Here is a 71,698-nt window from a genome sequence, read left to right on the forward strand (position 1 = left end):
AATCGAACCAATAAATAAATAAATAAATAAATAAATAAATTTTATGACCTTTCTTGCAGAGGTGGATTTCAGCAGGTTCTGACCAGTTCTGGAGAACCGGCAGCGGAAATTTTGAGTAGTTCGGAGAACCGGTAGTAAAAATTCTGACTGGCCCTACCCCCATCTATTCTCTGCCTCCCAAGTCCTTCTCCTGCAGTGGGGTGGGAATGGAGATTTTACAGTATCCTTCCCCTGCCACGCCGACCAAGCCACACCCACCAAGCCATGCCACACCCACCAACCACACCCACAGAGGGATGGCACGAGGAGGGGAAAAAAACTGTCTTTGTATCTAGTTGTTTTGGCATGCAACGCCCTGTAATGGCGTCCTGAGGGGAAGAGTTGAAACAGTTTATGTCCAGGATGTGAGGAGTCTGTAAATATTTTCTCAGTCTCTTTCTAACCCATGCAACTAATTTTCTAACTAGCCCTAACTACAGTACTTTTTGGAGTATAAGATGCACTTTCCCCCCTGCCCCCCAAAAGAGGGTGGAAATGTCAGTGCGTCTTATACACTGAATAAAGGTGTATACTCCCGAAATCCCGCTCCGCACATCCTGTTTTCATGAAAATGGGCCTGTTTTTCGCAAAAACGGGACGCACAGAGCAGTGGTGGGTTTCAAATTTTTTTACTACCGGTTCTGTGGGCGTGGCTTGGTGGACATGGCATGGCTTGGTGGGTGTGGTTTGGTGGGCATGGCAGGAGAAGGATACTGTAAAATCTCCATTCCCACCCCATTCCGGGGGAAGGTTACTGCAAAATCCCCATTTCCTCCTGATCAGTTGGGACTCGGGAGCCAGAGAATAGATGGGGCGGGGCCAGTCAGAATTTTTACTACCGGTTCTCCGAACTACTCAAAATTTCCACTATCAGTTCTGCAGAACTGGTCAGAACCTGCTGAAACCCACCTCTGGCGCAGAGGGTTTGGGAGGCCTCCAGAGTGCTCCTGGGGGCTGGGAAGGGCAAAAACTTTTTTTTTCTTGTTTTCCTCTTTGAAATCTTGGTGTGTTCTTATACTCAGGAGCGTCTTATAGTCTGAAAAATACGGTATTTAATTTAATTAGTTTTGCTGAAGACCAGCATTGTCTTCCAGTTTTCGGCAAAACCGCACCCACCGCAAAGCTTTCTTTCCCTGTTAATTGTTTAAGACAAATTGGCAGGGAAAAGGGATATGTATAAAACTCTGTGGGAGGCGGTGGCTCAGTGGCTAAGAGCTGAGCTTGTCTATCAAAAAGTTGGCAGTTCAGTGGTTCGAATCCCTAGTGCCGTGTAATGGGGTGAGCTCCCGTTACTTGCCCCAGCTTCTGCCAACCTAGCAGTTCGAAAGCACGTAAAAAATGCAAGTAGAAAAATAGGGACCACCTTTGGTGGGAAGGGAACAGCGTTCCGTGCGCCTTTGGCGTTGAGTCATGCCAGCCACATGACCATGGAGACGTCTTCAGACAGTGCTGGCTCTTCGGCTTTGAAACGGAGATGAGCACTGCCCCCTAGAGTCAGGAACGACTAGCACATATGTGCGAGGGGAACCTTTACCTTTTATAAAACTCTGGTCTTTATTTATAATTTGACCAGAAAACCTGTCTTCATCGATGTATGAAAAATGAAGTAAAATAAATACTACAGATCCATATTTCATCGTTCAGAAGCTCTTGGCGATCCAAAGTGTCAGAGGCAAGAGGCCAGTGTCTTCGTCTAAACCTAAACACCATCTAAGTCTATGCCTAAACACCACCGTACTTTCAAAGGAAGAGAAAAAGGAGAAAGGGGAGGAATAGGTCCTCATATTCAATGAAAAAAAAAATGGTCAGATCCAACTTTTTCTGACAATCGGAACATTAATGTTTTAGCACCATCTAATGGAGATGAAGCAGAATGCTACCCTCATCGATAAAATGTATTTCCGATTAAAAAAATGTCCCATAATAAAATTGAACTTGTTTGTCTGGTGCCCGATTTGAGACCAGGTAAATAAAACTGAAGGAAAGTTTGAATAGCTGGACAACTGATAACTGAACTATCGAATAGCCTCCAAGTGTTTTGCAGTGTTTTGCAATCTCGGTCTTTTGACTCAGCTTCCCAAACATGACAAACCCTCTGACGTGAACTCTAAAGATTCCTTTATTAGGAGCACTAGCAGCCCTGGCAAAAAAGTTTCTCTCTCAACGCAGGCTAACAAGTCTGACCGGCCAGAAGATGAATAGTTGTCTGGCACATCTATTCATCTTCACCCCCTGCTTTTTATCCCCAGAGCTAGGGGTGGAGCTTCACTAGCAGCAGTGGCTCTTCCGTCCCAAGGATCAGCCCATAGATTTCCACTGCTCTCCTCTCCTCTGCCTTCTGTGCATCCACTGGACCCAGCTGTTCCTCTTCTTCCTCATCAGCCACTTCCAGACCTGGACACTGTTAACTCTTCATCTGAGGGCTGACGGACAGCCCAGGCTCCACCTCTGTCTCTCTCTCTCTGCCAGCTCCATTCCTTCTTCCCCCTCGGAGCTCTCAGGTTGCCTTGATGCTGACCTTGACTCCTCCTGCTCTGATTCGGCTGGCGGCCAACAGGCCACAACACTCAGGTACTTTAAGGTGGGTGGACTTCAACTCCCAGAATGTGCACACATGTTCCATTTTGGGCACTCGGTGCTGAAAAGGTTTGCCATCATGGCCCTATATCATTTCAGAAGTGACTGTCCAATCTCGTCTTAAAAACCTCCAGTGATGGAGCACCCAGAACTTCTGGAGGCAAGCTGTTCCACTGGTTAATCGTTCTGTTAGGAAGTTTCTCCTTAATTCTATGTTGCTTCTCTCCTTGATTAGTTTCCATCCATTGTTTCTTGTCCTGCCCTCTGGTGCTTTGGAAAATAATTTGATCCCCTCTTCTTTGTGGCAGCCCTTCAACTACTAGAATTCTGCTATCATGTGTGTCCCCCCCCCCCAGTCCTTCTTTTCTCTAAACTGTCGAAACCCAAATCCTGCCACCTTTTTTCATATGTTTAAGTCTCCCGGCCTTTAATCCTCTTAGTTGCTCTTCTTTGCACTTTTTCCAAAATCTCAACCTCTTCTTTGTAATATGGTGACCAAAACTGGATGCCGTATTCCAGGTGTGGCCTTACTAAGGCTTTATAAAGTGGTCTGTGTGACACACTTGTTCACACTCATGCCATGTGTATCAGGGGTGGGTTCTACTTACCTTTACTACTGGTTCGCATTGTGCCCACCCGTGCATATTTGCTTCCCTCCTATGTGCGCGCACTCTTCTGCACATGCGCAGATCGCTTATGATGACATCCAGGTCAGTGGGCGGAGCCTCCCGCCAGTTTTACTACTGGTTCTTGCGAACCGGTCCGAACTGGGGGCAACCCACCACTGATGTGTACCCCCTGAAAGAATGGTGAAATTTTCAGTCCTTCGAAGATGCACCCAGTGTTATGAATAAGATAATTACCACCAATTGGGTCAGCAAATACAATCTGTTAAGAGAGAGACGAGCCACCGTTAGGAAAAACAAGGACAATTCATAATCCGCAGTCGGTTTTTGGCCTCCTCAGTTAATTGGACTTTGCTTGGAATGTATTAGCAGAACCTCCTTGAAGAGGGGAAAAATATATATTTTCCTTTCTTTTGCTTTTTTCCTCCTTCATAACTGGAGTGACTGCTTTTGAAGCAAAGAGGGGAGTTATAGGGAGGACTATGAATATAGGTGGTCCTCGACTTACGACCAGGGGTGGGCTTCAAAAATTTTAGCAAGGATTTCTCTGCCCCAGCAGTAGGTTTCAAAATTTTTTACTATCGGTTCTGTGGGTGTGGCTTGTTGGGCGTGGCATGGCATGGTGGACGTGGCAGAGGAAGGATACTGTAAAATCTCCATTCCCTCTCCACTTCAGGGGAAGGATACTGCAAAATCCCCATTTCCTCCCGATCAACTGGGACTCGGGAGGCAGAGAATAGATGGGGGTGGGGCCAGTCAGAGGTGGTATTTACCGGTTCTCCGAACCACTCAAAATTTCTGCTACCGGTTCTCCAGAACTGGTCAGAACCTGCTGAAACCCATCTCTGCTCTGCTCTGCCCTGTTGCTGGGTGGGCGTGGCCATGGTAGGCATGGCCTAGTTGGCCTCCTGCACCACAGCGGGGAGGGGTGTTTTTGTCCTTCCTGGACTCCGGAGGCTTTCGTCGAGCCTCCGGGAGGGTGAAACCGGCCTCCCCAAGCTCCAGAGGCCCTCTGGATGTCAGAAACAGGCCATTTTCCAGCCTTCCCGAACTTATAGTAGGCCCGTTTTTCACCTTCCCCAAGCCTCTGTGCATGCCCTGCACTTACCTGCATCCAAAACGGGCTGTGTGGGGACTCCTGGGAGGGGAAGGGCAGGGTGGGCGGGGCCAGCCAGAAGTGGGATTTGGGGGTTCCCTGAACTGCACAGAACCTTAGCTAGAGGTTCTCCCGAACCCCTGCAAACCCCCAGCAGCCCTCCCCTGCTTACAACCACAGTTGAACCCAACATTTTTGTTGTTAAGTGAGACATTTGTTAAGTGAATCCGGCTTCCCCGTTGACGTTGCTTGTCAGAAGGTCACAATAGGATAATCACATGACCCCAGGACAATGCAACCGTCATAAAAACATACCAGCTGTCAAGCATCTTAATTTTGATCACGGGGCCACGGGGCCACAGTCGTAAGTGTGAGAAATGGCCATAAGTCACATTTTTCAGTGCCACTGTCACTGAACGGTCTCTAACCAAAGGGCTATTAGTCAAAGATCACTTGTATGAGGAGGTATCTGATTTTTTTTTTCAGATACTATTTGGGGAAAGATAAGCCACAGGGTTTTTTTACCTGAAATTCCCATCACATCTTCCAAATGTTGAAACACCTTATCTTCACATTTCACTCCTAGAGCACCAAAAAAATGATTGTGCTCTATAAAATCTCTGGCAAATGAAATTTGGCAATTTCAAACAAAATGTTCATGGATTTAAAATTCTTTTCTGACTACTTGCAAGTCTCATTTAGAGCTCCGTCCGCTTATTAGGATGCTAACCCGGTCCAAATTATGAAAATAAACAGAGAGGATGTAGTATCCATAGAAATCCACCAGATGGTGCTAAAGGACTTTGTCTATTAAGTATTTCCCTGCTCTTGAAACACAGGTGCATATTTTACAGTACTGTATAGGAGAAGTTCTCTCTATAGTTTTCATGCCACAATTTGATCAGTGTCTCCAACCACTGTGAATTTATCATTCGGGCTGGGGATGCCCATCATCATAATTTTCCCCATGCTAGGAGAAACCTTATTAAGATTGGCACTAAGAGTTGTAGATGAACATTGTAATAATCCCATTGATTAGCATCAATTCCAGTTTGGTTTAGTGGATAAATCACCAGACTAGAAACCAGGAGATTGTGAGTTCTAGTCCTGCCTTAGGGATGAAAGCCACTGGGTGACTTTGGGCCAGTCACTAGGAGATGGTGCGTTCTAGTCTCACCACAGGCAGGAAAACTGGCTGGTGACTTTGGGCCAATCACCAGGAGACCGTGACTTCTAGTTCTGCCTTAGGGATGAAAGCCACTGGGTGACTTTGGGCCAATCAGCAGGAGACAGTGGCCTTAGCCATGAAAGCAAGTTGGGTTACTTAGAACCTATCAGCAAGAAATGGTGAGTTCTAATCCTGCCTTAGGCTTTCACAGCTGCTGGGTGACTTTGGGCCAGTCACTAGGAGACAGTGAATTCTAGTTCCGCCTTAGACATGAAAGCTACCTGGATGACTTTGGGCCAGTCACTAAGAGACAGTGAGTTCTAGTCTTACCACAGGCAGGAAAACTGGCTGGTGACTTTGGGCCAATCACCAGGAGACAGTGAGTTCTAGTTCCGCCTTAGGCATGAAAGCCAGCTGGGTGACTTTGGGCCAATGACCAGGACACGGTGAGTTCTAGTTTTTGTTTTTTTCAAAATGGTCAGCCTCTGCAGAACACGTCAGTGGCTCATTTTGCCTACATACAGGACTACCTTGGCTTACAAGCACAGTTCAGACCATAATTTCCATCGCTAAGCAAGGCAGCTGCTAAGTGAATCACACTCAGTTTTATGATCACGGTTGTTAAGCGAATCACTTCAGTTCTTAAATGAATCCGGCATCTGTTAAGCAAATCTGTCTTTCTCCATTAACTTTGCTGGTTGGAAACCAGTTGGGAAGGCCGCAAACGGTAATCATTTGAACCCAGGATGCTGATTGTCATAAATACACGGCAGTTGCCAAGCGACTCCATTTTGATCATGTGACCGTGGGAAACTGCAACGGTCATAAGTGTGAGGCTCAATTGTAAGTTACTTTTTTTCAGTGGTTTTGTAACTTTAGTCACTACAGTAGTGGCCAAAATTGTGGGAACCTTTTGGGGAAAGTGTATTTTTGAGGTTTGATGGCTAATAACACCACTTTTGTTTTATTTTTTTTATTTTTTTTTGGAGTTTCAAGATAATCCTATTCCACTGCTGGAATGGCCTGGAAATAGCCCAGACCTTCACCCAATGGAAAATCTATGGAGCCGACTAAAGAAACTTGTCGTCAGAAGCGACCCAGCAATAACACCCAGCCTTGATAGTACAGTGGTCTACGCACCCTGTTATTAACACAGCTGCCTGCAATTACTGCTGGTTCGAATCTCTCCAAGGCTCAAGGTTGGCTCAGCCTTCCATCCTTTCTAAGGTAGCTGAAATGAGGACCCAGTTTGTGGGGGCAATAAGCTGACTTTGTATAAATATACAAAAGTATGAAGGCTATTGCTTAACGCATTGTAAGCTGCCCTGAGTCTCCGGAGAAGGGCAGCATATAAATCAAATTTAAAAAAAAAAAATTGAAACCATCATTCAATCTTGGTTTCACATTAGAACAGCTGCAGAATTCAAAGACTTGGTTCACTCCATGGGAAGACGTTGTAAGGCCATCATTCATGCTAAAGGTTACCCAACTAAGTATTAACTGACATGGGGATCATTTTTGCATATCTCGTTTTTTCTATGGTGATCATTTTTGTATATCTCATTTTTTTCTATGTGTTTCACTTTTCTTCTTTATACTGTAACTGCTATTCTAATAGCAAATCCTTCATAAAAGTGATTGCATTACATTCTTGATTCAATTATCTTTCCATGGATATATAATTTTATGGTACTACTCCAAAAAAAAAGTGGTGTTATTATCTAGTTTTAGAAAATACACTTTCCCCCAAAAGATTCCCACAATTTTGGCCACTACTGTAAACAAACTTGAGTTACAAAAGACTTGAGGAAAGCCCTTTGTTGCTGTAAACAGAGGGCCGGAAGGATGCGCGCACCCTGCCCGGGCTCCGTTCTCATCGGCAAAGTCTTTTTGCAAAGATGGCAAAAGACTTTGCAAGCGAAGGGAAGGCTTCAGTGCTTCAGGCCTCCCCTCCGTTTGCTAAACCTTCTGCCACAGATGTCATCCAGGCTTCTGTTTGCAGAGAACGGAGGGCTAAAGTACCGTGAGATCACACGCGATCCATAGCACAAGATCTCACGCTACTGATCTCATGAGATCTAGCGGTACTTTAGGCCTCTGCTGTCTGCGAACGCACGGAAGGACCTGACACACCGAAGTCGGCCAGGAAACCAAAGGCTCGCTAGATCTTCGCAAGGTGAGTATCCACAGGTCCAGTGCGAATGTTGCCGCTTCTCTGCGGTCATTCGTAAGGAGGAATGACTGTCGTGGTGCTGCAACATTTGTACCTTTGGGACCGTTTCGTAAGTACTTGGAGGGGGGAGTTATGTCGTAACTTTGAATGTTTGCTATGTGAACTGTCGTAACTCGAGGATTACCTATATATGAGACAAAGTTATAATCATATGAGTGTTGTGGCTCCATTGCCTGAGCCTGGGCTATCGACAGATGCAGACTCTGAGAGTGAGGGAGAGGAGTTGGCAAGGCCTCCCTCTCCAGGACCCTCCTCTCTGGCAATGCCTCCGGAGGACACCGAAGGCCAAACGATAGGCTCAGAGCCAAGCACGTCCCCGCAGCCACAGGTAGACAGTGACGAAGGAGATAAGTGCTGGCTGGACCCTTGGCAGAGGCGCAGGGTGAAGCGTGTGCAGCAGAGGGGAAGGCGTGCCAGAGATTAGCTGAGTCACTGGACCACACCCCACAGGGTATAAATGTGGGTGTGGTGGCTGGTTCAGTTTGTGACAAGCAAAAACTAGAAATAATCCATGATCTCTGCGTTACTGGACTTTGCCTGGTTTATCGGGCTGCAATTGGATTAATCCTTGTATTGTTGAAACTCTGCCTGCTTTATCGGAATGCTTGCGGTCTAATCTTGTTTTGTGTGAGTAAAGTCTGAATTGGCAGCTAGCCACTGGGTTGCTGCCAGCTTTATCTTCAAAGAATTTTGTCGTGTGGCTTATTAACTCCGGGTCGTCCGTGGGGGTGCGTGTGTGGTACGGGGACAGAACAATGAGTATCTTTGAAAACTGTGCGCCATGTACTGGGTGCTACATTCTACCCAGATTTAAGCGTGAATTGGGATGATGTTGGGAAAGGTGGAAGGGAGAAGGAGAAGGGGATGACAGAGGACGAGTTGGTTAGTGTTTTAAGTGTTAAAATTTAAATTAGGTTAAATTAAGGGTTCAGCATGAGGAAAACCACTGACTGTGTGTCTAGTTGTTTTTGCACAGAGACATATATTACAATATGTGTAACAGGGTTGAACTGTGGTCAGCTGTGGTTCTTGGTGTACTCTGAATTTGGTACAGCGCCTTCCTTTTGTTTCCCTTTGAACTCAACAAAAATTAGTAATAATAATAGTAGTAGTAATAATAGTAGTATTTGACTGTCATGACTGTTATAAAACATGATTTCCACATGAACGATGATTCTTCCTAGCCACAGCTTGGGCAAAATCCCAACCTATTTTTTTTTATTTTTTTAAAAAAATAAAACCCTGAAGATGCAGGAAAGCAAACAACTCACAAATCAACCACTTTAACCAGAGTTAAGAACGTATTTATTTCAAGGATTTTTCTACACCTGAAGTTCTCCAACTCACTTTACAACTCGTATTGGGGGGGGGGACGTAGATCAAGGCACTCTCTGTATTGCCTCTCCCCCCCCCATCCCCAATTGTTTGACATTAATCATTACAGCACGGTGCAGCTTGACGGAGTTGAATTAGCATAACTTAATTCTCAAAATTATATTTTTGCATGGCCTGCACAAGTTCTGGAGATGTTACAAACGGGATCAAGGCTTCGATTTGCATTGAATAATCCCCAAATGATTTTTTTTTTTTTTGCAGTATCTTTTGATACGTTGTTAACCCGTTGCAAACCTAAAAACAGATTTAAGATTAAGTCTCTGGGATCTGTAGCCTTGGGTTTTGCACATGGCTCTAAACTAACAGTGGTTTTTGTTTTTAGCTTCCTGCCCTGTGACAAGCCACAGTTCAGCCATCCATGATTTATGGCTTTGTGCCAGGGGTGAAATCCGAATCGGTTTGCTACTGGTTTGCTGGCCGTGCATGCACAGTATATGCAGTGCACACCAAACCTGTGCAGGTTAAGCAGAAACGAGGGGAGGATCAGCTGTGGTGCACGATTTAGCTTTGCTGGAAAGCAGCTAAACCTACTGCACAGCTGATCGTCGGAAATACCAGTTCGGAGGAACCGGTAGCTTTTTTTAACTACCGGTTTGCCCAGTGGTGAGTTGCTCCCGGTTCGGCCGAGCCAGTAGTGGTGACGATGTGACGTCACCGAACCGGTTCTCTGTGCCTGGGAGCTGGGCCCACCCGCCCGCCCACCCCGGCTTTATTCCTACCTTTATTTCTTGGTTTTTAGCCCAGCTGATAGGCGCGGCAGAGTGGATTGCCGCATCTCAGCTGGCCAGAAACCTAATGTGCTTGCGCAGAGCGCAAGTTTGCACGGCGATTGCGCGCAAAGCGTGTGCGCGAAGAGAACCGGTAGTCACACCGGTTGGAACCCACCACTGGGTTTGCCCAAACTGGTAGTTTTTATCACTACCGGTTTTCCCGAACCGGAGCAAACCGGTAGCATTTCACCCTTGCTTTGTGCATTGCAGAACCCGGCCACTTTTTAGTCACAAACCATGGTTAGCAAAGACAGGCTTAGCCCACGGGGTTTAATATCTATCGGCTTAAACAGCACTCTGCAATAAAAAAATTTAGTGCAACCTGACGATGGCTGAAGTTCTCAGGATTTAGTCACAAGCGCAACACCGTTTTCTTCAATTAGGAATATTGTTGGCACCCATTAATGAAAACACAGAATCACAATATACAGGAATAGACAACGACACCTCAAGAACAGGAACGGACGGAGGAGGGAGACGGCTGTTGTTGAAAAACTGAAGTTGTGTAGAAAGTTAGCACCGACCCCTCTCCTGGAAGAATGAAATACTTCAGGAAAATATTAAAAAGGAAGGATGTTTCCCCTAAAAGAGAAATAAAAAATCTGAAGGGAGACAGAAACTAAGAGCAGATATTTGGTGCCTGTTGAGAAAGACTGGGCCAGCCTATCTACAAGACAATTAGACCTTCAGCTCCAGGGCGATGGGATTAAGACATGACCCCTTAGGACATAATAGGATTAGCCCTCTACCCATCTAGCAGCAGGGCTCAAAATTTCCTAAGGACATTGCATCACCCAGCAAGGTTCAACGAAACGTATCTCAGACAGCCTACAAAGTTAGCAGTGACCCCCTACAACAACCAATAGAATACACGCCCTTGCCACAGGAACAAGAAGCTCAAGTTCAAAGCCCAAGAGAGGGTATAAATATCTCTCGCTCTCCTCTCCATGTGTTCAGCTACACCAGGACCTCACACCCATGTGGTCCTGTTCATCGATAAACCATCTTTCCAATCAGCCTCCATGTTTCCGGTGTCTTTCTCCCCACTTGGAACTGAACCCAGATGGATATTTCTTCCCACAGTTGAAACTCATTAGTCACGGCTGAAAAAGAACAGCCTCTGGTCCAAAGGAAGTTAACAGAAACAATACTACCAGTCGCCAACAGTTAAAAGTTAAACTAAAGGCTAAGGAACTCTCTAGCCACACCATGTATTGCATTATATCAAAACACACACACATCCAAGGAATTAAATGCCTCTCCATTTTACATCGCGAAATATTTAACAACGGGGGTTCTGAACATTGGTTAACACCAGGAAGGGAGAGAAATGAATTGCTGGTAAATGTTTCTTAAGAAAATGGGGTCAGGATTGGACTCTTATCTGCTGTGATCAGTGGTGGGTTCCTCCCGGTTCCGCCGAGCGGTGATGATATGACGTCACCGAACCGGTTCTGCCGCCCCCCGCCGCTTCCCCATCCCCGCGTTATTCTTACCTTTTATTTGGCCCCACCCCCAATCTATTGCTGCCTCCTGAGTCCCAGCTGATGGCTAGAGGGAAAAATACTGTTTAAACTTTTGCCGCGGGGCTTCAAAGGGCCGCCCTACAGCTGATCAGTGTTAAAAGAAAATGAATGAGTAGACCGCAGGGTGGATAAAAATCAATGATTTTTTTTAAAAAATCAAAAAAATCAGATTTTTTTGATTTAAATCGGATTTTTTTTATTTAAATCAGATTTTTTTTATTTTTATCGAATTTATTTTAATAAAAAACTTTTGGGGTAAAAATCTATCGTAAGATAGTTTTCTATTTAAGATACATAAATAATTTAGTTTATTCAGCATGAAATGGAGCTTAGTTATGTAGCAGGAGGCTGTATATTCTGCAACACTGGGACTATCGGTGAGTCAACAGTGGGTCAAAGGAGTAGCAGAGATGACAGTTGCTCTTTAAAAATTATGATTTAAATCGAGTTGATTTAAATCAAGCCTTTTTACTAGTGATTTAAATCATGATTTAAATTGTGATTTAAATCAACTCGATTTAAATCAAATCCACCCTGGTAGATGGGTGCCTGCAAAAATAAATGGGTAGACCGGTGCCTGCAAAAATAAATGGGTAGACCGGTACAGCCTGGTAGACTAGTACCTCTGCTAAATCCTAAAGAATTGTCACATGACCATCAAGCCATGCCCACAAAATAAGCCACACCCACAAAATAAGCCACACCCACAGAACCGGTAGTAAAAAAAATTAGAACCCGCCCCTGGCTGTGATCCAGAAAAAATGTAACTCTGCATTTGTAGAAAAATTGTCAAAAATTATGGCCCAAAACTTCTAGAAAAGGAGCGGAAGATATTCTCAAAATGGTTTTGCCAGAAGCAGACAATTACATTCACGGTCCAAATTTATAGCATTATAAATGAAATTTGCATTTGCGGAGTTTTCCAAGGGTTTTTAGATCTCGTGTTTTCGATCAGAGGGAAGTACAAGTTAAATGAAAGTTCATTCATTTTGACTCTATTCAACAAAATGAATGAAACCTAGTCCTTTCTCAGGATTTGGCAAGCCGTTCTACAAATGTGGCATGTTTCTAGTCCTTTGCGTGGACCCCACCCCCACCTCCCCGAAATGTGTACAGGTAATCCTCGACTTTATGACCACAACTGAGCCCAAAGTTTCTGTTGCTAAGCGAGACATTTCTTAAGCGAGTTTTGCCCCACTCTACGACCTTTCCTGCCCCAGTTGTTAAGTGAATCACTGCAGTTGTTAAGTGAGTCACACGGTTGTTAAGTGAATCTGGCTTCCCCCTTGACTTTGCTTGTCAGACGGTCGCAAAAGGGGGTCACTGCGACTGTCATAAATATGACTCGGTTGCCAAGCGTCTGAGTTTTGATCACGTGACCATGGGGATGCTACAACGGTCGTTAAGTGTGAAAAAACAGTCATAAGTCACTTTTTCCAGTGCCGTTGTAACTTCGACCGGTCACTAAATGAACCGTTGTAAATTGAGGACTACCTGCGTTGCATTTATGTGTATTTTTGGAGGTAATTCATAATCTTGTTCTTCGCTCCATCAGTGATATGGCTGTTGTATGTTTTACTAACTCCATCTGACTTATCCTATCATCGTCCAATGTAGAGCAGATTTCATTATCCTGAGGATGGAAACCACACTCAGAAAATCCAGTAATTCTTCTGTGTCAGCTCCAACAGACCCAGGGGGTGTGTTTTTTAGAAAAAGATATTTCATTTCGAATGGACTCTACTTAGCAGATTTTCTTGGAAGATGCCTCCCCATAACTTCAGCAGTAAAGGGAAAGGTTCCCCTCGCACATATGTGCTAGTCGTTCCCGACTCTAGGGGGCGGTGCTCATCTCCGTTTCAAAGCCGAAGAGCCAGCGCTGTCCGAAGACGTCTCTGTGGTCATGTGGCCGGCATGACTCAACGCCAAAGGCGCACGAAACGCTGTTTCCTTCCCACCAAAAGTGGTCCCTATTTTTCTCCTTGCATTTTTTACCTGCTTTCGAACTGCTAGGTTGGCAGAAGCTGGGACAAGTAACGGGAGCTCCACCCGTTACGCAGTACTAGGGACTCGAACCGCTGAACTGCCGACTTTTCGACCGACAAGCTCAGCGTCTTAGCCGCTGAGCTACCACGTCCCCTTAAGGACCAGCTGTATAAACCTTGCAAATGAGCGATTGGATTGGGGCTTTCATTTTTAATCTAATCTCAACGACTCCCTAAAAAGGATGCAAATGACCAGCCGTCTGCAAGGAGTATCAATCCTTCCGTTCCCCACCATCCAAGCCAGAGCTGAAGAAGCTTCTCGGATGAGAAGCGAAACGTCTTCAAAGAAAAACAAAGACATTCTAGCTGCCTTTTGAAAAAGCACTTTGGGGACAACCATGACCAGGAATGGCTGAGAATCTCCACAGACCTAACCAATCCTGACTTTGCAAATTTAACTGCTGAGTCACGCTTTTTGTAAAATGAAGTGGGATCCTGCGCTACCAATTTAGACAGACTGCATTGATACCTCATATAGTAAACTCCCAATCGGTACAGAAGGAGGCATCTCAAAGAGTTACTTCAGGGAGTTTGAATGGACAACAGATTTTCCGATCCGCTTAGATCAGATGTAGCTTAGATCGGAATTCTGCCACGTCATTTTCAAGGTAGAGTTTAGATCAGGGATGGTTAACCTTGGCGACTTTTAAGACCTGTGGACTTCAACTCCCAGAATTCCCCCAGCCAACGTGTCAAGCACAAGTCACCTTTTCGTGATTGATAACGTCCAATGAAGTGCTAAGAAACACCTGTCTAAAATACAGTCTCTGGAAAGAAGGCAGAGAAGAGACCCAAGGATGATTAAGGCAGTGGTGAAATCCGTTTACCTTCGCTACCGGTTCGGGAATGGAGCCTGTGCGCCTCTTCTACGATTCTCTTCTGTGCGCATGCGCAGAGGGTCAAAAATGGGACGTAATGACGTCCCGGCAGGTGGGCGGAGCCTCCCGCTGCCAGCGCTACCGGTTTGCACGAACCGGATCGATCCGGCTGGATTTCACCACTGGATTAAGGGAGCTGGAGGCTAAAACATATGAAGAATGGTTGCAGGAATTGAGTATGTCTAGTTTAATGAAAAGGAGGACTAGGGGAGACATGATAGCAGTATTCCAATATTTGAGGGGCTGTCACAGAGAAGAGGGAGTCAAGCTATTCTCCAAAGCCCCTGAGGGCAGGACAAGAAGCAATGGGTGGAAACTAAACAAGGAGAGAAGCAACCTAGAACTAAGGAGAAATGTCCTAATGGTGAGAACAATCAACCAATGGAACAACTTGCCTCCAGAAGTTGTGGGTGCCCCATCACTGGAGGATATTAAGAAGAGCCTGGACAGCCATTTGTCTGAAATTGTACTCAAGCAGAGGGTTGGACTAGAAGACCTTCAAGGCCCCTTCCAACTCTGTTAATTTTATGTTCTATGTTCTAGCCTGATCTGCATGCACACACTAAACTAAAAATTATGAATGTGGTTATGAGAAAAATCCACACGTTGTTATCCACACAATTTTGTGCTGTACATGAATGAAGCATGAAGCATTAGCAAAGCAGGACATGACCAGTTTCATCCTTACTGGGAATCGTCAGGTGTGCATAGCCAAACACCACTCGGCAGCAAAACTCAGACAGATCCTAAAACTAAGATGCTGTACAGGCATTCTTTGACTTACAATCACAGTTAGGATGAGAATTTCCATTGCCAAGCAAATTAAGTGTAAAGGGAATAGTGCCCCATTTTGCGACCTTTTGGGGGTGCAGTTGTTAAGCGAATCAGTGCGGTTGTTCAGCGAATCACAGTTTGACTTTCCCCTTTGATTTTGTTTGACAGAAAGCCAGCGATCAGATGACGCTCGGGTACTGCAACCATCATAAAATAGATGCTTGGTTGCCAAGAGTGACCACGATGGTCGTAAGGGCAAGGACCAGTCGTAAGTCACTTTTTTCAGTGCCGTTGTAAATTGGAAAGGTCGCTAAAGCAAATGGTTGTAAGTTAAGGACTACCTGTATCATCATTCCTCTTTTAATGACCCCCTAAATCCCTTGCGGGGCGGAGTCTAGGCAACTGAATGGAGCTGCTGAGTATTTACTGGCCGGATGCCCTTATTGTCGCCAATGCAGAGTTTTTTTTTTCAGCAGATATATTCACATTGTGCCCCCAGAGAGAAATATCTGCCTCTACCTTGGATCGAACTCGCAGCCTCCTGATTGTGAGGCGAGAGTTCCACCTCTAGGCTACCGCACCACTCTTTAAGGACTACCTGTACGTGGTCATATAAAGCACAACGGCCCATGAATTCAATTCCTAATACATTAAGAGGGTTTGAACCCTGCCAAAAAAATATTTTCTGTACATCTAGAGCCCCGAAAAGGATACAAAACACCCTCCAGAAGGTTAATATAACTGAATTATCACCAAACAGAACATTAATTGTGAAAAACAAATATGTTCCATGTAAACAGTCAGGTAAAATCTTGTGGACAGAGACATAATAGGGATGTAAGACCTATACAATTCTCTCCGACAGCTTAAGGGACGGTAGGTTGTATGTAACATTATGAAACAGAGGGGCAGGAAGTCCTCGACTTACGACCACGATTGAGCCCAACATTTCCGCTGTTAAGCGAGACAGTTTGTTCAGGGAGTTCTTCTGCCCCATTTTACAACCTTCCTGGTCACCGTTGTCGAGTTAGCGACACGGCGGTTAAGGGATTGCGGCTCCCGCGTCGACTTCGCTCGTCAGAAGGTCGCAAAAGGGCATCTTGACTGACTGCAACCCGTCATAAAGAGGAACCAGCCGCCAAGCGTCTGAATTTGGGGGAGGATGCCAAAACAGTCGTAGATGTGAAACAGGGTCGTAAGTTGCTTTTTTTTTCAGTGTGGTTGTGACTCTGAATAGTCACTAAGTGAATGGTTGTAACTCCAGGACTACCTACAGTCCTCGGTTTATGACCAGCCTCTTAGCAATTGTTTGAAAACGGGACTTATGACCTGATTCTGATGTTCCGACATCACCCCACCTCACATTCCTGTGACCACAAATTCGGCCACTCTGCAAACTGGCACTGATTTACAACTCTTTGCAGAGTCCTATAATCATGATTTAAGTTTTTTCCTTCCACAAAAAAGGTCATAGAATCAGGTCTGGTCAATGTGGCCCAACTTGTGACTATTATTTCCATCCTCAATTACAGTCATAAGTCAAGGACTTCCTGTAAAGCAGATGATTATTATTTTTTTTCCATTCACTTGCTTGCAGTTTAGAAAAGAGGAATAAAGTTTGCAGATTGTCATTGCAGATAGCCTGGTCTGCCTATACAATACAAAGAACGTTACAAATTACCGTATTTTTCGGAGTATAAGACGCTGCGGACTATAAGACGCACCTACCTTTTTTGGTGAGGAAAAGAAGAAAAAGAAATCTCCCTCTGCCTCTGAGCAATTTTGCCTCATTGCAGCAAACAGCCTGCTTTACTTTCATTTTCGTTTTCAGCATAGCTTGATAGGCACAAGAAAAAAAAAAATCTGCTTCCAGCAATTTACCTCCTTGCAGCAAGCAGCAGAGGCCTGCGCAAAACAGCTGAGAGCAAAACAGCTGAGAGTCGGGAGGCCGCTCCAATCAACTTGTGCTAATTAGGCTGTGCTGAAGCTGAAACAGGCTTGTTTCTTCTTGCTGCTTGCTGCAAAGGAGGTAAATTGCTGGGAGGCAGAGACCAAAGGGTGGGGGCCAGTGAGTGGGTGGGGCTACATTTGGCGTATAAGACGCACCCAAATTTTCACCCCCTTTTAGGGGGGAAAAAGGTGCATCTTAAACTCCGAAAAATACGGTAATTTTTTTTAATATATCAAGCCAAGTCACTATGTACAGGTAGTCCTCAACTTACGACAGTTCATTTAGTGACCATGCAAAGTTGCAACAGCCCTGGAAAAAAAGCGACTTAGGAACAATTTCCACTCTTATGACTGTTGCAGCATCCCCATGATTGTGTGATTTACATTCAGGATACTTGAATGTAACTGACTCACATTTATGACGCTTGGAGTCTCCCGGTCTCGTGTGAACCCCTTTTGCAGAGCACTTGACAAGCAAGTCAATGGGGAAGCCAGATTCACTTTAATAACCACGTTACTAACTTCACAACTGTGGCACAAAAGGTCGTAAAATGGGGCAAAATTCACTTAACCAACGTTTCACTTAGCAACTAAGATTTGGGCCTCAATCGCAGCTGTAAATCGAGGATTACCTGTATATCGCTCCTACAATCTGGGTCCTCCCATCTTTGGAAGGATGGAAGGCCGGGTCAAACCTTGAGCCGGTCAGGATCAAACTGTTGGCCGTCGGCAGAGTTTGCCTGCAATACTTCATTCTAGCCACTAGGCCACAGTGTCGCTTTTATGATTTCGTTCTGGAAACTAAGCTAGGCATGCAAATCCCCAAGTCCAACATCAATTCTCCCACCCCCCACAAAATAACAAGACTTATTCAGCTTGGACAAAACTGGCCCATAAGGGTATGAAAATGTTACAATTCAGAGCAATCTCAGTTTAAGACTTTACACAGGCTTAACTGTCCTGGGAGGGGTGGGGGTATCCCCCAAATTCTGGGACAGATGGGTTCTTCTGTTAAAAGCCTTAATAATTCTCCTGCCAGTCACTCTTCAACCATCAACATCCAACTTCCTTTGATGTCAAAACCCTTTCAGGACCCTCTGGAGTTCAACACAAGTCTGCGTAATCGGAGGCGAGGCTGGAAGAGGAGGATGGGAGATGTAGTCCAGGACATCCAGAGAGCATCAGGCAGGGCAAGGCTGCCCATAGCCTTTCCCAAGTAGTCTTCTTTGCCCGACCAATGAGTGGATGCCCACTTCCAGGGGTCCCTCGCCCTCCAAGTCCACACCTCACCCTCTTTGCCCCTTTATATCGGGGGTCCGGGAAGGGGGGTCCCCCAAATTCCTGGAAAAGGATGGGTCCTTCTTTTAAGAGACTAATGATTCTCCTGCCAATCAATCTTCAACCATCACCATCCAACTTTCCTTTGATGTCAAAACTTTTCGGGACCCTCCGAAGTTCAAGTCCGCGTAACCGGAGGAGGCAAGGCTGGAAGAAGAGGGTGGGACCTCCAGAGGGCATCAGGCAGGGCAAGGCTGCCCACAGTAGTCTTCTTTGTCCTACCAGCGAGTGGATGCCCACTTCCAGGGTTCCCTCGCCCTCCGAGTCCACACCTCACCCTTTTTGTCCCTTATATCGGGGTCCCCCAAATTCTTGGGACAGATTGGTCCTTCTTTTAAGAGACTAATGATTCTCCTGCCAATCACTCTTCAACCATCAACATCTGACTTTCCTTGATGTCAAAACATTTCAGGACCCTGTAATTGGAGGAGGCGAGGCTGGAAGAGGAGGGTAGGACCTCCAGAGGGCATCAGGCAGGGCAAGGCTGCCCGTAGTAGTCTTCTTTGTCCTACCAGCGAGTGGGTGCCCACTTCCAGGGGTCTCTCGCCCCCCCCAAGTCCACACCTCACCCTTTTTGTCCCTTATAGCGGGGTCCCCCAAATTCTTGGGACAGATGGATCCTTCTTTTAAGAGACTAATGATTCTCCTGCCCATCACTCTTCAGCCATCACCATCCAACTTTCCTTTGATGTCAAAAGCTTTCGGGACCCTCCGAAGTTCAAGTCTGCATAACCGGAGGAGGCGAGGCTGGAAGAGGAGGGTGGGACCTCCAGAGGGCATCAGGCAGGGCAAGGCTGCCCGTAGTAGTCTTCTTTGTCCTACCAGCGAGTGGGTGCCCACTTCCAGGGGTCTTTTCGCCCTCCAAGTCCACACTTCGCCCTTTTTGTCCCTTATATCGGGGGTCCCCCAAATTCTTGGGACTGATGGATCCTTCTTTTAAGAGACTAATGATTTTCCTGCCCATCACTCTTCAGCCATCACCATCCGACTTTCCTTTGATGTCAAAAGCTTTCGGGACCCTCCGAAGTTCAAGTCTGCATAACCAGAGGAGGCGAGGCTGGAAGAGGAGGGTGGGACCTCCAGAGGGCATCAGGCAGGGCAAAGGCTGCCCAAAATCTTTCCCAAGTAGTCTTCTTTGTCCTACCAGTGAGGGGGTGCCCACTTCCAGGGGTCTCTCGCCCCCCCCCCAAGTCCAGACATTGCCCTTTTTGTCCCTTATCTGGGGGGGTCCCCCCATTCCCCACCCTCACCCCCCTATCTCGTGTCTTCCGACCCCCCCCCAAAGGACTAAAGGCTGGGGTAAGGCGCCCCCCGATTGTAGCCGTAATCGTAGGGCATCGACGGCGGAGGCGGCAGCGGGCAATCCGCGAAGAAAGGCGCCGTCGGATCCGACACGGCGACGGCGGCGGCGTAGAGAGCCGGCAGGGGTCGCAAGGGGGTCTCGGCGTACAGCAGAGGCGCCAACGACGGCAGCGGCTCGTACAGCGGCGGCTCCAGAGGCAGCTCGGTCGGAAAGACGGGGGGCGGCTGCGGATGCGGCTCCGTCGCTTCTTGCAACAAGGCTCGGTAATCGGGAGCGGCCAGCAGATCGAAGAGCTCTTCGGCCACCGACGGGACGGTTCCTCCTTCCAAGCCGGCGGGGTTGGGAGCTCGGTTGGGAGCCGGCTCGGTGAAGAAGGAGCGGGGCAGGTTACGGTTCCGCAATGGGACTTTCTTGCAGGCGACGGGAGCCGTCGGAGCGGAGCCTGCATGATGCTCCGGGCCGTTGGAGGCAGGAGCGGCCGCGGTTGCAACGGCCGCCGTCGGGGCTCCGCCGGGCTGGAAAGGCGGCGCGGAGCGCAAGCAGGAGTCGAAAAGGGCCGCTAGGCTTTTGCTTTCCCGTTTAGGAGGCTTGCAGGAGGGAGCCGTCGAGGCGGAAGGCGCCGGGGAGGCCGAGGGTGGCTTGTTCGCGGGGGCGGCGGTTGGACTCGAACCTGCAACCGAAGCGGTCGTCGTCGCCGTCGTAGCAGCCGCCGCCTCCGCGTTGGCTCCGATGAGGCCGGTGCAGCGCTTGATCTGCTTCTGCAAATACTTCCGATGGTTGACTTTCCGCTTGGATTTGCCCGGCTTGTCCAAGGCCAGCTTGATGTTGCTCGACGCCGAATCGATGAAGCTCAAGAGGTCCCGGGTGGCTTCGCGGAAATCCGCCGCTTCGGGGCAACCACCGTCGGGAGCCCCGACGACGCCGCCCCCGCCGCCTTCCAGCAACAGCAACGCCCCGCCGCCGTTGCCGTTGTTGCCGTCGGGGCCGTAGCAGCTCTCGGCCGTCGGGAAGCCGAAGGGGCCGAAGGGCTGGTGGTGGGGAGGCGGCAGAGGCGCCGCTTGCACCGCCATCGCCGGAGAGGTTTTGTTTTTTACTGCGGGCTTCGGGCCAAAGGACGCGACGGGCGTCGAGGAAGGAGAGCCTGCCCCGATGGCCCCCGCATCTTGCCGCCCCGGACAAGGGAGGGAGTTGGGAAGCCGCGGGGCCTGGCCGGGCAACGGGGCCGGGCTGCCTGTTGCCGGGGCCGCCGCCGCCGCCTCTGCAAACTCCGGGAAGCTGCGAAGCGCTGGTGGTGGCGCGGCTGCTGCTTCTTTTTCTTTTTTTTCTTTTTTTTTCTTTCTTTCTTTTTTCCCCACCCCTCGGCTTTCACTTGGCGGGAGGAGGAGGAGAGGAGGAGGAGGAGGAGGGGGACGGGAAGGGGGCTCGTCTGGGGCGGAGAGGGGAGGGGGCGGTTAACTCTTGAATGGCCTCGAGCGCCGAAGGGTGTGGGGGTGGGGGAGAGGGAGAGAGAGGGAAAGGAAGGGAGGAAGAGAGAGAAAAGGAGGAGGAGAGAGAGGGAGGGAGGAAGAGAGAGAGAGAGGAAGGGAGGGAGAGAGAGAGAGAGAAAGGGAGGGAGAGAGAAAAGGAGGGAGGGAGGGAGGGAAAGGGAGGGAGAGAGGGAGAGAAAAGGGAGGGAGGGAGGGAGAGGGAAAAGGAGAGAGGAAAAGGGAAGGAGGGAGAGAGAGAAGAGGGAGGGAGGGAGAGAGAAAAGGAGGGAGGGAGGGAGGGAAAGGGAGGGAGAGAGGGAGAGAAAAGGGAGGGAGGGAGGGAGAGGGAAAAGGAGAGAGGAAAAGGGAAGGAGGGAGAGAGAAGAGGGAGGGAGAGAGAGAGAAAGAAAGGGGAAGGAGGGGAGGGAGAGAAAGGGAGGGAGAGAGAGAGAAAAAAGGGGGGGAGAGAGGGAGGGAGGGAGAGAGAGAAGAGGGAGGGAGAGAGAGAAAGAAAGGGGAAGGAGGGGAGGGAGAGAAAGGGAGGGAGAGAGAGAGAAAAAAGGAGGGGAGAGAGGGAGGGAGGGAGAGGGAGAAAGGGAGGGAGGGAGAGAGAGAAAGGGAAGGAGGGAGGGAGAAAGGGAGGGAGAGAAAAGGAGGGAGGGAGGAAAAGGGAGGGAGGGAGAGAGAGAGAAAGGGAGGGAGGGAGAGAGAGAGACAAAATGAGGGAGGGAGGGAAAGGGAGGGAGACAGAGAGAGAAGGGGAGGGGGAGAGAGAAAGGGAGGGGGGAGAGAGGGAGGGAGAGAAAGGGAGGGAGGGAAAGAGAAAGGGAGGGAGATAGAAAGGGAGAGAGAGAGAAAGGGAGGGAGAGAGAGAAAAGGAGGGAGGGAGAGAAGGAGGGAGGGAGAGAGAAAGGGAGGGAAAGAGAAAGAGAAAAGGAGGGAGGGAAAAAGAGAAAAGGAGGTGGAGAAGGAGAGAGAGAGAAAGGGAGGGAGGGAAAGAGAGAAAGGGGGAGAGGAAGAGAGAGAGAAAGGGAGGGAGGGAGAGAGAGAAAGAAAGAAAGAAAGAGAGAGAGAGTTATTTGATGTCTGTAGAAAAGGGAGGTGGGACATTCTTCCGGGCGAGTTTTTGACTCTTCGTGAGAACCTTGGGGCAGGGGTTTTTTGGGGGGTGGGGGGTTGGATTCAGAAAGGAAGTTTTGCCAGGGCCACTTTCTGGGAATTTCTACAGTTTTTAACACTTTCCAGGCCGGCTTCCAGGTTTGAGGTCTCCTGGTGGTCTCTCATGGAGGGGGAGGGGGATCAACCAGGAGTAAGCAAAAGGGCACAAAAAGCAAAAGAGAGAATAACAAAGTTGGAAGCTTTTAGTACAGGGCATTGATTGATTGATTGATTGATTAATCTAGCTATCCATCCATCCATCCATCCATCCATCCAAACACAGAGATCTACCGGTCTCTATATCTATTTATCTCTACAAATAATCAAATCTATATCTATCGCTGTTTATCTATCCAAATATGCAGATATATTATGGATGGATGGGTGGATGGATGGATGGATAGAGATAGAGAGAGATAGGTAGATAGATAGAAAGATGGATGGTTGGATGGATGGATAGACAGACAGACAGACAGACAATACGGAAATCTATCTGTCACTATCTATATCTATCTGCCTGCCTGCCTGCCTGCCTGCCAGCCTATCTATCTATCTATCTATCTATCTATCTATCTATCTAAATATAGAAAAATGTTTGTCTATCTTCCTTCTATCCAAATATAGCGATCTATCTATGGTATATCTATTTATACTACAAATAATGAAATCTCTCTCTCTATCTATCCATCCTTCCATCCAACTATGCAGATGTATCTATATATCTAATCTCTCTCCCTCCCTCTCTCTCTCTCTCTCTCTCTCTCTCTCTCTCTATCTATCTATCTATCTCTATCTCTTTATCTACAAATATGGATATATATATAGATATAGATATAGATATAGATAGATAGATAGATAGATAGATAGATAGATAGATAGATAGATAGATAGATAGATCCCCCCTATCTCTGCCTGCCTGCCTACCTACCTATTCAACTCTCTCTTTCAATATGGAAATTTACCTACGTATGGTACCTATCTATCCCACTTTGCTTGGGCTGCCTTGTTGATTCTGGCTGCATCAGAACCATCCTAAATTGCAAAGAGTTTACCCCACCCATACCCACCCAAGTTAACAAGATGGACAGAAAGAGACCAACAACGACAACGATGAGGGATGGAGCATGGCCAAAGTGAGAATTTCTTTCCCCCCCCCACCTCTCTCTCTCACTCCCTTCTCTCTCCCTCTCTCTCTCTCTCTCTCTCTCTCTCTCTTTAATTTGATCAAAGTGGGTCCCCCTTTTCTTTTCTTTCTTCCTTTCTCCCTCCGGCCCCGGCCGATGGGAAAATGAGAGCGGCCAAACAGGTGTCCCCCGCCCTTCCCCCCCCTCCCCCCCCCACATACAATCTCATTTCCTGCTTGCGTCTTAATCTGCTCGTCAATCGAGTAAGTCAGCAGTGGGAATTTCTCTCCCTGCCTGACAAGCATTATGGGAAGGCTTTGACATACAGCCTTCCAGGACCTAAACAGGCCAGCCTATTCTTTGCCTTGCGTGAAAGAGAGCTTTGTGCCAAATATTCATTAAACTGCACCACACAAGACCTTCAGAAAGCTGGGGGGGAGGAGGAGGAGGAGGAGGAGGATAAGAAAGGGCGGTGTGGGGGGAGAGGGAAGGAGGTCCCCTCAATAATGAACACTCCATTTAACTGCAAAAGGAGCCAGAGCTGTTAAATTAAAGGGAAATCAAGGGCACTTTGGGCTGAGTGACCTAAAAGGGGAAGGGGGGAGATCTTGGTGTGCTCTGGATGTTTGTCTCTCTGTGTGTGTGTGTGTGTGTGTGTGTGTGTGTGTGTGTGTGTGTGTGTGTGTGTGTGTGTGTGTGTGTAGGATTTTTACAAAACTGGAAGGAGGCCTCTGCCTGCAAAAGTTTGCAACCCCAATTTGAGGCATGCGGGGGTGGGGGACGACTCCGTGTGCCTCCTCCTTCTCCTCGTAACTTTTCGGCAGGACGCAGCTGGAAATGTTCGACTTGAACGTTGGGCGCTATCTAACGAAATGAAATTCAACGGTGGAAAAAAGCAAGGTGCCGCATTTAGGCAAAGAAAACCAAATGCACAGGTTACAGTATAGGTGGTACTTCGCTCAGTAGTAGTAACTGTGAGAAGGGATCTTGGAGTCCTAGTGGGCAACCGTTTAAATAGGAGGCAGCCGTGTGCGGCAGCTGCCAAAAAAGCCAACACAGTTCTAAGCTGCATAAACAGAGGGATAGAATCAAGATCACGTGAAGTGTTAATACCGTTTTATAAGGCCTTGGTAAGGCCACACTTGGAATACAGCATCCAGTTTTGGTCGCCACAATGTAAAAAAGATGCGGAGACTCTACAAAGAGTGCAGAGAAGAGCAACAAAGAGGATTAGGAGACTGGAGGCTAAAACACATGTAGAACGGTTGTTGGAATTGGGTATGTCTAGTTTAATGAAAAGAAGGACTAGGGGAGACACGATAGCAGTCTGCCAATATCTCAGGGGCTGCCACAAAGAAGAGGGAGCCAAGCTATTCTCCAAAGCACCTGAAGGCAGGGCAAGAAGCAGTAGGTGGAAACAAATCAAGGAGAGACGCAATCTAGAATTAAGGAGAAACTTCCTGACAGTGAGAACAATTAATCAGTGGAACAACTTGCCTCCAGAAGTTGTGAATGCTCCAACACTGGAAGTTTTTAAGAAGATGTTGGATAACCACTTGTCGGAAGTGGTGTAAGGTTTCCTGCCTAAGCAGGAGGTTGGACTAGAAGACCTCCAAGGTCCCTTCCAACTCTGTTATTCTATTCTGTGGGTAGGGAAGGCCAAGGTTCAGTTCATTTGCTGGGCCATGGAAAAGTGATCCAGGCAGAAGAATAACTATCATGGTTTCAACAATCTAAGGGACTGGGTTTGGACAAAACTCAGCAGCACTTTTTTTTGTGGAGACAATAATTTGGTCCTTGACACCAATAAGACCAAGGAGCTTATAGTGGACTATAGAAGGAACAGATCGGATAGCCAGCCTTTGCTTATTAATGGAGACCGAGTGGAGCAAGTGGCCAGTTTGAAGTTTCTGGGTGTTATCCTAAAAGAGGACCTGATATGGGGCATACACATTGCAGCACTGGTCGAAAGGGCCCAGCAGAGATTATACTACCTGAGACTTCTCAGGAAACAACAACTGAATGAGAAACTGCTGGTGGCCTTCTACCACTGCACTATAGAGAGTATTTTAACTTATTGCACCTGTGTATAGTTTGCCAATTGCACAGTGGCAGATAGGACAGCGCTCCAGAGGGTTAACGTCATTGCCCAGAGGATCATTGGTTGCCCTCTCCCCTCCTTGGAAGAGCTTTATAGTTCTTGCTGCCTTAAGAAAGTTCAAAACATTCTTAAAGATCCATCTCATCCTGGGCACTTTTTTTTTTTTTTGAACTATTACCATCTGGCAGACGGTACAGGATCATAAAAACAAGGACAAATAGGCTGAAAAACAGCTTCTATCCCAGGGCAGTAACTATATTGAATTCTACTGTATAGTGTAATATCAATGCAATATCAGGGGTTTTCAATTCAATTGTATAGAATGTGAAGGATGTGTGTTTGTGTTTTATTTTTATAGTTATAATGTACACTGAGGATGGCATTTAATTTTGTTGTATGAGGTGCTAACTGTTGATAAAAATAGGATCGCCAACATGATCGCCAATGTCCGATGATGGATATCGCACAAGAAGAAGACGACGATGCAAAAATTGGCCAAATTATTTTTATTGATTGATAACTAAATACTTAACCATGTGTTTTCCATACCTTCAGTCAGAGAATGCGGTGCAGCCTGGGAAAAAAAACTTTCGAAAGTTACAGACGCAGGTAATCCTCGCCTTATGACCGGTTCGAAGTTACAACAGCACTGAAAGAAGTGACTTACAATCAGTCCTTGCACTTAACATGCAATGAGAAATAAATTACCTAGAGAGGTACGTGTTAGATTCACCAAGAAAGCAATAAAAAATGAGCTTCTACAGAAAGCAAGAGACAATCCGATTAAGTATAAAGGTAGAGAAATAGTAGTGTTAAAACAAATTCTGAGGAAAGTTAGAGATTTAAGAAGAGAATACCAGTTTTTGACGAAGTGTTTGATCAAAAAAGGAGTGAATTTTAGATGGTTGATACCAGAGGGAGTACTGGTGACATGGCAGGAGCAAAGACATAGGCAGTGGTGAAATCCAATTTTTTTTTAATACTGGTTCTGTGGGCGTGGCTTGGTGGGTGTGGCAGGGGAAAGATTCTGCAAAATCTCCATTCCCACCCCACTCTGGGGCCAGCCAGAGGTATTTGCCAGTTCTCCGAACTACTCAAAATTTCTGCTACCAGTTCTCCGAACTACTCAAAATTTCCGCTACAGGTTCTGCAGAACCTGCTGGATTTCATCCCTGGACATAGGTTAGATTCAGTAGAGAAAGCAGAACAATTTTATGACGAATATTTGGGATTGCAAGAAGAGGAGAGATTAAGAGAAGAGAGAAAGTTTAGACGCCAGGAAAAATTTGTGGAAGAGAGGGACAAACAACAGAAAAAAGAGGCAAAAGGCAAGGAGGAAATAACAATAAGAGAAGGAGCAAGGGTGAAAGAACCAAGAGAGACAAGAATTACTAGAGCAGCAAATCCTATATACAAGTAAAACTATGGAAGAAGAAGTAAAGTTAATGTCCCTCCATTGCTTCTTGTCTTGCCTTCAAGTGCTTTGGAGAATAGCTTGACTCCTACTCTAGAGCCACGGTGGCACAGTGATTAGAGTGCAGTACTGCAGGCTACTTCTGCTGATTGACAGCTGCCTGCAATTTGGCAGTTTGAATCTCACTAGGCTCAAAGTTGACTCAGCCTTCCATCCTTCCAAGGTCAGTAAAATGAGGACCCAGCTTGTTGGTGGCAGTATGCTGACTCTGTAAACTGCTTAGAGAGGGCTATAAAGCACTGTAAAGTGGTATATAAGTCTAAGTGCTATTGTGAAGGAAGGAAGAGAAGGAGGGAGGGAAGGAAGGAAGGGAGCCCTGGTGACACAGTACTTAGAATTCAGTATTGCAGATTAACTCTGCCCACTGCCAGGAGTTCGATCCTGACTGGCTCAAGGTGGTTGACTCAGCCTTCCATCCTTCCAAGGTCGGTAAAACGAGGACCCAGCTTGTTGGGGGCAATAGGCTGACTCTGTAAACCGCTTAGAGAAGGCTGTAAAGCACCGGGAAGCGGTATATAAGTCTAAGTTGCTATTGCTATTCTATTTTTTTTCCTAAGGAAAAAAAATTAGAAGGATATTTAGATATTTCCTCTTTAAAAAAAATTCAGTACTCTGTGGCAGCCCCTTGGATATTAGAAGACTGCTATCGTGTCACCCATAGTCCTTCTTTTCACTAGAGTAAAGGTAAAGGTTCCCCTCGCTCATATGTGCTAGTCGTTTCCGACTCTAGGGGGCGGTGCTCATCTCCGTTTCAAAGCCGAAGAGCCAGCGCTGTCCAAAGACGCCTCTGTGGTCATGTGACCGGCATGACTCAACGCCAAAGGCGCATGGAACGCTGTTCCCTTCCCACCAAAGGTGGTCCCTATTTTTTCTACTTGCATTTTTTACCTGCTTTCGAACTGCTAGGTTGGCAGAAGCTGGGACAAGTAACGGGAGCTCACCCCGTTACACGGCACTAGGGATTCGAACCGCTGGACTGCCAACCTTTCGATTGACAAGCTCAGCATCTTAGCCACTGAGCCACCGTGTCCCTCTTCACTAGACTAGACAGACCCAATTCCCGCAACCGTTCTTCATATGTTTTAGCTCTAGTCCCCCTAATCCTTCTCTGTACTCTTTCCAGAGTCCCAACATCCTTTATCCTCGACAGGCCTGTTGGAAACCAAACCCCCTCGAACTGGCATGGAATCATACTGGTTCTTGATAAGATAGAGAAGGCGAAATATCTTTGTTTTGGTATTAAGCTCCTGATCCAATCTTGCTGGCTAATTCTGTTTAATCCTGTTGTATGGAAGAAAAGAGATTTTCGGGAAATTCGCAAGGCTTTCAACACAGATGTTTTGTTGCCTTGTTTTACTAAAACAAGGCAACGTACTTCATTCTCTCTTATTTGAATCCAGCCCTTTTGGTGGGGAAAGGAGGAGCAGGGAGACCACACATTCTGATGCAAATTCAACCAGATTTGGGGGGTAAGGGAGAAAGAGAGGATAGTGAAAATGATACCAATGATCTAATTATCTGCAGCCCCAAATAGAGAATTTCATTGAAAGAGGCCTCGAAGGAAGGTTGCCCCCAACCACAAAACACAAGCGGGAAACAAAAGGCAACATAGCAACAGTTTAAAACACACCCGCACGCACACAACTCCTTTCTGGGCACAAAGGACAATTTTATGGGCATCCCTCCTCCCCCGCCCCCCCCCCCGGGCTTTCAGTGCTGAAGAAAGAAAAGGAGAGAGAGAGAGAGAGAGAGGTGGAAAAACCCAAAGAGTTTTCTCTATGAATCAGTTTCCCTGTCTTTGAGGCTGATCCAAACCATGAATTGAGTGGCGGTGAATTTTCCCATAGCTATCTTCTAAGGATAAACTTTTGCAAAACTTTAGGGCAAAGACTGATAGGCAGACAAACGCAGGCAGGTAGATATCATAGAGACACATATATATCTGAGATAGATCAGATGTGTGTGTGTGTGTGTGTCGTGTGTGTGTGTGAGAGAGAGAGAGAGGGGTGGGGGACAGTAGATGATAGAGAGATAGATGATAGAGAGATAGATGGATGGATGATAGATGGATGGATGGATGGATGGATAGATAGATAGATAGGAGAGATGGGGTAGATAGATAAGATAGATAGATAGATAGATAGATAGATAGATAGATAGATAGATAGATAGATGGATGGATGGATGGATGGATGGATGGATGGATGGGTGGGTGGGTGGGTGGGTGGGTGGGTGGGTGGATAGATAGATAGATAGATAGATAGATAGATAGATAGATAGATAGATAGGAGAGGGGGTAGATAGATGATGGATGGATGGATGGATAGATAGGAGAGGGGGTAGATAGATACATAGATAGATACATAGGAGAGAGGGGGTAGATAGATGATAGCTATATGATAGATAGATAGATAGATGGATGATAGGTGAATGGATGGATGGATGAATGGATGGATAGACAGACAGGAGAGAGGGGGTAGATAGATAGGTAGATAGATAGATAGATAGATAGATAGATAGATAGATAGATGGATGGATGGATGGATGGATGGATGGATGGATGGATGGATGGATGGGTGAAATCCAATTTTTTTTACTACCAGTTCTGTGGGCGTGGCTTGGTGGGCATGGCGTGGCGTGGCATGGCGTAGCTTGGTGGGCATGCCAGGGGAAGGATACTGCAAAATCCTTGAGCACCCGGAGGCTCCAGCTGGTCGCTCCCATGTAACACCCTTCTTGCGCGAGCTGCACTGGCTCCCGGTGGTCTTCCGGGTGCGCTTCAAGGTGTTGGTTACCACCTTTAAAGCGCTCCATGGCTTAGGACCTGGTTACCTACAGGACCGCATTCTGCCACCAATTGCCTCCCACCGACCAATACGCTCCCACAGAGAGGGCCTCCTCAGGGTGCCGTCGGCCAAACAATGTAGGCTGGCGACCCCCAGGGGGAGAGCCTTCTCTGTGGGGGCCCCAGCCCTATGGAATGAACTGCCCCCGGACATACGAAGGATCCCCGACCTCCGTGCCTTCCGTCGCACTCTGAAGACCCTATTATGCCAGCAAGCTGGTCTGACAGGATAAAGGTTTTTTAAATTGGGTTTTGATAGGGGTTTTAAAATGATTTTAGTTGGATGTTTTAAATTTGGCCGAATGATTGAATTATTTTAACACGCTTTTAATTTTTGTTGTACATTGTTTTTACCATGGCTGTTCACTGCCCTGAGTCCCTCGGGAGAAGGGTGGTATATAAATATAATAAACTAAACTAAACTAACTAAAATCTCCATTCCCACCCCATTCTGAGGCCAGACAGAGGTGGTATTTGCAGGTTCTCCGAACTACTCAAAATTTCTGCTACCGGTTCTCCAGAACCTGTCAGAACCTGCTGGATTTTACACCTGATATAGACACAACACACATTGGTAAGTAACTTACACCTCAACTTACACCGATTCATTTAGGGACGGTTCAAAGTTACAACCACACTGTAAAAAAGTGACTTGCGGTCTGTCCTCTCACTTACGGCCTTTGCAACATTCCCCACAGTCACGTGATCAAAATTCGGACGCCTTGGCAACCGGCGTGTATTTATCACTTCACAACTGCCTTACTTAACAACAGATGTAATGATTCCAATTTGGGTCATAAGTCGAGGACTACTTGTATTTAATTCTTGAGTCACCCCATTTTGGCATCCCAGCAAGAGACTCAAATGACTACCTCTGCACCACAGGTAGTCCTCGACTTACGACCACAATGGAGCCCAAAATCTATGTTGCTAACTGAGACATTTATTAAGTTGAGTTTTGCCCCATTCTACGGCTTTTCTTGCCACGTTTCTTAAGTGAATCCCTGTATTTGTTAATATGGCTTTTCTTGCCATGGTTGTTAAGTGAATCTGGCTTCCCCATTGACTGTGCTTGTCAAAAAGTCGCAAAAGGGGATCCCGTGACCCCCGGGACATTAAAACCGTCATAAGTAGGTATCAGTTGCCAAGTGTCTAAATTTTGATCACGTGACAATGCTGCAACAGTCGTAAGTGTGAAAATGGTCCTAAGTCACTTTTTTTCAGTGCTGTCGTAACTTTGAACAGTCGTTCAACGAACTGTTGTAAGTCGAGGATTACCTGTCTAGTGAAATTATTTTGTTTCATCACCCAGATCAGGGGTGGTATTCAGCAGGTTCTGACAGGTTCTGGAGAACCGGCAGCGGAAATTTTGAGTAGTTCGGAGAACTGGCAAATACCACCTCTGGCTAGGCCCAGAGTGGGGAGGGAATGGGGATTTTGCAATATCCTTCCCCTGGAGTGGGATGGGAATGGAGATTTTGCAGTATCCTTCCCCTGGAGTGGGATGGGAATGGAGATTTTGCAGTATCCTTCCCCTGGAGTGGGGTGGGAATGGAGATATTTACGGCATCCTTCCCCTGGAGTGGGGTGGGAATGGGGATTTTGCAGTAACCTTCCCCTGGAGTGAGATGGGAATGGAGAGTTTTACAGTATCCTTCCCCTGGAATGGGGAGGGAATGGAGATTTTGCAGTATCCTTCCCCTGGAGTGGGGCGGGAATGGAGATTTTGCAGTAACCTTCCCCTGGAGTGGGGTGGGAATGGGGATTTTGCAGTATCCTTCCCCTGGAGTGGGGTGGGAATGGAGATTTTGCAGTATCCTTCCCCTGGAGCAGGGTGGGAATGGAGATTTTGCAGCATCCTTCCGTTGGAGCGGGGTGGGAATGGAGATTTTGCAGTATCCTTCCCCTGGAGTGGGGTGGGAATGGAGATATTTACGGCATCCTTCCCCTGGAGTGGGGTGGGAATGGGGATTTTGCAGTATCCTTCCCCTGGAGTGGGGTGGGAATGGAGATATTTACGGCATCCTTCCCCTGGAGTGGGGTGGGAATGGAGATTTTTACAGTATCCTTCCCCTGAAGCGGGGTGGGAATGAGGATTTTGCAGTATCCTTCCCCTGGAGTGGGGTGGGAATGGAGATTTTGCAGTATCCTTCCCCTGGAGCGGGGTGGTAATGGAGATTTTGCAGTATCCTTCCCCTGGAGTGGGGCGGGAATGGGGATTATGCTGTATCCTTCCCCTGCCACGCCCACCAAGCCACGCCCACAGAGCCGGTAGTAAAAAAAAAAAAAAATTGAATTCCCGCACTGGCCCAGATGCTAATCAGAAATCTGATTAATGCTCTTGGGTGGGGGGACAGTTAAATGAATGGGATACTTAATTAATGTCTTTGGCTGTTTTTAAAGAGACCCACTTCCTTTAAATCCTGTCCTTCCCCCCCCCCCACCCCCACTTTCCTTTTCTCCGTTGAAAGAAAGGAGAGCATCCCCCGTCATCCAAAATTTTCCAAACATAACCGACAGCTTGAAAGTCAGACATGGCTCGGTTTTAGAAAAAGAGCCCCGGACTGGTTCATTGATTCTTTTCCCCCCGGCTTTGTCCAGAAGGGCAGTTGGGCCGGGCTCCAAAGGCAGGAAAAGAAAAGGACATATTGTTCAATGGGAATCGGGGGTTGCTTCAGAAAAACGTCCTCTTCAGAAGGACACAATCGCCGGCTTAGATCCCGGGTTTCTTAAGGGAACACAGTCATGCAGCAGAGGTTGGGACCTGATGGGGCTGATGTGATATCCCGTATTTGGAAGAAAAAGAAAGGGGAAAAAAAAACAAAAAAAACAGGAAGATGCTGAACCGAAATGCCTAAGGCGGGACTAGAACTCACAGTCTCCTGGTGATTGGCCCAAAGTCACCCAGCCAGCATTCATGCCTAAGGTGGGACTAGAACTCACAGTCTCCTGGTGATTGGCCCAAAGTTACCCAGCCGGCATTCATGCCTAAGGTGGGACTAGAACTCACAGTCTCCTGGTGATTAGCCCAAAGTTACCCAGCCAGCATTCATGCCTAAGGTGGGACTAGAACTCACAGTCTCCTGGTGATTGGCCTAAAGTTACCCAGCCAGCATTCATGCCTAAAGTGGGACTAGAACTCACAGTCTCCTGGTGATTGGCCTAAAGTTACCCAGCCAGCATTCATGCCTAAAGTGGGACTAGAACTCACAGTCTCCTGGTGATTGGCCTAAAGTTACCCAGCCAGCATTCATGCCTAAGGCGGGACTAGAACTCACAGTCTCCTGGTGATTGGCCCAAAGTCACCCAGCCAGCATTCATGCCTAAGGTGGGACTAGAACTCACAGTCTCCTGGTGATTGGCCCAAAGTTACCCAGCCAGCATTCATGCCTAAGGTGGGACTAGAACTCACAGTCTCCTGGTGATTGGCCTAAAGTTACCCAGCCAGCATTCATGCCTAAGGTGGGACTAGAACACTCAGTCTCCTGGTGATTGGCCTAAAGTTACCCAGCCAGCATTCATGCCTAAAGTGGGACTAGAACTCACAGTCTCCTGGTGATTAGCCCAAAGTTACCCAGCCGGCTTTGAGGCAAATGGTTGTCCAATCTCTTCTTCAAAACTTCCAGTGTTGGAGCATTCACAACTTCTGGACGCAAGTTGTTCCACCGATTAATTGTTCTCACTGTCAAGAAATTTAGTTCTAAGTTGCTTCTCTCCTTGATTAGTTTCCATCCGTTGCTTCTTGTCCTACCGTCAGATGCTTTGGAGAATAGCTTGACTCCCTCTTCTTTGTGGCCGCCCCTGAGATATTGGAAACTGCTATCATCATTGTACAAAACATGGCAAAAGATTAGAAAACACTACACTAAAATTCCACGATGGCTATCGACTATGGAAGCACTAATTTACCCCAACGCCATGGACATAGAGAAAATGAGAAGTTATAAAGAATTATTGAATAATGAAGGAGATCTACAAACAAGACAAGAATTAAAAAAATCAGAGTATAGACATTGATTGGTGGCCATATTTGCAAATAGAATCAAGATATAAAACAGATCGGGCACAATTCGGATTTCAAAATGAACCAAATGAATTAGATAAAATATTACAAGGTACAGATGAGAAAATGATAACCAAAATTTATAAGTATCTAATAAAATACAAATTAGAAGAGGAGGTGGTTAAAGAAAACATGATAATTTGGGCTAAAAACATAGGATATAACATTGAATTGGATAACTGGGAAAAATTGTGGAAGATAAATTATAAGATGACAATGTCTATACCCTATAAGGAAAACCTTTATAAAATGTTTTACCGATGGCACCTCCCACCGGCGCGTTTGGCCAAGATGTTTCCAAATACGTCTCCAATGTGTTGGAAATGTAAATCACAGAAAGGGACATACGATCATCTCTGGTGGTCATGTCGAAAGGCAAAACAATACTGGCAAGAAATTAAGACAATGATTGAAGAAATTACAAAACAAAAGTTGGAAATGAGGCCGGAAATTTTTCTATTGGGAATAATCACAGCACAATACACCAAAGAAATAAAATATCTGATTATCCATATCCTCACAGCAGCACACATACTCTTTGCCCAAAATTGGAAATCTGAGCAGTTACCAACAGAAGTTAAAATAATCGCTAAAATTACAGAATGCGCAGAAATGGACAGTCTTACAAAAGAACTACAAGAGAAAGACGATACGGATTACTATTTAGTGTGGCAAAGATGGTACAGCTGGCTGGAGGGAAAAATAGGAATATAAAAATAGTCTTTGATTACTTAATAGGAATGTATAGAATTAAACAAAGAGTGAACCATAATGTTTTATATACAAATATGTAAATATGTAAATATAGATATAGATACGAATAGAGAAAGATAAGAGAAATAGAAAAATAACCCACCGATATAGTAACTTTAAGAGTCAGTCATGGGACTGAATTGATGTTTGTTTGTTTTGTCTGTTGTCTTAATGTATTTATGTTTGTTCGTATATCTTTTATTAATAAAAACTTTTTTTTAAAAAAAAAAGGAAAACTGCTATCATGTCACCCCTAGTCCTTCTTTTCATTAAACTAGACATACCCAGTTCTTCATGTTTTAGCCTCTAGTCCCCTAATTCTCTTCTCTTCTCTTCTCTTCTCTTCTCTTCTCTTCTCTTCTCTTCTCTTCTCTTCTCTTCTCTTCTCTTCTCTTCTCTTCTCTTCTCTTCTCTTCTCTTCTCTTCTCTTCTCTTCTCTTCTCTTCCCTTCCCTTCCCTTCCCTTCCCTTCCCTTCCCTTCCCTTCCCTTCTCTTTTCCTTCCCTTTTCTCTTCTTCGGAAAACTGGATAGCAAGTTTATGCCCACCGGATACATTACAGCATTTGCAATCATCAAAGAAGAAAAATTTAAGGAATTTGCATCCCCATGGTCAGAGGATCAAAATTTTGGCACTGGGCAAACAGCATTCCAGATGATGTGATCATGGTTTGCAATGATCATCATCGTTTTTCCAGCCGGCTTCCAACAAGCAAAGTGAACGGGGGGGAAGCTAGATTCACTTAACGACCTCATAATTCCCTTAACTGCAGTGATTCGCTTAATAACCGTGGCAAAAAAAAAAGGATTGTACAATTGGAGGTGACTCACTTAACAACCCCCTTCCTGTGGTCGTAGGTCAAGAACTACCTGTAATCACTCTGAAAACATGACTGTTTCATCTTGCGGAGAGATGGGTGGCAAACAAATTGAATCAACAAACAAACAAATAAATTTGAGGGGTGTGACATGCAGCCCCCATAGAATCATTTGGATTCTTGAACAGTATTCAATTTTCTTTTGCGTTAAATTGTGCTTACTGTTTGAACTTCTGTTACCTGCCACTGCAGCCTCCTTTTTCCACTCCTGATTTAGAAAAATGTTTCATTGTTTTATGTTTTGTTTTATGAAATTTGTATACCGCCCTTCTCCCGAAGGACTCAGGGCGGTGAACAGCCAAAATTAAAATACATACAGAAGAAAAATTAAAATAAATTAAAACAGAATTAAATCAGTTTGGCTTCCCTAAATTTTTTAAAACCCTTTACCCATAAAATAGCCCATTAAAATTTTAAGCCAGCCCGGCTTTCTGGAATAAGAAGGTCTTCAACGCTCGGCGGAAAGTACGGAGGTCCGGGATCAGTCGTATTCCTGGGGGTAGCTCGTTCCAGAGGGCGGGTGCCCCCACAGAGAAGGCTCTCCCCCTGGGGGTCGTCAGTCGACATTGCTTGACCGACGGCACCCTAAGGAGACCCTCTCTGTGGGAACAGATTGGCCGGTGGGAGGTTATCAGTGGCAGAAGGTGGTCTCGTAAGTATCGGGCCCTAAGCCATGGAGCGCTTTAAAGATGAGAACCAATACCTTGAAGCGCACCCGGAAGACCACCGGGAGCCAGTGCAGCTCGCGCAGGAGAGGTGTTACATGGGAGCGCCATGTCGCCCCCATAATTACCCGCGCAGCTGCATTCTGGACCAGCTGGAGCCTCCGGGTGCTCCTCAAGGGGAGCCCCATGTAGGGGCCTTTGGAAGGGTTAATAAATATATATATATATATTGAAACAAATACACTGACCAAAGGGGGGAAAAAGGAGTAGAAAGGAGAGAAAGAAGAAGAATAAAACATGCAAGGATGGAAAGAGGGCGGAGAAGGGCGGAAGAGAATTCCACACCCAGCCGTGCTCCAAGGAAGTGAGAGCTAATAAAAAATAATAACAATAATACAGCGAGAGATCGGCCATTCGTTGCACCAAGCATATTTGCATTTCTATGGCATACAGTGGAAAATACTGATAACACCGGCTTTATTTAAATAAATAAATGAATAAATAAAATCCGGCGAGTATCTGGCACAACATCTGTGCCCGAGCACAAAAGGGAAAATAAGTGCGATTCTGACATTTCAGCGCTGAATCTTTTTCCAGCGATAAAGGCAGAATTGTATGCAAGAGAGAGAAAGAGAGAGAGCCGGTCTTTTTTCACTCTTATTTATCTCTGGATTCAACCAACAATAGAAGCCGCTTCTGGAAGGCTGTGGAGCCAAATCACGACTGCCAAGAAATGATTTCTAAGAGACAGATCTGGGAAAATGCCTAAAATGTTCCTTTTCCCCACCACCACCCCTTTCTCATGGTGGCTTAAATTAAAAGGCCACTTTTATTTTAAATATGTATATATATTTATGCGTCAGGATAAAACTTAACTGCACTTATCTAGGGATAATTAGTTGTCTATAGCAAAATATTCATTTCTTGTTTTACCAAGTGCATCATATTATGTGCCTGGCAGGAAATATTGAGAGTTACGGGCAGGGGTGAAATCCAGCAGGTTCTGACAGGTTCTGAAGAACCGGTAGCGGAAATTTTGAGTAGTTCGGAGGACCGGCAAATACCACCTCTGGCTGGCCCCAGAGTTTATTTATTTATTTGTTTGTGTGTTTATTTATTTATTTATTTATTGGTTCGATTTATATGCTGCCCTTCTCCGGAGACTCAGGGCAGTTTACAATGTGTTAAGCAATAGCCTTCATACTTTTGTATATACCTGCTTAGTACAGCTTTCGGCCGCCCCAAGCGGTGTTCTTTTTATACAAAGTCAGCTTATTGCCTCCACAATCCGGGTCCTCATTTTACCTACCTCGGAAGGATGGAAGGCTGAGTCAACCTTGAGCCTGGTGAGATTTGAACTCGCAGTAATTGCAGGCAGCTGGCAGCTAAGTGCTACTTAACAGCACTTTAGTCCGCTGCACCACCAAGGCTCCACCAAGAGTGAGGTGGGAATGGAGATTTTGCAGTATCCTTCCCCTGAAGTGGGATGGGAATGGAGATTTTGCAATTTTGCAATATCCTTCCCCTGCTACGCCCACCAAGCCACGCCCACAAAACCGGTAGTAAAAAAATTTGGATTTCACCGCTGGTTACGGAGAGTGGTTGTTTTTCATTCCAACAGTCAATAATTATATTATGTTTTGCATCAAATACATAGTTTTTCCTCCTTCCCTCATTTTTTGTAAGGCTGAATTTTAATTTAGATGGCAATAACTGGAAAGCCAGCCAGAAACCAAAAAAGCTGTGAGTTCTACTCCCACGTTAGGTATGAAAGACATCAATGTGATTTTGGGCCAATCACCAGGAGACAGTGAGTTCTAGTCCTGCGTTAGGCATGAAAGCCGGTTGGGTGACTTTGAGCCAATTGCCAGGAGACAGTGAGTTCTACTCCTGCGTTAGGCATGAAAGCCAGCTGGGTGACTTTGCACCAATCAGCAGGAGACAGTGAGTTCTAGTCCTGCGTTAGGCATGAAAGCCAGCTGGGTGACTTTGCACCAATCGCCAGGAGACAGTGAGTTCTAGTCCTGCTTTAGGCATGAAAGCCAGCTGGGTAACTTTGAGCCACTCACTCTCTCTCAGCCTAAGTCACCTCACAGGGTTGTTGCAAGAAAATAGAAGGTGTATTAGGTATGTTTGCCCCCTTGAGTTATTTATCAAGTAATAAAGTTAGGATAAAAACCTAAAAATAAAGAAATAACTGCATTGGGGCTGATGGCAGCTCAACTTCTGGAATGCCATCCATCTTTCCTTGCCCATAGAACCCTAGCAAACACTGCTGTCCTTGTTAAAAAAATTTTTTCCTGTGTGTCCTGCAAAGTATTTATTTTCTGCAGGAAGAATTTTTCAACTTTAGTATTAGCTGGGCAAAGTTCGATGAGAAAAAGGCCCCTGTCTCTGTTTTGCATGTGGTTAATGAGCTTCTTTGATCTGTTTGAATCAGGGGTCGGCAACCTGTGGCTCCGGAGCCGCCTGTGGCTCTTTCACCCCTCTTCTGCAGCTCCCTGTCACTCAAAATATGCGTCACAACCGCCAATGTGCGACACCTGCCAATACATGATTTATTGAGGTTTGCAAGCCCCGGTAGGCCAACCATGGATAAATCCAAGACAAGAAAAGTTTCAGAAGAAAACAGAACGTTTAATTCAACTACATATGCTAGTTTTGTGGCGGATCAAGAGATAGTCAGGCACGGGAAGAGTTTTGTGGCTCCCGGTGTTTTCTTTTCTGTGGGAAACGGGTCCAAATGGCTCTTTGAGTGTTTAAGGTTGCAGACCCCTGATTTGAATGCGTGGTGTAATTGTACTAGGAAGCACACACGTTGTTGCTTTGGAAATTGTTTCAGTTGTTAAGCAGAGTGAGAGAAATTATCCAAAGAGGCAATCACTGCCAATCTTTCGATTTCATTTATTAGCTTTCTCCACCTCTCCTGCCCTTAAAAGTTCTTCCAAAATCAAACGTTCTGTTTTTTCCTTTTTTTTTTTTTCCTTTTTCTTAAAAGTTATCCCATCCGGGAATGAAATCCACATAATCCTTGGGCTATCCAACTGTGAATAAATTATTTATTTAACTTAATTCCCATCTCAAAGCCGCCCAACCGTTTGGGAGGTTTCCAGATAAAATGAAAAGAAACAATGGGAATAAAAGAGGCAGCACAGTCAACCGGAAGAACAAAATTAAGCAAAATTAAAAGGGGCTTCTCTCGACCGTCCTGCCCCCAAAGCCTGACGGGATAACCAGGTTGTTGTTTTTTTTTAAAAGAAATTTCTGGATGGTTATAAAAGTGGGCGGCACAGGAATTTTTTGGGGAAAAAAAATATCATTTCGGAGGGCAGGCACTCTGCCGTCTGCTGGATCAAATAAGAAGGCCAGGTTTGATGGATGGAACCTGCAGTCCATCCATAATTACAGATTACAGATTAACGGAGTTGGAAGGGACCTTGAAGGTCATCTAGTCCAACCCCCAACCCCTCCAAAGCAGGACAAATGGCAGTCCAATCATTCACTTTGGTTGCTAAGACCGTACAGGCAGAAAGAATAGGTGGTAACATCAAAAAAACAGGATTTTAAAGGTAATATCCAGCACCTTGAATTGCACCCCAGAGCCAATTGGTAACCAGTGTGGTTTGTGAAAAACAATATGGTCTAGTGGTTAAGGCACCAGGCTATAAACCGAAAATCACAAGTTCTATCAGACCTTAGGTCTGAAAGATGGCGAGGTGAGTTTGGACCAATCACCAGGAGATGGTGAGTTCTAGTGCTGCCTTGGGCATGAAAGGAGGTTGGAGGACTTTGAACTAATCACCAGGAGACAGCGAGTTCTAGTCCTGCCTTAGGCATGAAAGCTGGCTGGGTGACTTTGGCCCAATCAACAGGAGACAGTGAGTTCTACTCCCAGTTAGGCATGAAAACTGGTTGGGTGACTTTGGACAATCACCAGGAGACGGAGAGTTCTAGTCCCACCTTAGCCATGAAAGCTGGCTGGGTGACTTTGGCCCAATCAACAGGAGACAGTGAGTTCTAGTCCCACTTAGGCATGAAAGCCGGTTGGGTGACTTTGGCCCAATCACCAGGAGATGGAGAGTTCTAGTCCCACCTTAGCCATGAAAGCTGGCCGGGTGACTTTGGACCAATCAACAGGAGACAGTGAATTCTAGTCCCACTTAGGCATGAAAGCTGGTTGGATGACTTTGGACCAATCACCAGGAGACAGTGAGTTCTAGTCCCACTTAGGCATGAAAGCCGGTTGGGCGACTTTGGCCCAATCAACAGGAGACAGTGAGTTCTAGTCCCACTTAGGCATGAAAGCCAGTTGGGTGACTTTGGACCAATCACCAGGAGACAGTGAATTCTAGTCCCACTTAGGCATGAAAGCCGGTTGGGCGACTTTGGGCCAATCAACAGGAGACAGTGAGTTCTAGTCGCGCCTTAGGCATGAAAACCGGTTGGGTGACTTTGGGCCAATCACCAGGAGACGGAGAGTTCTAGTCCCACTTTAGCCATGAAAGCTGGCTGGGTGACTTTGGGCCAATCACCAGGAGACGGAGAGTTCTAGTCCCACCTTATCCATGAAAGCTGGTTGGGCGACTTTGGGCCAATCAACAGGAGACAGTGAGTTCTAGTCCCACTTAGGCATGAAAGCCGGTTGGGCGACTTTGGGCCAATCAACAGGAGACAGTGAGTTCTAGTCCCGCCTTAGGCATGAAAACCGGTTGGGTGACTTTGGCCCAATCACCAGGAGACGGAGAGTTCTAGTCCCACCTTATCCATGAAAGCTGGCTGGGTGACTTTCGGCCAGTCACCCTTTCTCAGCTCAACCCACCTCACAGGGTTGTTGTGAGGAAAATAAGGGGAGGAAGGTCTGTTGGATAGGTTTCCCTGCCTTGGGTTATTTGTGTAAAAAAAAAAAGAAGAAGAAAGAAAGAAAATGACGGCGGAGTATAAACAAATAAACAAATAAACCTTAAGCCAAGGGCTCCAACTTTGGGGGTTAAATATTTGGTGATCGTTTGGAGAAAGCCAGCCAAAAAAATCACAGGCATGGCAACAGGTTTCCTGTGTAAACCGAACCCCAGCCTTGCCAGTTTTTTCCGCTGTGGAGCGTCAAAGGAGAAACGGCAAGGAAACCAAGAAGAGGCCCAAGAAAAGAAAAGCCCCATTTCTTGGGAAATGTGGCTGCAGAAGTTAGTTTGGGTGGCATCGAAAACATGGCACACGCAGGACCGGGAGAGCGGAGGAAGAAATAATGTGGAGCGCTGGCAACCGATAGAACCAGGTTGCCAAGTCCCAGTTGCTCGATTAATGCCAAAGGGCTGGTGGGGAATTAGGGGCGGGGGGGGAAGGTAGCTAAGCAACCACAGAAAAGATGGCAACTTACTCCCTACCCACCCACCCCCCTGCTGCTTTGACCCACTGCTGTTTGGAAGGAACATTTAAATCCCATCTTTTGCCCAAAATGCTCAGCGCAGAAGCAGATCCTGTGAAAGTAGGCAGGATGCAAAGACAGGAATCGAGCCGATTGCAAATCCAGATGTTCGCAGCCATGTTTCCTTAAAGTGTTTCCCATCCATAGAACGAAGGAGAAATTTCTTGGCAGTGAGAACAATTAACCAGTGGAACGACTTGCCACCAGAAGAAGTTGTGGGTGATCCATCACTGGAGGTTTTTAAGAAGACGTTGGATAACCATTTGTCTGAAGTGGGTGTAGGGTTTCCTGCCTAAGCAGGGGCTTGTTTTCTTGCAGATGTTTCCTTACCCAACTAGGTAACATCATCAGTGCTAGAAGGGAGTGGGGTTTGTCGAGTGGAGGGCAGAGGAGGCGGCGGAGGCGGAGGCGGAGGCGGAGGAGGAGGAGAACTGTGGGGTCCTTGGTGCTGTCTGAGCTTGCTTGTTTTCTTGCAGACATTTCCTTACCCAACTAGGTAATATCATCAGTGCTAAGAGGGAGTGAGGTTTGTAGAACGGAGGATGGAAATGGGGGAGGAGGAGGACAAATGTGGGGTCCTTGGGTGCTGTCTGAGCTTGCTTGTTTTCTTGTAGCAGACATTTCCTTACCCAACTAGGTAACATCATCAGTGTTAGAAGGGAGTGGGGTTTGTGGATTGGAGGGTAGGAGGAGGAGAACTGCAGGGTCCTTGATGCTCTCTGAGCTTGCTTCATTTCTTGCAGACTCTTCTAGCCAGCACTGATGACGTAACCTAGTTCGGGTAATGAAACGTCTACAGGAAAACAAGCCAGCTCAGACAGCACCAAGGACCCCTCGTACTGACCTATATAGGCGACTCCCTAAATTGCAGAAATCCATCTAGAAAAGAAAAAATAAACTTTGTAAAAGTGGTAATCAGAGCAAGGAAGATTTCTAACCTCCCCCCACCCTCTTCTCTTTCTCTCTTTTTTTTAACCTTCCCATTAGCTCTTAATTCTGGATTTTCCACTGATCGATGGCCACCTCCAGCTTAGTTGCTCGAGCCGAGTGGCTTTTCCCGGCCCAGCACCCTGCTGTTGGTTGATTGGATTAATAATATGAACAGCAGTAGTCAGCAGACAGCGAGGGCTCTGGGCTGTCCAAATTGTCCTTGAGCCTCCTCGGTAAATTACTTGGTGACCCAGGATTTCGGCAGGGAGCTACTATAACTCAAGCCGCCGGTTTATTGAACTGCTCTCTCTCTCTCTCTCTCTCTCTCTCTCTCTCTCTCTCAGCCTCCCACGTATTGATCTCTCAGGACGTCAAGAGTCTGATTTTTAGTCTTTTTGCAAAACGAGAGGCTTGGCCCCGATTTCCGAATCAAGAAGCCAGTTCGAGTTGGTTGTTCTGGACAGGACTCTGCTGTTCCAGGGGTTGATTGTTCTCACTGTCAGAAGAGTTCTCCTTGTTTCCAGATGGAATCTCTCATTTTAACAGATTAACAGAGTTGGAAGGGACCTTGCAGGTCATCTAGTCCAACCCCCAGCTCAAGCAGGAGACCCTACACCATTTCTGACAACTGGCAGTCCAATCTTTTCTAGAAAGTCTCCAGTGATGAAGCTCCCACAACTTCTGAAGGCAACTTCTGTTCCACGGGTTGATGGTTCTCACTGTCAGAAAGTTTCTCCTTATTTCCAGGTTGAATCTCTCCTTGATTAGTTTCCATCCATTATTCCTTGTCTGGCCTTCAGGTGCTTTGGAAAATAGCTTGACCCCCTCCTCTCTGTGGCAGCCCCTCAAATATTGGAAGGCTGCTATCATGTCTCCCCTGGTCCTTCTCTTCACTAGACTACCCATGCCCAGTTCCTGCAACCGTTCATCATTATGTTTTAGCCTCCAGTTCCCTAATCATCTTTTTTGCTCTTCTTTGCACTTTTTCTAGAGTCTCAACATCTTTTTTATAGTGTGGTGACCAAAACTGGATGCAGTACTTTAGGTGTGGTCTTTCTAAGGCTTTATAAAGTGGTATTAGTACCTCACTGGATCTTGATTGTATCCTTCTGTTAATGCAATTTAGGATTGCATTGGCTTTTTTGGCTGCTGCTCCACACTGCTGGCTCATATTTAGCTGGTTGTCCACTAAGACTCCAAGATCCCTCTCACAGTTACTGCTATTAAGCCTGGTTTCACCCAGTCTATATGTGTACTTTTGGCTTTTCTTGCCTAAATGTAGGACTTTACTTTTCTCTACATTGAATTTCATTTTGTTAAGATAGGGCCCACTGTTCAGATCTGTCAAGATCCATGCTGTTTAACGCAGGCATGATCCTCGACTTACGTTGACTAATGAGCCCAGAATTGATGCTGCTAAGTGAGAGAGTTGTTGAGTGAGTCTTGCCCCGTTTTACGACTGTTCTCGCCACATTTGTTAAGCCAATCGTTGCAAGTTGTTCAATTCGTCGCACGGTGGCTAAGTGGATCTGGCTTCCCCGTTGACTTTGATGGTCAGAAGGTCGCAAAAGGGGATTGTGTGACCGCGGGACACTGCAACCGTCATAATAGGAACTGCCAAGCCTTCGAATGTAAATCTCCGAAGCTGCAACGGTCATAAGTGTGAAAAATGGTCAAGAGTCACTTTTTTCAGTGCCACTACTTCGGCACAAGTAACTTCGAAGTTACTTGTAACTTTGAATGGTCACTAAATGAACTGTTGTAAGTCAAGGACGGCCTGTATTTATTTATTTCTGTCCCACCTTTGGATGGAAACTAATCAAGGAGAGAAGCAACCTGGAATTGAGGGGAAACTTCCTAACAATGAGGACAATTAGCTAGTGGAACAGCTTGCCACCAGAAGTTGTGAGTGCTCCAACACTGGAGGTTTTTAAGAAGAAATTGGACAGTCACGTGGTATAGGTATAGGGCCTCCTGCTTGAGCAGGGGGTTGGGCTAGAAGACCTCCAAGGTCCTTTCCAGCTCTATTCTGATTGATTGAAGACAAAAGCACTGTGAAGTGGTATATAAGTCTAAGTGCTATTGCCTTTTTTGTCTCAACTTTCCCCAAAGTGCTTTTTTCCCCCCCAAAAGGAAACTGGATTTTCTTAGTTTTATCTTGGAAAATGCTTCGCTTCTCATGCCAGAAGCTTCTTTAGTTCTGACTCAACTACAGGGTAGTCCTCAACTTACGACCACAATCGAGCCCAAAATTTCCGTTTATTTATTTATTTATTTGTTCGATTTATATGCCGCCCTTCTCCAGAGACTCAGGGCAGCTTACAATGCATTAAGCAATAGCCTTCATACTTTTGTATATACATGCTTAGTAGGGCTTTTGCCCCCCCCCCATGGTGTTCTTTTTTATACAAAATCATCTTATTGCCCCCACAATCCAGGTCCTGATTTTACCTACCTCGGAAGGATGGAAGGCTGAGTCAACCTTGAGCCTGGTGAGATTTGAACTTGAAGTAATTGCAGGCAGCTGGTGTCAATTAACACCACTTTAATCTGCTGCGTCACCAAGGCTCTTTAGCTGTTGGCTAAGCAAGACATTTGTTAAGTGGGATTTGCCCCACTTTACGCCCTTCCTTGCTGCCGTTGTTAAGCGAATCGCTGTGGTTGTTATAAGTTAGTCACACGGTTGTTAAGTGAATCTGGCTTCCCCCGTCGATTTGTCTTAACAGAAGCTGGCAAAAGGTGATGATGTGAACTTAAGACACCGCAACCGTCATAAATGTGAGTCAGTGGCCAAGCGTCCGAATTTTGATCACGTGACCAAACGACGCTGCGAGTGAGAAAAAACGGCCGTAAGTCACTTTTTTTTTCATGACCGTTTGTCACTCCGAACGGTCGCTAAACGAAACCGTTGTAAATCGAGGATACTACCTGTTATTTGGATTTAAAAGTATTTCCACCCCGCCTCGAGTTCTGTGGAGAGATTTTATTCGAAAGAAGAAAGATATTTCAAATCCCCTCGAGCGACTGGCTGCCTTCCTCCGAAGACGAAGCGTTTAAAAGAAAGAGCAACCGTTGTGCAGCCATCTTAAAAGATTTAAGCTGATACATTCAGCTATTCTAACAGATTTTCTCTAAGCCTTCCATCCACGCCCCCCTCCTCACATTCAGCCCGATAATCACATTACTTTTGTCATTAAAAGGTCTCCCTTCCTCTTTATGGCAGAGACCTAAACTCCCAATGGGGTTCCACAGATTAGGAAAAAACAAGGCCCAACGGAAGGAATTTGGTGCCTCAAATCTCCCCCTTTTCCAAAATAAAATAAAATAAATAAATAATTTTATTTCTATACCGCCCTTCTCCCGAAGGACTCAGGGCGGTGTACAGCCTATTAAAAACACAAAGACAGACATCAGTTAAAAATAATTAAAATTATTACATAATTTCAGCTCAGATTTAAAACCCCAAAAATTTAAAACACCCAATTTAAAAATCATTCATCCAAGTCCTTCTAAACTCTGAAAATCGTGCTCTTTTTTAAAAAAAAAGTTTTTTTTTCTTCGAGCAAAAAATTGGAGACCCATCTAGAATAACTCATTACGGTGTCTTAAATCGGAAAAACTTCTTCTTTTTTTTTTTTTAAAGGAAATAAATTACATTTTATTCCCAAAGTCGGGATGTTTTCTTAAATACAATACTGCCCCCTTAAGTCCATGTTATAAATAGAATTTCACATTGTTTTTCTTTTTTTCAGAAAGAAGGCACAGGTAGTCCTCAATTTACAACAGAAGATGATAACCTGTTTCCCTGAAAATAAGACATCCCCTGATAATAAGCCCAATTGGGCCTTTGAGCGCATGCACTAAAATAAGCCTCCCCCAAAAAATAAGCCCTCCCTGAAAATATTTAAACGCAGAGCTGGAAATCAGGTAAGACGGCAAGAGGAGCCCCATCTTGCTCCACGCGCCCCAAAATAATAAGACCTCCCCGAAAATAAGGCCAAGCGCTTATTTCGGGGTTCAAAAAAATATAAGACAGGATCTTATTTTCGGGGAAACACAGTACAACAACATATTGATTTGAAACCCGAAATATTTTTGTTGGGGATTTTACCAGAAACTTACAGTAAAGACAATGTGTATTTGATTATCCATGTAATAACTGCAGCTAGAATTGTATTTGCACAAAATTGGAAAAGTGAAGAGATTCCTACGGATGAGAATGCGATTAGGAAAATATTAGAATGTGCAGAAACGAATAGGTCAACTCTTGCAATCAGAGAAGGAACAAACTGACTATTTGCAGGATCATCTCCTACCCGCCTCCCACCATCACAGACATATCTTGTTTAGCATCATCCTTGTAAAAGTCTGTAGCGATTCTCCATCATATCCAGGTCATGTTTATCCCAAAGGTGCTTTTTCAGGAGGCAACTGGACTTTGTTTTTCCTTGAAGACATTTCGCTACTCATCCAAGAAGCTTCTTCAGCTCTGAGTAGATGGTGGGGAATTGTTGTGGCCTGTCAGTGGCCTGTGCAGTTAGTAGCTGATTCTGACAGCGAGGAGGCTGGTGTGGTGCTGCGCCAGCAGCCTGTGCAGCTGGCACTCGAGTCAGACAATGAGGAGGCTGGAGAAGATGTGGTGCCAGAGGCGGGGATTCAGCCAGGGCCTTCAGAACCTCCAGAAGCTCCCTTAAGTAAAGAGGATGAAGAGGAGGAGCCTCTTCTTGATGCACGGGCGTGCAGAGCTGCCAAAAGGCAGGAGTGGCTCCTCAGGAGGAGGTCTCCTCGAGAGTAAGGCTTGGGGCTAATTGGCCACTCCCCTAGCCTATTTAAGGAAGGACGACAACTGATGCAATTTGCAGGAAACAACTTCGTTCACATTCCTTTCGCGTCTTGATTCCAGAAACGTTTGATTCGGCTCTTGTTTCTCTCGTCAGTTTTCCTGCAAATTGCTTCTGGGCATTCTGCCAAGCACAGTAAGATTACGGTTATTTGAAATACTGTGCCTCAGAATTGAGTTATTCTTCTTTGGATTCTTGTCGGCTGTTATTGAAGTTAAATTAACAGCCCTTGTTCAGAAAAGACTGGTTTAAACTGTACTTGTGTTCGAACAACTACTAAGAAAGCTCATTAGTAGTCCTTAATTACTAAACCAAGGTTTGTGCGGACTTTGTGTGTGCTGCATTCTTTGGGGTCCGTAGCTGGGGCAGAACAGGAATGGAAGGATTTATATTCCTTGCAGACAGCTGGTCATTTGCATCCTTTTAGAGGGTTGTTGAGGCCACTCGGATGTTTATCTGTGTCCTCAGGGTCACCTGAGTGGTGCAAATGGTTCCTGTAGTCTGCATTTCCCCCTACCCCCGGAAATCCGTTGTTTTAAGCTATGCAATTTGGGATGAAACCCCTTCAAATGGCGTGGAAGTATGAACCAGGGGTGAAATCCAGCAGGTTCTGACAGGTTCTGGAGAACCGGTAGCGGAAATTTTGAGTTAGTTCGTAGAACCGGCAAATACCACCTCTGGCTGGCCCCAGAGTGGGGTGGGAATGGGGATTTTGCAGTATCCTTCCCCTGGAGTGGGATGGGAATCGGGATTTTGCAGTATCCTTCCTCTGCCACGCCCACCAAGTACGCCCACCATACCATACCACACCACGCCCACGAGCCACGCCCACAGAACCGGTAGTAAAATAATTTGGATTTCACCACCGGTATGAACGGATTTCCAGAAAAGATTGCAGACTACAGGAACCATTAGCATTTCGCAGATGAACCTCCAAGTGGCCTCAACAACTCTCTAAAAGGATGCAAATGACCAGCTGTCTGCAAGGATTATCAATCCTTCTATTCCCCACCATCCACTCAGAGCTGAAGAAGCTTCCTGGATGAGAAGCGAAACGTCTTCAAAGAAAAAAAAAAAAAGAGAGTCCAGTTGCCTCCTGAAAAAAAGCACCTTTGGGATCATACTTGCAACCAAACAACACGCAGAGACACAAGTCTTCTGCTCAGTGGTGAAATGTAAAATTTGTTACTACCGGTTCTGTGGGCGTGGCTTGGGAGGGTAATATGACTGAGTGGGCATGGCCGACTTTTTTTTTTTTTTTACTTTTAAAACCATTTTTTCTACAACCTCTTCTGCTGAAGGGGTTGTAGAAAAAATGCTTTTAAAAGCCTCTGATGATCCCAGCTGAGTTGCCTGATCGGCAGAGGCTTTTTAAAAAAAAAAAAAAAAAATTTTCTACAACCTCTTCAGCCGAAGAGGTTGTAGAAAAAATGCTTTTAAAAGCCTCTGATGATCCCAGCTGAGCTGCGTGATCATCAGAGGCTTTTTTGTTTTTTTACTTTTAAAAGCATTTTTTCGGCCAGAGGTTGTAGAAAAAATGCTTTTAAAAGCCTCTGACGATCCCAGCTGACTTGCCTGATCGGCAGAGGCTTTCTTTTTATTAAAAAAAAAACATTTTTTCTATAACTTCTTCGGCCGAAGAGGTTGTAGAAAAAATGCTTTTAAAAGCCTCTGATGATCCCAGCTAAGCCGTGTGATCATCAGAGGCTTTTTTTTTTTTTAACTTTTAAAAGCATGTTTTCGGCCAAAGGTTGGAGAAAAAATGCTTTTAAAAATAATTTTAAAAAGCCTCTGATGATTGCGCGGCTCAGCTGGGCATGGGGAGGGGGGCAGGTATTTTTGCTACCGGTTCCCCGAACCACCCACCTCCATCGCTACCGGATCGGATGATCCGGACCGAACCGGGAGCATTTCACTCTTGCTTCTGCTGTAATAGTGCTTCCTGGTGACTAGATTTCAAAGTAAACAGCCAAAATCAAGAGCGGGATCTATTCAAGTAGAGCGCCTTCCAGCCAATGGCAAGGAACAGCAAAATATTACCTCAAGTATTTTGAGGGGAAAGGTTCCTTCACAAATTTGTCTATTCTTCCTTTAAAGTCGCCTCCTAAGTTATCAGCCGTCCTGCCACCTGTTGGTCCCCTGAATTCCTTAAATTAAGACCATACAAGTAGTCCTCGACTTACAACAGGTCATGGAGTGACGGTTCGAAGTTACAACGGCCTGGCCAAAAAAAAATGACCCATGACCGTTTTTCACACTTACGACGGTTGCAGCATCCCCATGGTCACGGGATTAAAATCCGGATGCTTGGCAGCTGACTCACATTTATGACGGCCGCAGGGTCACGTGATCCGCTTCCGTGACCTTCCGACGAGCAAAGTCAACGGGGGGGGAAGCCAGACGCACTTCACAACCGTGTTATCAGTTTCACAAGTGCAGTGATTCACTTAAGAAATCTTTTAAGGACCCCGTAATCCCTTGTGGGATGGAGTCTGGGCAACTGAACGGAGCGGAGTGTTTACTGGCCGGATGCCATTCCTGTTGCCAGTGGGGAGTTACATTCAGCAGATATATTTTCACCGTGTCCGGAGAGAGAACTATCTGCCTCTGCCTAGGATCGAACTCACAGCCTCCTGATTGTGAGGCGAGAGCTCCACCTCTAGGCCACCGTACCACTCTATGATTCACTTAAGAAACGTGGCGGGAAAAGTTGTAACACGGGGCAAAACTCGCTCAACAAATTTCTCACTGAGCAAGATAAATTTAGGGCTTGGTGGTGGTTCGTAAGTCGAGGACTACCTGTAGAGAGTCCAGCTCCCCGTACAAAGACAGCTAAGCAAGTGGGGCAGGCAAAGGGGATTAAGAAGCATTCTCCTTTCCCACTTGTGGGTCCTATAGCTCAGTGAAGAACAGGAAGAAATCGTCTTGGCTTCCTGTAAAGAGAGACATGGATGGGACGTCACTAACCGAAGGTGAGCCATGTCGGTTCCAGCTTGTCTCAAACAGACATCTTGATGACGAATCAGGAGAAGCTAAAGAATGCTCAGAAAAAGCAAGACGAAGAAGAGACAATCCAGAAAGGAGACAATCAACCAAAGGATAACCGTTGCTACACAAACCCCCAACTACTATCCAGTTACTTTGGGCATTTTTTAACCCTCTTGTGCTTCTGTAACCACAACTTCATGTAGTGGACTTCCAAGAGGCGAGCCTGCCGGACGGAGCTTGGGTCAGAGGGGTTCTTGGCATGCAGATCCAGGTGATGAGCTCCTTCTGGGATCATGATGGCCACAAGAGTATCCGTGATGTTCTTTGTCACGCCACCTCCATACCAGGGATCGAGCCCTCCGTTGCTGGCAGAGAATGGAGAAGACAGGTGTGAATGGCATATGTGGACATCAAGGAGAATGCTGTTGTGACTCCGACCCCTGAGGATGACTTATCGGAGAGAGAAGGCTCCGAACATGAAGGAGAGGAGTTGGCCAGGCCTCCCTCTCCAGGACCCTCCTCTCTGGCAATGCCTCAGGTGTCTCCCGAAGGAGAAGTGATTGGCCAGGAGCCAGGTATCTCCTCGCAGTCAGACAGTGACGGAGATAAGTCTTGGCTGGATTCACACCAGCGTCAGAGAGACAAGCGCACGCAGCAGAAAAGGAGGCGTGCCAGAGATTAATCTGAGTCACTGGACCACACCCCACAGGGGATAAAAGTGGGTGAGGTAGCCATTCAGACTCTGTGACAGACAAAACTAACTACTAGCGAGTCTTTGTATCTTTGAAATCTTTGAATCTTTGTATCTTTGAAACAACCTTATCTGCCTTGGATTTAATACGGACTGGACTTGACAATTCTTGAACTGTGTGTATCTTGTTTGGGTTTATCTGTCGGAGGAATAACTCCTCCCTCTATGAGTAAAGTTCTTGGCAAGCAGCTACTGGGTTGCTGCCAATCCTCTTATTGAAAGAATTCGTTGTCTGCCAGTTTTATTTAACCCCTGGCTATCTGTTTGTGTGCGTGTGTGAGATGGGGACAGAACAAATGCAGAGAAACAGTAACCGCACAATAATTTCATCTCAGGTCACGATTTGGGTTGGATCTCTGGGGGCATCTCTCTCATCAAGCATCTTGAATTGTGACATCAACACTCAAGGATCAGAAGACAGTTTCTTCTGTACCCATCCCGGTACCTGATTTTTCTTTATTTATATCCCATCTTTTTTATTTTTATAAAATTACTCAAGTGGGCAAACATACTTAGTGCAGGCGCAATGGTTAGAACGCAGTATTGCAGGCTAACTCTGCCGACTGCCAGCAGTTTGATCCTGACTGGGCTTCAAGGTTGACTCAGCCTTCCATCTTTCCAAGGTCGGTAAAATGAGAACCCGGATTTTGGGGGGCAATATGCAAATAATGCTACCGTGTTTCCCTGAAAATAAGATCTCCCCCGAAAATAAGCCCTCCTCCAAAAATAAACCCTCCCCGAAAATATTTAAACGCATGCGTAGCTGGTCCCTGCTTCCCCTTTTTTGGATTCTGGGGCGCAACTGTCCTACCCAGGATGAGGTCCCGCCTCCCCACCTCTCTTTCCTGGTGGTCTCCCATCCCGGCTCAAATGTCTCTGTTCATCTTCACTGTTTTGGGATCCTCCGCCAAACCGGTTAGGGTTAGAGAGACAGAGCTGGAAATCGGGTAAGATGGCAAGAAGAGCCCCGTCCTGCTCCACGCGCCCCAAAATAATAAGACCTCCCCGAAAATAAGGCCAAGCGTTTATTTCAGGGTTCAAAAAAATATAAGACAGGGTCTTATTTTTGGGGAAACACTGTACTACATTGTAAACTGCCCAGAGAGTGCTGTAAAGCACTATGGGACAGTACAGTATATAAGGGGAACTGTGGTGGTGCAGTGGTTAGAATTATAGCCTAATTCTGCCCACAGCCAGGAGTTCGATCCTGACCTGCTGAAGGTTGTCTCAGCCTTCCAATCCTTCTGAGGTCAATAAAATGAGGACCCAGATTGTTGGGGCCAATAGGTTGACTCTGTAAACTGCTTAGAGAGGGCTGTAAAGCGATATATAAGTCTAAATGCTACTGCTATTGGTTATTGGTACAACACAAACTCACCTGAAAATGATGTTGCTGTGAGCGCTTATGTTTTTCCCACCGTAAATGGTGGGAATCAAGGAAGGGCGTGGCCGTACCCCCCAGGCTTTGAAACAGCTCTCCGAGTAAGAATGGAAGTCCCATTTCTGTGGCTCAAACATATCATTGATACCATCTGAACACATGGGCATCACCATCTCAGTGCAAGCCTTGGAGACGAGAAAGGAAATAGGAGAGTTTCATTTGATAAGATCTCCTGGCTTGGAATAGCTCTGTCAGAGAGACTGACCTTCATAGGTGAATCCCTAAAAATGCGAACTCTTAAAGATTTTTGTATTGTTTATTAAATTTCTAGGCTGCCACCTGACTAATACAGCAACCACGGGTAGGCTTACAATGCAGGTAGTCCTCTACTTAGAACAGTTCATTTAGTGACCGTTCAAAGTTATGACGTCACTTGAAAAAAAAGGGAGTTACTGTTCTGCCCCAGCTACGGACCCCAAAGAACGCAGCACAAAGTCCGTTCAAACCCTAGTGTACTGAATAAACCAGTCTTTTACAACAACGGCTGTTAATTAATAGCATCAACAGCCGCCAAGAATTCAAAGAATAATAACTGAAAGCTTACTGTGGTTGGCAGAATGCCCAGAAGCAATTTGCAGGAAGCTGATAAGATAAGCAAGACAAGACACGAAGGTATGTGAACGAAGTTGTTCCCTGCAAATTGCTTCAGTCGGCGTTCCTCCTTAAATAAGCTAAGGAAGTGGCCAATTAGCCCCAAGCCTTACTCTCGAGGAGACCTCCTCCTGAGGAGCCACTCCTGCCTTTTGGCAGCTCTACGCGCCCGTGCATCGAGAAGAGGCTCCTCCTCTTCGTCCTCTTCACTTAAGGGAACTTCTGGAGGTTCTGAAGGCCCTGGCTGAATCCCCGCCCCTGGCATCTTCTCCAATCTCCTCATTGTCTGACTCGAATGCCAGCTGCACAGGCTGCTGGCACAGCCTCCTCGCTGTCTGAATCAGCTACTAGCTGCACAGGCCACGTACAGGCCACAACAGTTACAACCGTTTTTCACACTTACAGCATCCCCACCAGAGTCAGTATTAAGCCGGTTCGGGCAAACCGGTAGCAGCGACTGCGGGTGGGTCCGCCCACCCACCAAGACATAATGCTGTCCTCTTTAGCCACATTTTCGAGGCGCACACGGCAAACCAGTGGCAACAATGTGTGAAACCCACCCAATCCCCACGGTCACGTGATCCAAATTCAGACACTTGGCAATCTGGTACGTATTTATGACAGTTGCAGTGTCCGGGGGGGGGACAGGGGGGTGTCTCGTGACCACACCCTCTTTTTTTTTTTTTTTGCAACTTTCTGACCCAGCAAAGTCAATGGGGAAATCAGACTCACTCCACCACCGTGTGACTGATTTATCAACCGCAGTGATGCACTTCCCAACTGGGCCAAAAAAGTCGCAAAAACGGGGCAAAACTCACTTGACAAATGTTTCCCTCAGCGACAGAAATTTTGGGCTCAACTGTGGTTGTACGTTGAGGACTACCTGTATTGTAAGTTAATGAAACGTTTAAAAAGCGCTAAAAAGATTAGAACAAAAAGCTACAAATTGAAAAAATGACTACAGTAGTGGCCAAAATTGTGGAAACCTTTTGGGAAAAGTGTATTTTTGAGGTTTGATGGCTAATAACACCACTTTTTCAGGGGAGATTCAAGATAATCCTATTCCACTGCTGGAATGGCCTGGGAATAGCCCAGACCTTCACCCAATGGAAAATCTATGGAGCCGACTAAAGAAACTAGTTAGTCAGAAGCGACTCAGCAATAAAACCTAGTTAATAGAAGCCATAATTCCATCTTGGTTTCACATTAGAACAGCTGCAGAACTCAAAGGCTTGGTTCACACCATGGGAAGATGTTGTAAGGCCGTAATTCATGCTAAAGGTTACCCAATGAAGTATTCACTGACATGGTGATCATTTTTGTATATCTCGTTTTTTCTATGGTGATAATTTCTGTATATCTCATTTTTTCTACTTTTTCCCTTTTCTTCTTTATACTGTAACTGCTATTCTAATAGCAAATCCTTCATAAAAGTTATTGCATTACATTCTATGTGGTGTTATTAGCTAGTTTTAGAAAATACACTTTTCCCAAAAGGTTTCCACAATTTTGGCCACTACTGTATGACTTTTACATTGGAAAAAGGGGTGCCTTACATCACGATCGCCATTTCACCCACCCCTCCCATTATTGCCACGATGATTACGGGGTACACACCCACCTGATAAGACCAGCCCTTGAGGCCCAGACTTTTAGTAGCAGTCCGAGTTAAGTTCAAGCAGGATGCATGTCCAGTATAATTGTAGTAGATGTTTACAGCCCGGAAAATATTCTGCAGCAACAACCTGTCTGGCTGTTTGGGGTTTTTCAGGTATTTGCAGATAACCTAGAGGGAAAAAAAAAAAAAAAAGCAATAGAGAAGAATTGAGTCTCCCCAAATTAGCAGAGAGTTACACAATCCAATCCCGCGCAGAGAAGCTTATTCTTGGCACATCTGCAAAGCACAGGCAGTCCTCGACTTATGACCGCAATGGAGCCCAACATTTCCGTTGTTAAGCGAGACATTTGTTAAAGAGTTTTACGACCTTTCTTGCCCTCAGTTGTTAAGTGAATCATTGCAGTTGATAAGTGGTGCAATAGGACTGGGTGTTTTGTTAATATGATTTATTGGGTTAGGGATTTTCTGTCTTCACTGTATTATTTTGGGAGGGGGGTTGCACTGAGGGAGCTCAACCAATCTCATTGTACATATAGAGCCTGTAGTACAGTGGACTAATGCACTGTTATTAACATCTGCTGCTTGCAATTACTGCAAATTCAAATCCCACCAGGCTTAAGGTTGACTCAGCCTTCCATCCTTTCAAAGGTAGGTGAAATGAGGACCCAGATTGTGGGGGCAATAAGCTGACTTTGTATAAAATATACAAAAGTATGAAGGCTATTGCTTAACGCATTGTAAGCCGTCCTGAGTCTCCGGAGAAGGGCGGCATATAAATTAAAGCTATATATATATATATATATATATTATATATATATATTATATAATATATTATAATTATAATATATATATATTATATATATATATATTATATAGATATAGATATAGATATAGATATAGATATATATTTGTCATGTAAGTTTTCACGGGTATATATGTGTGTATAGTTAATATTTCGGGTTTCTTCCCGTGTAATTGTGGATATATCCCTAAAAGGGTAGAAGCGACGTTTCGACAGAATCTCATCTGCCATCATCAGGCTTATGTGAGGAGTCTTTTGCAGTAAATGTTACTGCAAAAGACTCCTCACATAAACCTGATGATGGCAGATGAGATTCTGTCGAAACGTCGCTTCTACCCTTTTAGGGATATATCCACAATTACACGGGAAGAAACCCGAAATATTAACTATACACACATACATACATACATACATACATACATACATACATACATATATATATATATATATATATATGTTGTGCACTGACAATAAAGATTTGAATTGAATTGTTAGCAACACAGTTGTTAAGTGAATCTGGCCTCCCCAGGGATTTTTGCTTGTCAGAAAGTTGCAAAAGGGGATCCCGTCACCCCGGGACACAGCAACGGTCATAAATATGAAACAGTTGCCAAGCATCTGAATTTTGATCACGTGATGATGATGATGATGGGGATGGGATCTCTCTTTGATAAGTTTCTATCTCTTATTTCTTCTCCTGCCCTCAGGTGCTTTGGAGAATAGGTTGACTCCCTCTTCTCTGTGTCAGCCCCTCAAATACTGGAAGACAGTTATCCTGTTCCTCCTAACCCTTCTCTTTGAGATACCCAGCTCCCTCAACCGTTTATTGTCCCGAAGGTGCTTTTTCCAGGAGGCAACTGGACTTCCTTGTTTTTCTTTGAAGAGGTTTCGTTTCTCATCCAAGAAGCTTCTTCAGCTCTGACTGGATGGTGGGGAATGGAAGGATTGATATTCCTTGCAGACAGCTGGTCATTTGCATCCTTTTTGAGAGTCATTGAGGCCACTTGGAGGTTTGTCTGTGTCCTTGGGGTCACCTGAGTAGTGCAAATGGGTGTGGAGCCTTCTTGGAACTGCTGAAAGGACTGTGTTGAAAACCCCGAGGGTGCAGACAAACCTCCAAGCGGCCTCAACGACTCTCTAAAAGAATGCAAATGACCAGTATCCAGTCCTTTTCAAGTATATATAGTATCACATACCCTGGTTATAATCATACATTAATCATACATTATAGTCTCGGGGTAGGCTACTGGGGGTTCGGGAAAATCTCTAACTAAAATTCTGTGCCGTTCAGAGAACCGCCAAATCCCACTCCTGGCTGGCCCCGTTCACCCCACCCTGCCCCTCCCAGGAGTCCCCACATGGCCCGTTTCGGATGCAGGTAAGTGCAGGGCGTGCGCGGAGGCTCGGGGAGGGTGAAAAACGGGCCTACCTGAAGTTCAGAAAGGCCAGAAATGGGCCCATTTCCGGCCTCAAGAGGGCCTTCGGAGCCTGGGGAGGCTGTTTTTGCCCTCCCGGAGGCTCGAGAAAAACCTCCGAAGCCCAGGGAGGACAAAAACACCCCTCCCCACCGTGGTGCAGGAGGCCGACTAGGCCACGCCCACCCAGCAACTGGGCAGAGAACACCTTGCTAAAATTTTTGAAGCCCACCCCTCTATAATAGTCTCTTTTAAATGCATAATGTTGTATATCATAGATACAACCATTATTCTCATAATTATACCATAACCTTCTATGTATTTATCATTCTATACATTTTAATCTATAGTCATGTACAGTCCAATATTAATATTTCTTACAATATATATTCTTATATATATATCTATATAAGTCTTATTTCTATTTTGTTAATCTTCTTTCATTATTAAATAACTAATCTCTGCACCTGTTATCTAACCATTTGTACAATAAATTGAGTAATACTCTGGATTTTCTTAAATTCCATCATTAATCTGTCCAATTCAGCACATTCTAGTATTTCCTTTATTACCTTTTCATCTATAGGGATCCTTTCATTTTTCCCCAATTTTGTGCATATGAGATTCTAACTGCTGTTATTACATGTAACATTGAGTAAGTGATTCTGTTATTATATTTCCCCGGTAGTATGCCTAATAAAAATAGTCCTGGTTTTAGATCTAATCTCTTCTAACCACCTTTTTATCTTTGACCAATATTTTTTGGCCATTGGACAGGTCCATGGAAGTGTGGGGGAGGTTCAGCTGTCTGGAATCCGCACTGCATATCAGACATTAACACAATAGAGTGAGTCCAGAGATAATTTCACGAGAAGAGTCCTCCACTCCTCCACTCACAGCAGAATACCTTATGCCACCAGACTTGAAATTTTGGGATTAGACAATTTAGAACTACGTCACCTTCGCTCTGACCTAAGCGTAGTACACAAAATTATCTGCTATGACGTCTTACCTGTCAATGACTACTTCAGCTTCAACCGCAACAATACATGAGCACACAATAGATACAAACTCAAGGTAAACCGCTCCAAACTCGATTGCAGAAAATATGACTCCAGTAACAGAGTGGTCAATGCCTGGAATGCATTACTTGACTCTGTGGTTTTTTCCCCAAATCCCCAAAACTTTAACCTTAGACTGTCTACTGTTGACCTCACCCCATTCCTAAGAGGTCTGTAAAGGGTGTGCATAAGCGCACCAGCGTGCCTACCGCCCCTGTCCTACTGTCCCCATGTATTCGTATCCTTATCCTGTATTCATAATCATGCTTATACCAGTAGTGGGATTCAACTCCCGTCGCTACCGGTTTGCTCGTAGGCACGCAGGCGCTCGCGCTCGACATTTCTGCGCATGCACAGTGTTGTCCGGGCGGGTGGGTGGAGACTCCCGCCGCCGCCACTACCAGTTCACCCGATCTGGTAGTGGCGGCGACATATACTGTAAACCACTGGTTTACAGTATATGTCAACTTGCAAAGCTTTCAAGTTGCCATGAGCAGGAGGGAGGAAGAACTGAAGTGAATTCCATACATTCTTTCTGACCGCAATCAGAAGGAGGGTGTTAGGTTTCACAGCCAGCCAAAGTGGTTAATTGGAGAATGTGATGTATGACATGGCCAGAGAGGAGGGGAGAGACAGGGTCATAGGGGAACGTAAATCTATGTAGGATCAGTCCTAACTGCATCCAAGTATTGCTGGAATGGTGCTCCTAATAAATGAATATATTTCCTTTGAAGTTTGGATCATGGCTCATGAATTAATTAGGGCATCTTTCGGAAACTTGACAGTATACTTCTATCTGTTATCTTATACGTGTTTGATAAAAAAATGTTAAAATATTAAAAATGTTAAAATATTAAAATATTAAAATAATCACTTTCCAAGCTTTTTCCAGTTGTCCGAAATCCTTTTTCTCAGCTGGAAAGTCCCGGATTTCCCAAAACATTTCTGCTCCTACAGACGGGCCATACGGAAGTTAAAAGAGTTGCTTTAAGAGGCTGCGACTTTTATGGAGAGCAGTGGGAACTAGAGACACAGAGCCTCCCATTTCCCTAAGGGGACTATTCCCCACCCCCACCCCGGCCCCATGACTGAAGAGGATTAAACCGATGTATTCAAGCCAGCTGAATGAATCCACCTTTCTAGCTACTCAATAGCTCTCCGGCTCAGTCTCAGAATAATCACATTAGTTGGGTCACTGAAAACTCTCCGGGTTTCTAAACAAAGAAAAAAAAAGAAGAAGAAGAAGTGACTGGAAAAAGCTTACGCCACCCAGGGAAGCTGAATACGTTAGGTTTTTTTTTTTTTTAAAGGATTTGACAAAAGAGGAAAAAAAAACCCTTCTTGATTTTTAGACCCTGGATGGACTGGAAGATCTCGTGTGAAAAGGTTTTCTCAAGGGAAGCCCCACCATCACCATTTCAAAAATAAACAAACCTTTTTATTAAAAAAAAAAAAAAAAAGGCTGCCAGCACCAAGGGCACCCAGAAAGCTCAAATCATAATTGACAAATCTTAACAAGCCAGTATTCGAGGGTTGCTTTTGATAAGTTATCAACAGTAGAATCCTTCAAGTTTCTAGGTTCTACCATATCTCAAGACTTAAAATGGACGCCTAACATAAAAAACGTCATCAAAAAAGCACAGCAAAGGCTGTTCTTTCTGTGCCAACTCAGGAAGCTCAAACTACCCAAGGAGCTGCTGATCCAGTTCTACAGAGGAATTATTGAGTCTGTCATCTGCACCTCCATAACTGTCTGGTTTGGTTCTGCAACCCAAGAAGACAGACACAGACTTCAGAGGATAATTAGAACTGCAGAAAAAAACATGGCTACCCACCTGCCTTCCATTGAGGGCCTGTATACTGCACAAGGCAAAAAGAGGGCTGTGAAAATATTTACAGACCCCTCGCATCCTGGACATAAACTGTTTCAACTCCTACCCTCAAAATGACGCTATAGAGCACTGCACACCAGAACAACTAGACACAAAAACAGTTTTTTCCTGAATGCCATCACTCTGCTAAACAAATAATTCCCACAACACTGTCAAATTAACTACTAAAACTGTTTTACTATTCTTCTCATCCTTACTAGTACATACCTATCTCTTCCCACTTATGGCTATATCCATGTTGCTTGTACCTTTACAACTTATATTGTTTTTATTGTTTCCTAGTATGATTTGATTGCTTATTAGTATCCTATGACTATCACTAAGTGTTGTATCTTATGATTCTTGATGAATATATTTTATCTTTTCTTTTTATGTACACTGAGAGCATCTGCACCAAAGACAAATTTCTTGTGTAATCAATCACACTTGGCCAATAAAGAATTCTAATCTATACATTCTTATTCTATTCTATTCTGTTCTGTTCTGTTCTGTTCTGTTCTGTTCTGTTCTATTCTTTCTTATTCCAATTCTTATTCCAATTCTTATTCCAATTCTTATTCCAATTCTTATTCTATTCTATTCTATTCTATTCTATTCTATTCTATTCTATTCTATTCTATTCTATTCTATTCTATTCTATTCTATTCTAATTCTATTCATTCTTATTCCATTCCAAAATCAGAGAGCCTAAAAAACAGCGTTTCTCAAGCTTAGCTATTTTAAAGATGGGCGGACTTCAACTCCCAGAATTCCTCAGCCAGCAAGCTCAACAGGGCAATGTTGGCCCCTTCCAGTAACAGTGCAAGGCATTTTTCATAAATTTAGCTGCAACTCTTGGTTTCCCCCATCAGATATGATCAATTCTTGAGCTACTTTGCCATGTGTTTGTCTTGTTACATATTAGACCATTCAAAGTCACTAAACGAATGGTCACAAGGACCAGAATATGGATAATTTTTATTCATGATGCAATCGGATCCCTTTTTTTCCCCTCAGGAATTTAATTTTGGCGTCTTCTGGACAGGAGTGTGTTTCCAATATTCTTATCATTGGTTCGCTGCGTGTACACTTCTGCACATGCACTTTGCTCACTCGCGGGCCTTCCGTGCATACACCTGGCCTCAAAAATGTGCTTAAATAGGATGGCATAGAGCCGGGGTGAGTGGGCGGGCAATTTCTTTCTGTTACCGGTTCGCCTGAACTGGTACGAACCGGCTGAATACTACCTGTTTCTGGAAAAGGCCAATTTTGGGGTGGATCATAGAAAACAAAACAGTCACTTTGGGTTCAGTTACCTTAACAGGCCAGGCAGGGAGAGGCTGTAAGAAGGCGGCTTCATACGGATAGTCTACCATGGCCACGTAAATCCATGTCCCACTTAGCCATTCTCTGAAGTTGATGACATCTGTTGTGGTTTTCAAGGGGCTGCACAAATGAAATGTGTGGGAAAGCCACTGTAAACCTTTCTCTAAAAAGAAAAAAAATCCAGAAATTACAGTTTCTCTGTCTGTCTGTCTGTCTGTCTGTGTATATATTTAAACACACACATATATGTTTATACACACACACACACACACACACACACATATATATACATTAAGTGTTTTTCTATCGAGACACCTGGTCTACCCCAACATGTGGGAGGGGGCATTCTGTTCCCTTTTGCCTTTCAGCTCCAGTCCAGGAGCCCTCAAGCAGTCGCATTCACGACAAACCATTTTATACCAAATTTATATTTTGCTGATGAAGAAATAAAGGGAGACTAGTATAGATTTATTTCAAGCTTTCATCAGCTAGCCATACCCTTACTCGGATTCGAACTTGGGCTTCCTGCATGTTAGGCAGTTGAATTAACCTTCTGAGCCACAAGTTCTCCTCCCTTCATCAGTTTGAGCCAGGGGAAAAATTAAGTGAAAGATTAAGCAGAATGTTGGGGTAGACCAGGTATCTCGATAGAAAAACACTTAATCTTTCTCCTGGCTCAAACTGATGAAGGGAGGAGAACTTGTGGCTCAGAAGGTTAATTCAACTGCCTAAACATGCAGGAAGCCCAAGTTCGAATCTGAGTAAGGGTATGGCTAGCTCAGGGGTGGGCAAATCAGGAATTCTGGGAGTTGAAGTCCACAGGTTGTAAAAGGACCACATTTGCCCACCCCTGGGCTAGCTGATGAAAGCTAAAAAGCTTGAAATAGATCTATACTAGTATCCCTTTATTTCTTTTATCAGCAAAATATATTTTTATCAAAAAAATCTTTATCAGCTGATAAAAAAATAAAGGGAGACTAGTATAGATCTATTTCACTCTCATCAGCTAGCCGTACCCTTACTCGGATTCGAACTTGGGCTGCCTGCATATTAGGCAGTTGTATTAACCTCTGAGTCACAAGTTCTCCTCCCTTTATCAGCTGATAATATATATATATATCCTAGTGGATGATCACTTGAATATGAGCCAGAAGTGTGCAGCAGCAGCCAAAAAAGCTAATACAATCCTGGGTTGAATAAACAGAGGCATAAAATCAAGATCACATGAAGTATTAGCACCGCTTTGTAAATCCCTAGTAAGGCCACACCTGGAGTACTGCAACCAATTTTGATCACCACACTGGAAAAAAAGAGGTTGAGACTTTGGAAAAAGTTCAGCGAAGAGCGACTAAGATAATCGAAGGCCTGGAGACTAAAACTTATGAAGAACAGCTGCAGGATTTGGGTCTGGCTAGTCTAAAGAAAAGAAGGATTAGGGGTGAAATGATAGCAGTATTCCAATATTTGAGTGGCTGCCACAGAAAAGAGGGGGTCAAATTATTCTCCAAAGCACCAGAGGGCAGGACGAGAAGCAATGGATGGAAACTAAGCAAAGAGAGAAGCAACCTGGAATTAAAGAAAAACTTCCTAACAGTGAGGACAATTAACCAGTGGAACAGCTTGCCCCCAGAAATCATGGATGTTCCATTACAGGAAGTTTTCAAGAAGAAACCAGACAGTCATTTATCTGAAATGGTATAGGTCAGGGGGTCAGCAACCTGTGGCTCTGGAGCCGCATGCGGCTCTTTGGGCCCTCTGCTGTGGCTCCCTGTCAGGTGATCCCACCACTGGCTGGCCCCGCCCCTCGCCCTCCCTTCCCAGTCACTCCTCGCCTGCCCCGAGAAGGTAAGGGCGATGGTGGGGGATGAAGAAGCAGCCAGGATAGAGACAGAGAGATACAGAGAGAGGGGAGAGAGAGATAGAGAAATACAGAGAGAGATAGAGGGGGGGGAGGAAAGAGGGAGGGAGGAAGAGGAGAGAGAGAGAGATGTCAAAAGGATTTTGTGGTTCTCTGCCCTAATGACCGGCTGGGTAGGCGTGGCTACGAGGGGAGTCATGTGACTAATGGAAGTGAGTGACATTGAGTTGGCCACGCCCACCCAGACTTTGTGGCTCCCGGTGTTTTCTTTTCTGTGGGAAACGGGTCCAAATGGCTCTTTTGAGTATTTAAGGTTGCAGACCCCTGGTATAGGTTCTCCTGCTTGAATAGGGGGCTGGATTAGAAGACCTCCAAGGTCCCTTCCAGCTCATTCTATTCTACACCAGAGTTACTCACTCTTGGCCACTTGAAGATGAATGGGCTTCAACACCCAGAATCCCCCAGCTTAGCAATTACTCGCTGTTAGCTTCCTACCTGTGTCAGCGATACGTTTAATGGCCGCCCAGGAATTTCGGATGGATTCCGAACAGCCAACCCCGCTTTTTTTGAAATCTTCGGTCACTATCTTATGAAAGGAACCACAGGGAACCAAGCTGTCGAACTGCCAAATGGGGGCCGATGCAGCCAGGGCTCTGCAACCGAAGAGACAAAATACAGGTAATACTCGATTTACAACAGTTCGCTTAGTGACGGCTTAAAGTTACAATGGCACTGAAAAAAGGGACCGATGACCGTTTTTCACAATTATGACCGTTTGGCATGTTATTTACATTCAGATGCCTAAAGTCACTCAGCCGGCTTTCATGCCTAAGGCGGGATTAGAACTCACAGTCCCCTGGTGATTGGCCACATTTCACCCAGTCAGCTTTCATGCCTAAAGCGGGATTAGAACTCCTGTTGATGGGCCCAAAGTCATCAAGCCAGCTTTCACACCTAAGATGGGACTAGAACTCAGTCTCCTCATGATTGGCCCAAAGTCACCCAACTGGCTTTCATGCCTAAGGCGGGACTAGAATTCACAGTCTCCTCGTGATTGGCCCAAAGTTACCCAACCAGCTTTTATGTCTAAGGCAGGATTACAACTCACAGTCTCCTCATGATTGGCCCAAAGTCACCCAGCCGGCTTTCACACCTAAGGCGGGACTAGAACTCACAGTCTCCTCATGATTGGCCCAAAGTCACCCAACCGGCATTCAGGCCTAAGGCGGAACTAGAATTCACAGTCTCCTCGTGATTGGCCCAAAGTCACCCAGCGGGCTTTCATGCCTAAGGCGGGACTAGAATTCAGTCTTCTTGTGATTGGCCCAAAGTCACCCAGCCGGCTTTCACGCCTAAGGTGGGACTAGAACTCACAGTCTCCTCATGATTGGCCCAAAGTCACCAAGCCGGCTTTCATCCCTAAGGCGGGACTAGAACTCACAGCCTCCCGCTCTCCATCATCGTGACCGCTAAACTCTAAATCTAAGTAGTAATCAAAAGTAGTAGTAATGAAAAACCACCAGCGGAGGAAGATGAAGCGAGATTCAGAAACTAGCTGGTTCCTCTGTGGTTCCACAGGAGAGAGTGCCAAGTTGCTCCAGACTTACCCAATTACTACGTGGGGGTACTTCATTCGGAACCAGGCAGCAAGCATTCCGCCATAAGACCCTCCTATGGCTATCACTGGAGTATTCTGCGTTCCAGGAATCGTATTTTTCAAGTGCTGGATAAGTACCGCAAAATCAGCCAGAGCTTGCTGCGAAGTCAAGTAATTCAAGTGCTTAGCATCCTGAAACGAGAGCACAAAACTTTTGTATGGCGCTCTTAGTATATTTACTCACCTTTCCTGCCCGTCAAAAGACTTGTGGACTTCAACTTCTGGGAGATTTTGATTTTGTTTGTCATGTCACAAAAATGGGATCACGTGACCCCACAACTGTCATAGATATGAGTCAATTGCCGAGCATCTGAATTTTGTTTTTGTTTTTTCCGTGTTTTTTATTGTTTTATTTATATAACATTCAATTTCCATCCAACAGTGTGCGATCTGGGTACAGTTATTTTTAAACATTCATAGTCCCCATATTTGTTATAATATTCATCACGATAATATTAATAATATAATATAGTAATACCGTGTTTCCCCGAAAATAAGCCCTCCCCTGATAAGCCCTCCCCCTAAAATAAACCCTCCTCCGAAAATAAGCCCTCCCTGAAAATATTTAAACGCATGCACAGCCGGTCCCCGCCATTTCCTCTGGTTAGGGCAGGGGTCAGCAACCTGCGGCTCTGAAGCCACATGTGGCTCTTTCACCCCTCTGCTGCGGCCCCGTCACTCAAAATATGCGTCACAACCGCCAATGTGCGACACCCGCCGGTACGCAATTTATTGAGCTTTTCATGGTAGGCCAACCATGGATAAATCCAAGAAAAGAAAAGTCTCAGAAGAAAACAGAACCTTTAATTCAACTACAGATGCTAGTTTTGTGGCCGCTCAAGAAATAGTCAGGCACGGGAAGGATTTTGTGGCTCCCGGTGTTTTTCTTTTCTGTGGGAAATGGGTCCAAATGGTTCTTTGAGTGTTTAAAGTTGCAGACCCCTGGGTTAGGGTTAGGAAGACAGAGCTGGAAATCAGGTAAAACAGCTCCATATGCCTCAAAATAATAAGACCTCCCTGAAAATAAGGCCAAGCGCTTATTTCAGGGTTCAAAAAAATATAAGACAGGGTCTTATTTTCGGGAAAAGATGGTATAATAACAATAATACTTAACATCATCTTCTTTAACAATTCTCCACCACATTTCCTCTTTTCGTTTCTCCTCCTTTCTAACTTCTGTTTCTATTGTCTGGCCATTGATAGAATATATCCCATATCAGAAAATATTCAGTTTCTTCTTTATCCTTAATAGCGAGCGTTAATCTGTCCATTTCTGCACATTCTAATATTTTCTTAATAACATTTCCCTCAGATGGAATCTCATCATTTTTCCATTGTTGTGCAAATACGATTCTAGTTGCAATTAAGATATGCCAAGTGCAATGGTGGGTTTCAAATTTTTTTACTACCAGTTCTGTGGGTGTGGCTTGGTGGGCATGGCAGGGGAAGGATACTGTAAAATCTCCATTCCCTCCCCAGTTCAGGAGAAGGATACTATAAAATCTCCATTCCCTCCCCAGTTCAGGGGAAGGTTACTGCAAAATCCCCATTTCCTCCCAATCAACGGGGACTTGGGAGGGAGAGAATAGATGGGGGTGGGGGCCAGTCAGAATTTTTACTACCAGTTCTCCGAACTACTCAAAATTTCTGCTACCAGTTCTCCAGAACTGGTCAGAACATGCTGAAACCCACCTCTGGCCAAGCGTCTGAATTTTGATCACATGACGATGGGGAATGCTACAACGGTCGTAAGCGTGAAAACTGGTCATACATCATTCTTTTCAGTGCCGTTGTAACCTTGAATGGTCACTAAATGAACTGTTGTAAGCCGAGGACTGCCTGTAGAGCCGAGTTCAACGTATGAGTAGTCAATCTGTGACTACTTTGAATTGGGAGTGATACTTACGGTGTATGACTTATTTCCGAACGGCAAGGATTCCCCGTAGTATCTGTGTTCAGCAAAAACCAGGATGGCATCTAATTCTTCGGCCACATTCCACATGAAACCCTGGAATGGAGCAAAGATGGTCGTTTTTTTTAAAAAAATAATAATTCAGTAAAGAATAATCTTCGATCTTTCAAATGTATATACTGTAAAAAAAAGCCTGAAATAGTTTAACGGGATATGAGATAGAAATAATGGAATAGGAATAGGAATAGAAGGAAAAGGAAAAGAATGGAATAGGGATAGGGATAGGGATAGGGATAGGGATAGGGATAGGGATAGGGATAGGGATAGAATAGAATAGAATAGAATAGAATAGAATAGAATAGAATAGAATAGAATAGAATAGAATAGAATAGAATAGAATAGAATAGAATAGCTTTACTGTTACTTTGAATCAGAGGTGGTATTCAGCCGGTTCGGAGTAGTTTGCCCGAACCGGTAGCGCCCCGGCTGTAAGCCATCCTATTTAGGCACGTTTTTGAAGCCAAGCGCATGCGCAAAGGCACACGTGTGAGCAAAGAGTATATGCGAAAGGCCAGGCGCATGTGCGGAAGGCGGGTGCGCGTGCAAACCGGATGCGTGTGAGCGGTGCACAAGCGGGGCAAACCAGTAGTAACATGTGAAACCCACAGCTGCTTTGAATGTACACTAATTGGCATACATTAACAATGAAATTTCTTAAAGGGTCACCACCTCCAATTTTACACTACATCAACAAGACAAGATAAATATAAAATTATGCATATACCCACATATATTATACGACACAGAGAAACAACCCAGTCTAGTTCTACATGTTTATGGCAAGAAAAACGAATCTTGTGAGAGTTTACCAGACGGATGGCATATAGGGAACAAAGCTGTTACAGAATCCGGAAGTCCTGTACCGTATTATTTGCAAACCAGGCGATGTCCCCTTCATTGCCAGTGTAGAAAAGGATTGAGCCGGCGTCTTTCTTCCAGTGCTGATCTGCGATGAGGTAGCGCTGTTTGAACGTGCGGTCTTCAGCAAAACCAAAGTGATCGATCTGAAACAACATGGGGAGCGGGGGGGAGACCCTTAGAGAATGCAAAATAACTGGGTTGGAAGGGATCTTGGAGGTCTTCTAGTCCAACCCACTGCTCAAGCATGAGACCCTAAACCCGTGATGGCGAACCTATAGCACACATGCCACATCAGTGGGCACCCGAGCTCAGCTCCGGCGCGCATGCACACTCCGGCCATCTGATTTTTGGGCCTTCTAGGCCCAACAGAAGTAGGGAAACAGGTTTTTTTTATTTATTTATTTTTATTTGATTTATATGCCGCCCTTCTCCGGAGACTCAGGGCGGCTTACAATGCGTTAAGCAATAGCCTTCATACTTTTGTATATTTATACAAAGTCAGCTTATTGCCCCCACAAACTGGGTCCTCAATTTACCTACCTTCGAAAGGATGGAAGGCTGAGTCAACCTTCAGCTTGGCGGGATTCGATCTTACTTTAATTGCAGATAGCTGGTGTTAAATTGCAGAGCTCTGTCTGTTGAGCTATCCAGGCTCCGTTTCCTGCCTCCGGAGGGCATCGGGGGGGGAGCCCGTTTTTCACTCTCACCTGGCTCCAGAGCCTCTCTAGGAGTCTGAGGAGGCCGTTTTCGCCCTCCCCCCCCCAAGGTCCTCCGGAGGCCGAAAACAGCCCATTTGCCAACTTCCGGTCCCACTGGAAGTTGGCAAAAGGGCTGTTTCTGGCCTCCAGAGGGATGGGGAAGGCCGTTTTCGCCCTCCCCAGACTCCTAGAGAGACTCTGGAGGCTGGGGACAGCAAAAAAACAGGCCTTCCGGTCACACCGGAAGTTGGCAAATGGACCGTTTCTGGCCTCTGGAGGGCCTCCGGGGGTGGGGAGGCCATTTTCCCCCTCCCCAGACTCCTAGAGAGGCTCTGGAGCCAGGTGAGAAAAACAGGCCTACCGGGCCATCGCGTGCCAGATGCGGGAGGGAGTGGGGGGGGTGTCTCGCATATATGCGCAGGGCCGGGGCACATTAAATTATGGGTGTGGGCATACACACGCGCAACCCTCTCCCACCTCCTGGCACGCGATGGCAAAAAGGTTAGCCATCACTGTCCTACACCATTCCAGACAAATGGCTGTCCAATGTCTTCTCAAAAACCTTTGGTGATGGAGCACCCACAACTTCTGGAGGTAAGCTGTTCCACTGATGAAACTGTTCACACTGACAGGAAATTTCTCCCCAATTCTACGTTGGATTTCTCTTTGGATAAGCTTCCATCCATTATTTCTTGTTCTGCTCCCCCCTCAAGTGCTTTGGAAAATAGATCGACCTCCCCTTTTCTTTGTCAAATATTGAAAGACTGCTATCATGTCACCCTTAGTCCTTCTTTTCATTAAAGGTAAAGGTTCCCCTCGCACATATCTGCTAGTTGTTCCCAACTCTAGGGGGCGGTGTTCATCTCCGTTTCAAAGCCGAAGAGTCAGCGCTGTCCGAAGACGTCTCCGTGGTCATGTGGCCGGCATGACTCCACGCCACAGGCACATGGAACACTATTACCTTCCCACCAAAGGTGGTCCCTCTTTTTCTACTTGCATTTTTTAACGTGCTTTCGAACTGCTAGGTTGGCAGAAGCTGGGACAAGTCACGGGAGCTCACCCCGTTACGCGGCACTAGGGATTCGAACCGCTGAACTGCCGACCTTTCGATCGACAAGCTCAGCGTCTTAGCCGCTGAGCCACCACGTCCCTTCATTAGACATACCCAGTTCCCACAACCATTCGTCGTATGCTTAGCCTCCAGTCCCCTAATCAACTTTGCTGCTTTTCTCTGAACTCTTTCTAAAGTTTCAACTTTTTTGTGGCATGGTGAGCAGAACTGGATGCAATATTCCAAGTGTGGTTTTTTTATCAAGGCATCATAAAATGGTACCAACACTTTGATTGTATCCCTCTTTTGATGCAGCCTAGGACTGTGTATCCTTCATGGACTTTATAAAAAGCAGAGAAAAAGGAAAAAAACTTATGGACGGAGGATGGTAATAATGTTCTTTCTGCATAAATGTTATTTAAAAGCATCTAGAAATTATTGCAATGTAGTAGCTGCCAAGGAAGCTAGCTGTGAAACTGGTGGCATATAAAAGCTTTTCCAGAAATAAACAAACACATTGGATGCAGAAGATGAAGTCTGGACAGGAGGAAAAAAGAAAGAGAGACAGCAGATGGAGCTGTTAGGTAATTTAAATCTCTTTTATTCCATGTTTTCACCTTATCAGAGTTTGCCAGACTTTAGAGTTAGAGCATCAGAAAACTCCAGGCTCTGGAGGCTGGGGACAGCAAAAAACGTCACTTCCTGTCCCACCAGGAGTCGAGAAATGGGCCCTTCCAGGCCTCCGGAGGGCCTCCAAGGGAATGGGAAAGGCTATTTTCACCCTTCCCAGATGCATAGAGAGGATCTGGAGCCAGGTAAGAAAGAAAAATGGGCCTATCAGCCATCGCGTGCCAGAAGCGGCAGGTGGGGAGTTTGCGCGCATATGCGCAGGGGGACACATAGAATTATGGGTGTGGGCACGCGCACGCGTGAACTTCCCCCACCCACCCCTCTCCTGGCACGCGATGGCAAAAAGGTTAGCCATCACTGGCATAGCTGATAATGATCATACATATTCTAATGTATCTTCCAGACCGTAAAGGAACGTCAAACCAATACAGATAGTCCTCAGGTTACGACCACAACTGAGCCCAAAATTTACGTTTACTAAGTGAGAAATTTGTTAGGTGAGTTTCGCTCGTATTTTACAACTTCTTCTTGCCACTTTTGTGAAGTGAATCGCTGGAGTTGTTAAATTACTTGTTTCCCCCAAAAATAAGACCTACCCCAAAAAATAAGACCTAGTCTGGGGTTTTTAAAGCATGCGCCTAATATAAGCCCTACCCCAAAAATAAGCCCTAGTGCTTATTTTGGTGCCCCCCCCTAAAATAAAAGACCGGGTCTTATTTTTGGGGAAACACGTAGTAACATGGTTGTTAAGTGAATCAGGTTTCCACTGACTTGGCTTATAACAAGGTCGTAAAAAAGGTGATCATGTGACCCCTGGGACACTGCAACGGTTGCAAATGTGAGTTAGCTGAAGGGAAAGGGAAGGAAAGGAAAGGAAAGAGAAGGGAAAAGAAGGGAACAGAAGGAAAGAAAAGTGGAAGGAAAGGAAAGGGAAGGGAAGGGAAAGGAAAAGGAAGGAAAGGGAAGGAAATGGAAGAGAAGGGAAAGGAAAGGAAAAGGAAGGAAAGGAAAGGGGAGGAAAGGGGAGGGGAGGGGAGAAAAAGAAAGGGGAAGGGAAGGGAAGGGAAGGGGAAGGAAATGAAATGAAAGGGAAGGGAAGGAGAAGGGAGGCAAGGAAAGGAAAGGGGAAGGAAACGGAAGGGAAGGGGAGGGGAGGGGAGGGGAGGAAAGGAAAGGGGAAGGAAACGGAAGGGAAGGGAAGGGAAAGGAAGGGAAGGGAAGGAAATGGAAGGGAAGGAGAGGGGAGGGGAGGAAAGAAAAGGGAAAGGAAAAGGAAAGGGAGAAACCGCTCTAAAAATGACTTTCCCCTTCACATAATCAAGAAACTAGCTTCTTAATACAGTGATTCGTGGCCTCTTTGATCTTTCCTCCAGGTGCTCAGGAAAGAGCAACCGGTTTTAACAGCCCAATAACAACTCAAACAAAAATAGCAGTTTCAAAACAGAACAAAACAAAAAAAGCAGAAGTGGAAAGGGAGTGAAAGCTGAAGTGCACAGCTCTGTGGGCAATATTCATCCCAGCTAGGAAGGCAGTAGCACCAGATGGCAAAAACTAGCTTCATTAACCCCCATGGAAAAAAAAACACAGGTTTGCAGGAGTCAGCCAAAAACCCGAAAGAAAATTATCCTTCTAGATTAGGGGGAAAAAAACAAAACACAATTTATTTACTTCT

The 71,698-nt window shown here is 45.5% G+C and overlaps 2 protein-coding genes across 2 annotated transcripts in view; both read right to left on the reverse strand.

Moving 5' to 3' along the window:
- Positions 1–9,027: 9,027 nt before the first annotated feature.
- On the reverse strand, positions 9,028–21,032 carry FAM181B (family with sequence similarity 181 member B). Its single transcript, XM_087894580.1, has one exon. It carries the CDS (start codon positions 20,786–20,788, stop codon positions 19,703–19,705), a length of 1,086 nt encoding a protein of 361 aa, XP_087750706.1. The 5' UTR covers positions 20,789–21,032; the 3' UTR covers positions 9,028–19,702.
- Positions 21,033–48,681: 27,649 nt separating this feature from the next.
- PRCP (prolylcarboxypeptidase) overlaps positions 48,682–71,698 on the reverse strand; it is a 49,512-nt gene continuing 26,495 nt past the window's right edge. Inside the window, exons 2-9 of the mRNA XM_060686175.2 lie at positions 67,650–67,790; positions 66,721–66,822; positions 64,765–64,946; positions 63,653–63,810; positions 61,290–61,462; positions 54,828–54,992; positions 52,553–52,740; positions 48,682–50,788 (exon numbers count right to left, since the gene is read on the reverse strand). Coding sequence (XP_060542158.2) covers positions 50,572–50,788; positions 52,553–52,740; positions 54,828–54,992; positions 61,290–61,462; positions 63,653–63,810; positions 64,765–64,946; positions 66,721–66,822; positions 67,650–67,790 — 1,326 coding nt within the window. The 3' untranslated portion in view covers positions 48,682–50,571. The remainder of the gene's footprint in view (positions 50,789–52,552; positions 52,741–54,827; positions 54,993–61,289; positions 61,463–63,652; positions 63,811–64,764; positions 64,947–66,720; positions 66,823–67,649; positions 67,791–71,698) is intronic.

Source organism: Pantherophis guttatus, chromosome 5 (genome assembly GCF_059756535.1).
Source record: "Pantherophis guttatus breed Tessera chromosome 5, ASM5975653v1, whole genome shotgun sequence".
Classification (NCBI taxonomy): Eukaryota; Metazoa; Chordata; class Lepidosauria; order Squamata; family Colubridae; genus Pantherophis; species Pantherophis guttatus.

What these genes read in the sequence shown, in the direction of transcription:
- FAM181B (XM_087894580.1), bottom strand. Translation starts at nt 20,788, where the DNA reads ATGGCGGTGCAAGCGGCGCCTCTGCCGCCTCCCCACCACCAGCCCTTC.